This window comes from Lactuca saligna, chromosome 3, assembly GCF_052625555.1.
Source record: "Lactuca saligna cultivar CGN05327 chromosome 3, ASM5262555v1, whole genome shotgun sequence".
NCBI lineage: Eukaryota > Viridiplantae > Streptophyta > Magnoliopsida > Asterales > Asteraceae > Lactuca > Lactuca saligna.
In genome coordinates, this window is record NC_136419.1 from 158,054,980 (window position 1) to 158,127,068 (window position 72,089).

The following is a 72,089-nucleotide window of genomic DNA, read 5'->3' on the forward strand; positions in this document are numbered from 1 at the left end:
GCATACTCTTGGACATCCGATTTTTGAAGATTCTCTCTGGAGTTTTGAAGACTTTTGAAGGCCAAGAACCCTTGAAGAACATCATATTTTTACCTCTTGATTCTTGCTTAATGTTTGGTACAATTTTCTCTAACTTTGTTTCTTTGGGTTTAGCCATGCTTGGCTAAGCTAATCTTGGTTGGCTTTTGGTTAATCCTTTGAACTTTTGTTGAATGTTGAAGAATCCATGAACATGTTCTTGAATCTTTATGGGAATGTTTTGTGTTTTAACATCTTATCATTACTTGTATGTTTTAGTTCATGAGTTTAAATGTGTTTGTGGTGATTAGTTGGCTAATTTCTTGATTAAGTAAAGGATCCTCAAATTAGCAAGCAACAAATGATTTTTGTGTTGTTTTTGCTTCACACAATCATAAAAACATTTCCTCCAACATGGTGGTGAAAGCATTTGACCCCTCTTGGATTTGGTGACTTTTTGGTTCTTAATGCTAGTTGACTTTCACTAATTACATGCTATTTGGAATTAGTGACTTTGACTAAGGAAATTGTTATGAGCTTCTCTAGCCATTTCAACAATTAAGAAAAGTCTAGGTAATCTCAAGCTCCTTGGATTACTATAGCCAAATTAAGGATTTAAATCAAAGTATTGCACCATTGGATTCTAATGATATGTTCATCAAAAGTCAAAGTGAGGAAACTTTAAGTCAACCATCTCTCCCTTATTGATTTTACATCAAACTCTTATTTTTGTTGCATTTGTCTATTTAAATCATAGTTAATTCTAGTTTGTTTCAAGTATTTCAAAACACCAAAAACCCACCATTTTATTTTTATTGTCATTTTACAAGTATTTTTACAAAGAGATTTTTCATAGAGTTATAAATTGAACCAATCTCCGTGGATTCGATCCCTTTACCACTATACACTGTTTTAGTGTGTAATATTTAGGGTTATTATTTGTGTTGGCCTCGACAACCACCAAATTTTTGGCACCGTTGCCGGGGATTGGTTTATTTTTAATCAATTTGTTTCTCTATGCCCAGATCTCAGCGTACAGGTGACTTGATTTACAATCCAGAAATCGAAAAAGAAGCAAGGCGTTTGGCGAAGGAGAAGCGAATTGAGCATGGTCAAACTTCTAATCCTCACGGGGATCCGGAGGTCAAAACCGCTTCATTAAGCGACATAGAACCCGATTCTAGTCCCGACCTTCGCCAAGAAATTCCCGAAACACCACCCCTACAACAAAATCCACCCACTATTGAACCAATTGAAATGGCAGACGGAGGAGAAGTTCCCGAAAGAACTTTGAGGCAAATGATGGAGACCGATGTTACACAAACTCCAACCGGTATCAATTACCCGGTTTTGGAAGGAGGCTCGGAGTTGAAGTCAAGTTTAGTCCATCACCTACCGACTTTCCATGGATTGGAGAATGAAGACCCTCATAAGCATTTGAATATGTTCCACATTATTTGCACTAGCATGAAGCCACAAGGGTCAACCGATGACCAAATTAAGCTAAGGGCATTCCCCTTTTCATTGGCCGATAGAGCAAAAGATTGGTTATTCTATCTTCCACCGGGGTCGATCAACTCATGGACCGACATGGCAAGAGCTTTCCTTGACAAGTTTTATCCCGCCTCAAGAGTCTCAAGTCTTCGAAATGAGATTTGTGGAATCCGCCAAGGTCAAAATGAGACTTTCCATGATTATTGGGAGAGGTTCAACAACTTGTGCTATAGTTGCCCACAACACCAAATTCCGGAACAACTCCTCATTCAACACTTCTATGAGGGATTGTTGCCAATGGAGAGAAGACTAGTTGATGCCTTAAGTGGTGGAGATGTCTTTAGTAAAACCCCACAACAAACAAGACAACTTTTCAACACCATAGCCGCAAATTCACAACATTTTGGCCCTCGCCAAGACATGAAGAGAGACACACAACACAAAGTTAATGAAGTGGGAACATCGAATCTTGAGTCTCAAATAAAAGATCTAACATCCGTCGTCCAAAAGCTAGCCATGGGACAAACTCCACAAGTGATGGTTTGTGGAATATGTGCAACCATGGGACATCCTACGGATATGTGTCCCATCCTTCAAGAAGATGCAGAGTATGTGAATGCCACGGGAGAATTCCAAAACTACCACAACAAACCATCCGGGTACCAAAATGCATATAATTCAAGTTGGAAGCCAAATCCCAACGGAAGCTACAACCCAAGACCATTGCCTCACAATGCATTGGTTAGACCGTCCTATCCACCACCACAACCTCAATACCAACATCAACAACCACACTATCAATCCAAACCGCACCCTCCACATCATCATCAACAATCTCCTCAATATCAACCAAGTAGCTCCGGAATGTCTCTTGAAGACATTGTCAAATCTCTAGCCACTAGTACCCAACAATTCCAAAAAGAGACAAGGACTAGTATCTCCAACCTTGAAGCACAAATGGGAGATATAGTTACATCTATAAGCAAGTTGGAATCTCGTGGTAAACTCCCTTCTCAAACTGAAAAGAACCCAAATGTCAATGTGGTGACCTTGAGAAGTGGCAAGCAATCCGGAGAAAGTAGTTCAAAGAAGAAGCAAAGGGAAGAAGAGGAAGAAATAGAGATCATTCCCATTGAAGAACCTACAGTCAAGAACGATGCACAAACCGGAGTTCCAAAGAAGTCCATCCCTCTAGTAACACCAATAGCCACTCAACCACCGTTCCCCTCTCGACTTGCAACTTCAAAGAAGAATATGGAGGAGAAAGAGATTTTGGGCACCTTCCGAAAGGTGGAAGTAAACATCCCTCTACTTGATGCAATCAAGCAAATCCCGAGATATGCAAAGTTATTGAAAGAACTTTGTACCAACAAGAGGAAGTTGAAAGGAAATGAGAAAATTTTGATGAATGAAAACGCATTCGCGGTTTTACAAAGGAAACTTCCACCCAAATGCAAAGATCCCGGAATGTTCACGGTTCCCTGCAAGATTGGAGATGTCACTTTTAGTAGTGGTATGCTTGATCTTGGTGCTTCTATCAATGTCATGCCCTATTCAGTGTATGAATCATTAAATGTCGGACCCTTAAGTGAAACCGGTGTCATAATCTCTCTTGCGGATAAATCAAGTGTCTTTCCTAGAGGTGTTTTAGAAGATGTCCTAGTGCAAGTGAACCAATTAGTCTTCCCGGTGGATTTCTATGTGATTGATCTAGATGAGCAAGTGTCTTCCAAATTGGCTCTAATCTTGCTTGGGAGACCGTTTTTGAAGACGGCTAGGACAAAGATCGATGTGTATGCGGGAAGTTTGACAATGGAGTTTGATGGTGAAACAATAAGTTTTAATATTTATGATGCCATGAGATATCCTAGTGATGTTTCATCTTTGTACTTTGTTGATGTTGTTGAGCCAATTACTCAAGAATTGTTTGAGTTATCTAACGGTGATATGTTGGAGATGATCTTAAGCAAAGGATTCGATTGTGGGAAGCTAGCCGAGCAATTAAAGCTTTATTCTTTGGATCCGGAAGTTGAGAAGTTGGTAAATAAAATGGAAATGAAAAAATCCACAAGATTAGATGTCAAGCAAATTGAATTGTCCCCAACTCATACAAAATTGTCTCCATCCCTTGTTCAACCACCCGAATTGGAATTAAAGGTCTTACCTCAACACTTGAAGTATGCCTACTTGGGAAAGAATGAAACCCTTCCGGTTATCATCTCAACTCATTTAACCGAATTTGAAGAAGAGCAACTCCTCAAGGTGTTGAAGGAGCATAAAGAAGCCATGGGTTGGACGATTGCGGATATCAAGGGTTTGAGCCCCTCCACTTGTATGCACAAGATCTTAATGGAGGATGAATGCAAGCCAAGTAGAGACGCGCAAAGAAGGCTAAATCCACCAATGATGGAAGTTGTGAAGAAAGAGATATTAAAGCTTCTTGATGCGGGGATGATCTATCCAATCTCGGATAGTAAGTGGGTGAGTCCGGTGCAAGTCGTTCCAAAGAAGACGAGAATCACAGTGGTCGAGAACAACAAAGGTATGATGGTCCCCACCCGTGTGCAAAACGGGTGGAGAGTATGTATTGACTACCGCAAACCCAATGCGAGCACACGAAAAGATCATTTCCCATTTCCTTTCATTGACCAACTGTTAGAAAGGTTGGCCGGGAAATCCCATTATTGTTGTCTAGACGGGTACTCTGGTTTTCACCAAATCCTGGTGGCACCGGAGGACCAAGAAAAGACAACATTTACATGCCCATTTGGTACTTTTGCATACCGGAGAATGCCATTTGGATTGTGTAACGCCCCGGCCACTTTCCAACATTGTATGGTTAGTATCTTTTTGGATTATGTTGAAAACATAATTGAGGTTTTTATGGATGATTTCATGGTACATGGCAACTCTTTTCAAGAATGTTTGACTAATCTCACAAAAATTTTAAAAAGATGCATTGAAACAAACTTGGTTTTGAATTTTGAGAAATGTCATTTCATGGTGAGTCAAGGTCTCATTTTGGGTCACATTGTGTCTAAAAAAGGAATTGAGGTAGATAAGGCCAAAATTGATGTTATTCAAAGCTTACCTTACCCGACTTGTGTTCGGGAAGTTCGTTCTTTTTTGGGCCATGCAGGTTTCTACCGAAGGTTCATCAAGGATTTTTCAAAGATAACAAGACCAATGTGCCAACTCTTGCAAAAGGAGGTCGATTTCGAGTTCAATGAGGTGTGCAAAGAAGCTTTTGACAAGCTCAAATAGTTGCTTACATCCGCTCCCATCATGCAAGCACCAAATTGGGATCTCCCTTTTGAGATCATGTGTGATGCAAGCAACCATGCGATTGGCACCGTTTTGGGTCAAAAGAATGGGAGGGCCTCCCATGTGATCTATTATGCATCAAGGACACTAGACAATGCCCAAAGCAACTACTCTACCACGGAGAATGAGCTATTGGTCATAGTGTTCGCCTTGGAGAAATTTAGACAATACCTACTTGGTACCAAGGTCATAGTGTATTCGGATCACGCAGCTCTTAAGTACTTGATGACGAAGAAAGATGCAAAGTCGAGACTCATCCGATGGATCCTACTGTTACAAGAATTTGACTTGGAAATCCGGGACAAGAGCGGATGCGAGAACCTCGTTGCCGATCATCTAAGTCGGATCACTTCAAATGAAACTCCTCTCCCATTGCGGGACGAGTTTCCGGATGAGCATCTCTTTTCCCTTACCCAATCTATTCCTTGGTATGCCGATATCGTTAACTTTTTTGTCACAAAAAGGTATCCCGACACATTCACGCGTGCTCAGAAAGATAAGTTGAAAAGTGATGCAAAATACTATGTGTGGGATGAACCTTATTTGTGGAAACATTGTCCCGATCAAATCATTAGGCGATGTGTGCCCCAACAAGAGCACCAATCCATTTTGCAATTCTGTCATGAATTTGCTTGTGGGGGACACTTTGGACCTAGCCGAACTTTGAGAAAAGTCCTTGAATGTGGATTATTTTGGCCAACCATGTCACGCGATTGTTATATGTTTTGCAAAAGTTGTGAGCGGTGCCAAAGGACGGGAAACATTTCGCAAAAGAACCAAATGCCCCAAAATCCAATCCTTGTTTGTGAAATTTTTGACGTATGGGGGATTGATTTTGTGGGCCCATTTCCCGTATCATTTGGCAACGTTTATATTTTACTCGCGGTTGACTATGTTTCTAAATGGGTTGAAGCCAAAGCCACAAGATCGGACGATGCCAAAACGGTTATCGAGTTTTTAAAGTCTAATGTTTTTGCGAGATTTGGTGTGCCTAGGGCTTTGATTAGTGATAGAGGGACGCACTTTTGCAACAAAATGATGGAGGTTCTATTGAAGAAGTATCACGTGACTCATCGTGTCTCCACTGCCTATCACCCTCAAACGAATGGTCAAGCGGAGGTCTCGAATCGTGAAGTGAAGTCTATTCTAGAGAAAACGGTGAATCCGACAAAGAAGGATTGGAGTTTGAGACTTGACAATGTCTTATGGGCATATCGGACTGCTTATAAGACCCCGATTGGAATGTCGCCCTTCAGATTAGTTTTCGGAAAATCTTGTCATCTTCCCGTCAAGTTAGAGCACCGAGCATTTTGGGCGGTCAAGAAATGCAACTTCGACATTGACGAGGCTGGAAGGCATAGGAAACTTCAACTCCAAGAGCTAGAAGAATTGAGAAACGAATCCTATGAAAACGCAAGGATTTATAAGGAGAAAACGAAGCTCTTCCACGACAAGTCCATCACCCGGAAGAATTTTGAACCGGGACATAGGGTCTTACTTTACCATTCACGGTTGAAGTTATTCCCGGGCAAATTAAGATCAAGGTGGATTGGCCCATTTGTTGTAATAAAGACTTTTGACCATGGAGCGGTGGAAATCCAAAGTGAAGAAACGGGACATATTTTCAAAGTTAACGGGCACCGATTAAAGCCATTCTATGAAAGTTTTAATGCAAGTGTTATTGAAGTCATCCACTTGGATGTCCCGGAGTGTTGAACCAAGCTAGAAGGACGTCTCGCCTAAGACGTTAAAGAGAGGCATTTTTGGAAAAGCTTTATGCTTTCGTGTTTCTACGTTCGAATAAAGAAGTTTTGAAAATGTTTTGATGCGTCTTTTGAAGTCATTTTTGAAGAAATCAAGAGTTTCTAGGTGTTTGGGGCATTTGGGATCAAGAACTAGTGAAGAAACGGAAGAAAACAGAGAAAAATCGATTTTCGGGAGCAGGGGTCTGCGCGACCCGCGCACGGGTGCACAGCTGGTGTGCGCGGCCGGTCTTCAACTTGCAACAAAAATCAGGAACCTAACTGCATGATCTGCGCGACCCGCATGCTGCTTTGACGACCATCCCATATTTTGTTGACCAGCTTTGACTTTCGTTGACCAGGTGGTTTAATGAGTTGACCAACATTGACCGGGTGTTGACCACACTTGAATATGGATTGAAAACCTCTAGCAACTCTTCTTCTTCATTTCATTCTCTCAAAAACCTCCTCATTCTCTCTCAAACTCTCAAGAACACATAAACCCACTTTTCACAAAAATTTGATTTCCCGGAGTTCCACCGGTCGGAATACGACGAGACCACCACCATTCTTCACCATTTTCCGTACTCTACAAACCCCACCTGAAGTTTACTCCGAGCCATCGCCGGATCTAGGGGCGCCACTACCACCCAACTCGCCGCTTTCCGGCCATTTTCCGGCCAACTCCCACCACCTCTCGCAATTCCGACACCACCAAAGTGTTTCTTTTTCAAGGATCTTTACATCTAACCAAACAAAACCTCAAAATCTCACCAAAAAATTTCCCATAATTTTTGAGCCACCACGAGCCGCCGCCGGATTTTTCACACAAATCAAGTTGAAAATATCCCTTCAATGAACAAGTCTTGCGTTTAGGCACCCACGAATAACCAAAGCTTGGGGTGCACGGTAGCGGATTTCGGGCTCAAGTTTAATTTTGGGATAATACGGGTATTCTCTTTCCTTGGTTTTTATTACATTGCATTGTTTCAATTCGATAATTGCATCCAATTATGCTTTGGAAATTGCCTAAGATCGTTAGTTGTTGCCCGGTTTATTTGGAAACATTGATTTGAGAAAGGTTGAGATTGGTTAATTTGCTTGGAAATTTGTTCAAAAATTGTTTAAACTTTGGTTGGGATTTTCTCATTTTGTCTCGTATTGGTGCTGAATTTTTGTTGGGATTATCAAATTAACCGAGTGGTGTTGTTGAAACCATTTTACATTGTCAAAAGTTGGGTGTCATTATTTCTTGGATTTTTTTTGTGTTCGGTCTAAAGATAGTTGCATTAATTTGAGAGTGGTGAGGTGAGGGATTACGTTGGTGAAGTTGTTTTTGATATTGTAGGTTTCGAAAATGGGCAAAACCACAGCTCGGACACGCACCCATGGATCATCGATCGATCCTAACCCGCAAAAGGATGTCGCCGGTCCATCACGCAAAGCAGCCGGTAAACGAAAAAAAAGAGGAGAAGAGGGAAGCGATCCTTCCCTTACAAATGCTGAGATCAAAACCTATCGCTCCAATCTTCGGGGTCGCGCAATCCGGCCGACAAAATTCTACCATAAAAAGTCTATGAAAAAGCTTGGGGTGCATGATGGTGTATACAATTTGTTCCTAAAACTCGGTTGGCGTGGTTTTCTTCGACTTTGTGACAGAACTTACGAGGAACCCACAATGGAATTTCTTAGCACATATGCACGAGATGATGACACGAAAGTCCTCACATTCCAGTTGAAAGGGGAGCATCATAGGCTCACATACGAAGAGCTTGATTCTATCATGGGTATAGACGATCCATTCCGCATCAGCCCCCAAAATCAAGAGTACCAAGATTTTCTGTGTTACCCTGATGCAAACTTTTGGATGCAAATTTCCGGTCTCGCAACCTTCAACCCAAGCCGACAACAAGCCAAGCACATCATTCACCCCTGCTGGCGAATTGCTCACCGAGTCCTTACGACGAGTATTTTCGGGCGTCTCGAGCCCGGTCAAATCAACAGATGTGAGCTATTTTTCCTCCAAAGCATGAGGCGTGCACTCCCCCTCAGTTTTTCAGGCTTCTTTTTAGACAAATGTGACTCCATACGCCAACGTTCCTTAGGGGAAATTTTCATCGGGGGACTTATCACGATCATAGGTCAAGCCGTCGGCCTAGACTTCCCGGATCCCGAGTACATACCTGTCGACACCCCACCGAACTTCCTGCTAGATTGTGACACTCTCATCCAGATGGAGATGTTGCTCGATCGGGGAACCCGCATGTACAGTTGGTTAGACTCTGACAAAGCCCCGGTTTACATCCTGCCAAGTTGGATCGGTTCTTCATTCGATACAGGCGACCCCGACACTTGGCTTCCTCCAGATCAGTTGACCCAAGCAGTTGTATTCCCAGAATTTGGTGATGATGAGGGTGACGACGCAGAGCAACAAGAGGAAGAAGATGACGAAGAGAACGACGAGATGCCCAAAGCTGAGGACCATTTTGACCAGCCCTCGATGCAGCAGCCGATGTTTCTGCATGATCAATTCCAGGCCCCTCCACACCATTTTCACCAGCCGCATCAGCAGGAGGGACACGAAGTCCCACCATATTCCCCCCCCCCCCCCCACGTTCTTTGACCAATTTGCCATAATGTTCTCCACGGTGCAGCGCATCGACGCCCAAACGCAAGAGAATTCGAGAGCCATCCTAAATGTGGCAAGCCGTGTTGATCGATTGGAGCAGTCCTCCGCTCACACTTCCCGCCAGGTCCAGGATATGTGGGACTACCACTATCGCCACTGGCACTTCCTGCCGCCCGACCCTCCGATTTAGGTCATTTCTGCCCTTTCCTTAAGCATTGAGGACAATGCTTGTTCTTAAGCTTGGGGTGGGGCATTTCCCTTTTTTTTCTTACTCTTTTTCATGCATTTTTAGTTAGGTTGCATAACATATTAGTTTAAGTTAATTTGCATTCATTTTTTTTTTATTTTATAAAATTTCAAAAAGATTTTATTTTCTTCTTTTCCACTTTTTATTTTTGCATAACATTTAGCTTAAGACATTAGCATTCATGCATTTTTTTTGTCTGTTTATTCTCACCTCTCTTGGATGTCATCGAACAGGTTCACAGTTATTGTATCATTATTGGTCCAGGATCTTGTTGCTATCTCACCCATCGAATCGGGACCACTAGCTGCAGTTTGGGATTTCATACTTGGGATCAGATGCTGGTAGCTTAAAGGGGTAAGTGATCATGGCCAGGTAGTTTCATGAAGAATTATGCATACAATACTAACAACTGTAGGATATACTATAGCAATGGGTGTTCTTAGCCTTGCGGTCACTACCGCGGAGAGGATCACACTTGATCATGTTTGAACTGTTAGGATGAAGCATTGGTGCTTGTCCCCGAGTAGAATCCATATCCGGTCTCTTTACATCACCATATCTTTTTGCGATTTTCTTAGAATTTAGAGAGTCTTTTAGTCCACATTTGGATATTTTCATTATCTTTGAAAAACCACAAGTTTGAAAAGGAGCTTACATTACATCTTTATGCTCCACACATGGTCATTTTCACACTTAGGCCATTCGGATTATATCATTACCCTTTCGGTTCCACCTACACACCTTTGGGAACCAAATTTTGAGTCAAAGGGTTTTCTCATCTGAAAAAAAAAACAAAAAAAACAAAAACAAAAACAAAAACAAAAACAAAAACAAAATGAAGCATGCAAATTTTCAGTTGCAACTATCTTAGATAGGTGGCCGGTTCAATTATTGAACAAATTTCCCAACATCTTGGTCACCCGACGTTTGATATTCATTTGTATAGGTCTGTTTTATTGTATATAGATCGAGTTGTTATTTTTTTTTTCTTTCTTTCTCACAAATTGGTGATGTTAGAGAGACTGTCGAGTCGGATACTACGGGAGGTTTGGGCCAACACTAAGTGAACTGATTCCTACAACGGTGCCCGAGCGATTAAACCTAGTTACACATGAGAGAAACCGACAGATGTGAGATCAGAGTGTGCACTTAAAGAGGAGCTCCACCCGAGCCCATCCAGTTGCTTTCTCCCTACTACAGATGTTCTTCATTGTATACATGTTCCATTGAGGCTACGACTGCTCATCCCTCCTTACTCACCTAAAGGAGTTGTCCTAGCTGTGGTTTATGGTTCCATTGTCATCGGATGAAAAAGTTGTGAGATAGCAGCGAAATCAATTCTGACCATGTTGACTAACGTCGAACAGGTTCCATGGTTCTGTCCATTCTTTTTATTTCTAGGGTAGTTCATCCCAAGTTCATTTAGTCTTGTCTTACTTGAGGACAAGTAAGGTTTAAGCTTGGGGTGATTTGATAGCTTCATTTTATTTACTTCTTTTTATAGTTTATTTTAGCATATTTCATTCATAATTTAGATAATTTCCATGCATATTTTCCTTTTTGTTATTTTATGACTATTTCGGGTACTCTCGAATCTTGTGAGCATAATTGCAGGTTTTCGGGTCTAGCGGAGCGGGAGTGTTCGGGACGTATAGGAGGCGATGAGATTTGGTAGACAAAAATGACGTTGGGCTTGATGGGTAGTGGAGATGATGCATAGAGTGATCTTGATGATTATTTGAGGACTTAGAGAGGTCAAATTGGGCTTAAAATGAAGAAAAACTTGAAGAAAATGGGCTAGGAGGTGATTGGATTCGACCTGGACCAAGTGGGCTAAGCTATGGAGGCCCAAAATCTCAAAGATGCTACATCCAGGGACCACCCGCGCAAGAGCACGCGGGTCGCGCAACCTCCTGCAGGGGCAGTTTCGGAAATTCTTCTTTTGAGCTATTCGAGGAAGGTTGGTGCCCATCTTTTGCATACTCTTGGACATCCGATTTTTGAAGATTCTCTCTGGAGTTTTGAAGACTTTTGAAGGCCAAGAACCCTTGAAGAACATCATATTTTTACCTCTTGATTCTTGCTTAATGTTTGGTACAATTTTCTCTAACTTTTTTCTTTGGGTTTAGCCATGCTTGGCTAAGCTAATCTTGGTTGGCTTTTGGTTAATCCTTTGAACTTTTGTTGAATGTTGAAGAATCCATGAACATGTTCTTGAATCTTTATGGGAATGTTTTGTGTTTTAACATCTTATCATTACTTGTATGTTTTAGTTCATGAGTTTAAATGTGTTTGTGGTGATTAGTTGGCTAATTTCTTGATTAAGTAAAGGATCCTCAAATTAGCAAGCAACAAATGATTTTTGTGTTGTTTTTGCTTCACACAATCATAAAAACATTTCCTCCAACATGGTGGTGAAAGAATTTGACCCCTCTTGGATTTGGTGACTTTTTGGTTCTTAATGCTAGTTGACTTTCACTAATTACATGCTATTTGGAATTAGTGACTTTGACTAAGGAAATTGTTATGAGCTTCTCTAGCCATTTCAACAATTAAGAAAAGTCTAGGTAATCTCAAGCTCCTTGGATTACTATAGCCAAATTAAGGATTTAAATCAAAGTATTGCACCATTGGATTCTAATGATATGTTCATCAAAAGTCAAAGTGAGGAAACTTTAAGTCAACCATCTCTCCCTTATTGATTTTACATCAAACTCTTATTTTTGTTGCATTTGTCTATTTAAATCATAGTTAATTCTAGTTTGTTTCAAGTATTTCAAAACACCAAAAACCCACCATTTTATTTTTATTGTCATTTTACAAGTATTTTTACAAAGAGATTTTTCACAGAGTTATAAATTGAACCAATCTCCGTGGATTCGATCCCTTTACCACTATACACTATTTTAGTGTGTAATATTTAGGGTTATTATTTGTGTTGGCCTCGACAACCACCAGCATGCTTATTATCGGTTATGATCATGATAGTATAGTCTTTAAAGCGTGATTTCGCTCATTGTTTTGCTATGAAAAACTTGGGTTTGCTACATTATTTCTTGAAGATTGAAGTTGCTCGGTATCCAAAGGTTTATCTTTTATCTCAAACAAAGTATATTTCATATTTGTTTGAACGCGCACGACTCACAGATAATCGGACAGTTGATACACCTATAAAGAGTAATGCAAAGTATTCTCGAACTGATGGTGTCCCCTTATCAGATCCAAGCGTTTATCATACCATTGTACGGAGTTTGGTTTACCTTACTGTCACTAGATCGGATATTGCTCATGCAGTTCATGTGGTTAGCCAGTTTGTCACTACCCCTACTACTGTTTAGTGGGGAACTGTTCTTCGTATTTTGAGATATCTTCGTGGTACTCAGTTCCGCACCCTTGTATTTCCATCTACATCCTCTTTTGAGTTGCGTGCCTAAAGTGACGCAAACTGAGATATCTTCGTGGTACTCAGTTCTGCACCCTTGTATTTCCATCTACATCCAATACTAGGTATTGTGTTTTTCTTGGAGATTCATTGATATCATGGAAGAGCAAGAAACAAGATGTTGTCTCTCAATTTTCTACAGAATCTGAGTATCGAGCCATGACTATCGCCACTTATGAGATTGTTTGGTTGAGATGGCTTCTTATAGATATGGACGTTTATATCTCTCAGTCCACCCCCTTTGTATTGTGACAACGAGAGTGTAATAATAATTGCCAAGAATTCATTTTTTCATAAGCGCACAAAGCACATTGAGATTGATTGTCATTTCACACGACATCATCTCCATAAGGGCACTATCTCCCTTCCTTATGTTCCCTCCACTTTACAGATTGTTGTTACTCTAACGATGTCATTGACTGCTCCATGATTTCATTTTCTGACAAACTTTCAATGCTTATTGTTGTTGCATTGTGAGTTTGAGGGGGGATGTTAGCCTAATAAGATTTTGGTTTTATTTTGTATTGTGTTTTATGTTGGCCCAACTTGAAAACCCTAATTAACTAGTCTATATATTATGTCTTTTCCTTGGTTATATCTTATACTTCTTATTTGACAATAATATAAAATTCTAGTCGTTTTGTTAGTTTTCAATGACCTAGTTCAAATTTATCATGGCTTATATTTTCTAATAAAACCTGATAGTGAAGAAAATATCACACAAAATTACCAGTCTTAACAAAAAAAGATAATTATTATTCTACCAGCTTGTGAGTTCAACCATCACTAACAACACCAAATTGTTAGAAACTCGAGTAGAAATTTTATTCCGTTCGTTCAATGTACCTCCTACATAAGGCTAAATTTAGAATGTTAAAATTGACAACAAATGACTGAAATTAAACATGGAAAAAACATAAATAAAAGAAATCATATATTCTGCCATTAAAACCAAAAATATATATGGGTGCAGACTAGGGATGAGATTAAGAACCGAAAAACCGGACCGGAACCGGAATCGGACCAGAACCGGAACCGTTAGAACCAGAATACGTAGAATCGGGTCCAGTTCCGGGCTTAAAATTTTGCTTTATCCGGGTTCCGGGTAATCCGGGTTTGGGTCGATTGGGTCCGGGTAAACCGGGTCTAATAACCGGAACCGGTTTTTGGAACCGGAACCACTTTAAGGGTCGGAACCGGTTTTTGTGAAATGTTTAAAAAACGCATATCTTATTCATTCAACTCCAATTGTAACATCCCGAGTCCCGGAGTGCAAGTTCGGGGTTCAAAGTGTAAAATTTGAAGGGCAACTCGGCGAGTCCATGGGTGGACTCAGCGAGTAGGGTCGCGACTCAGGTCGCGTGTTAAGTGGCCAACTCGGCGAGTCCAAAGCTGGACTCGACGAGTAGGCGTTGTGCGAAGAAAACCCTAATTTAGGGGGATGAGCCCTATATAAAAGACATTATACCCTCTCCCCAGCCTCCTTACCTTCCTTTGAAGTCCAGAAAACCTTAGAAACGTGATTGTGAAGGACTTGAGTGCATTTGAGCCTTGGAGAAGAAAGTTAGAGGAAGATCTTGGAGAGTTAGGAGGCTTGGAGCAAGGGGCTTTGCTTAGATTCGGATTCCTTGCTGTTGGGGGCTTCACTTTGAGGTATTATCTCGTTTTTGGGCTGCTATTCATGTAGATTTATCATTTTTGGGTTGTATGGAAAGTTTGGCTTGTGGTATATAGAGTTTGAAGGTTAGATTTGAGGTTGCTACCTCAGATTTGGAATGGAGAAGGTCTAGAGTGCATTAAAGTCTCTGTTATTGAGTGATTGGTGAAGCCATCTTGTCCCAAACCCTAGCCCTAGAGTGTAAAATGCCTAGATCTCTTTGGATTCACGTAAAGTTTGCCACTTTACGTGATGGAAGGGTTGTAGAAGGGTAGATCTACGTTTTGGATCAATTGCATGGCCTGAAAGGCTTTTATATGGGTTAAGAACAAGTGGTCCTCTGCGAATCATAAGGGTGTACTCGGCGAGTTGCTTGAAGGCGGGCAAGAACTCGACGAGTTGGTTGAAGATAGCCTTGGACTCGGCGAGTCTGTTCTTGGACTCGGCGAGTCTGTTCTTGAGGTCTTAGCCTTTCCTGGTTAAGCTAAGAATCGGTGAGTCAATGGATGACTCAGTGAGTTGGAAGGGGGTCCTTTTCAGTGTTGGGGGACTTGGCGACTCAGGGAGCTGACTCGGTGAGTAGGGTCAGCCAGAAGGTTGACTTTGCCCAAGAGTTGACCAGTTGACTTTTAAGGGCATTTTGGTAATTGTTGGCTTTTGTTTTGAGTTCAGTGTTGGTGCTAGCCAGTGGTGGAGATTGTGCCAGTGGTTGGAGCATCTCGATCTTATCTTTCCAGTCAGCAGTTGTGAGGTAAGTTATCCTCACTATATCAACAGGGTCTAAGGCACCAAGGTCGGCCCTTTATCGGATTGTAATCCGGGTATTGTTGTTATGTTGCTGTTTTACTACGTTTGCATCCTGGTATTTAGGATGGTATTCGTTAGAGACCTGGTTATGATCGGTATCCTAGTATATAGGATGATGTTATGCTAGTGACCGGTTAGGTCGGTATCCTGCTTAGAGTATGTTGTGTTACGTGATCTGCTAGATCAGTTTGATTGAATATGAATTGTTATATGATTGTATGTTTATGTGCACATGGTTGTTTGACTAGGGTTGGGTTGAGGCGGGACCTGCTTTGTGTTGTAGGCCAACATACCCATGGCGGACCGGTTATTCCGAAGGCCCAGCGAGCGGTCCGGATAGGCTGTAGGCCCCACGAGGGCGGACCAGATGTGCCGAGGCTCGGAGAGTGGACCAGGCCGACTGAAGGCCCAGTGCGGACGGACCAGTCATACTGTAGACTCAGAGAGTGGACCAGGTGGATTGAAGGCCCGGTGCGGGCGGACCAACCACCATGCAGACTCGATGTATATGGCTAGACGCGGAGGATGGACCAGGTGGACTGTGGGCCGGTGTTGCGGACTAGTCACACAGTAGACCCGATATGCATGGCTGTTCTGGGATTCGTTATGATATAGCATGTTATGTGTGTGGTATATGTGGTTGGTATTTTGGGGGTATCTCACTAAGCTTTCAGGCTTACAGTTGTGGTTTAATGTTTTTCAGGTTCTTCAGGAGACCGTGGCAAGGCAAAGGCGTGATCGTACCGCTCCTCGTGTTTATGTTTTATGATATGGACCTGGGAATACTCTGATAATAAATGTATTGAAGACCTTTTTGTAATAACGTGATTAAAATGGGTTGTTTTTGAAAAGTTAAATTCTGTTGAAATTTTTGGTCGTTACAAGTTGGTATCAGAGCCTTGGTTTGAGTGAATTGGAGGAACATTCGTGTGAATCCGGTCTCAAATCAGGGAGAGTTTTTAAAAGAGAATTTAAAATGGTTTTCAAATTAAGTAAATGGAGGACGCAGAGGTACGATCAGCCGGAGCTAGTAAGTAACCCCAAAATACCATACATGATATTTGTTTTCGAGCTTTGATAGAACAGCATGCTAGTACTAGGCTAGGGATCTTCAGGATTTCATGATAATGTTGTCTGTTTTATGATGCCTGCTAGCCTACGGTTTCCTTCTGTATGAGATTTTCAGTGTTCCTCTAGGAGTAAGGATTGAGCGCTTGCTATGTATATTTGTCACTAGGGTGTTATGGTAGTACTTCATACAAATATGGGTAGGTGTGGAAGGTAGTATGGGCCCGTATTACTGAAAGCACAGGACCCATACGTGTATCAGGGAAACCATGACCTCTAGGGTTGGGTTGGGAGTTGGTCCCCGGGTTAGTGGGAAGTATCTGAGATTTTGTGATGTTTTTCAGTATGGTGGTCACGAGGTATGCTGGGAGCGGATCCGAGTCGGGATCGGGAGCAGGAGAGGGAGGTCAGGGTGGGTCAGTACCACCCGAGGTTATTGGTCAGATGAGCACAGGCGAGTTGGATGCCAGGATTCGTGAGATCCTGCACAATGAGGTTGTTGCGTTGTTCCGGGCCGAGCTACCGGAACTGTTTGGGTCGATCAAGACCGCCATGGTTGAGTATTTTGATGAGCGTTATGCAGCTCTCACAGAGACGGCTGCCGCGGCAGCTACAGCGGCAGGGGAGGAGCTAGTAGAGGTTTCCAGTATCGGGACTTCGATAATACGAAGCCCCCTACCTTTGATGGAGTTCAGGACCCGATTGTTGCTATGAGATGGTTTTCAAATGTGGAAGGGTGTTTCTTCACATGTTCATGCCCTGCTGATCATAGGGTGAGGTGTGCTCTGAACCTGTTGAGGCTTGGGGCGAAGGATTGGTGGAGATTGACCATGGGGTCATATTCGGATGCTCAGAGGGTTGCGGTTTCATGGGATCAGTTCCGAGAGATGTTTAGCACTCGTTATGTTCCGCGGGTTGAGAGGGAGAGATTGACTCAGGAGTTCCTTGAGCTAAAGCAGGATTCGGAGTCGGTGACGGAGATCACCAGGGTGTTCACTGAGAGGGCGATGTTTTGCCCCGAGTTTGCTTCCGAGTAGACTCAGATGTCCCGATATCTGAGTATGCTCAAGAGGGATATCAGATAGTTCTTGTCTTCGCAGAGGTGCAAGACCTTGTTAGAGTTGCAGGAGGCCGCTAGGCGGCGTGAGTTGGAGATTGAGTTGCAGTTGCGAGAGCACAGGCAAGCTCCGGTGCAGTCGCAGCCGATGCCGAAACGGTCTAAGCCCGTCGATTCTAGATTAGGAGATCAGAGTAGCCACACTTGTGGGAAGTGTGGGAGGGGTCACACCGGAGTTTGTCGGTCCGGTGGTGCATGTCGTAAGTGCGGAAGGGAGGGGAACTATGCGAGGGATTGTCGGCAGGCAGTCCCGAGTCGGGATTTGAGGATCTGTTATCATTGTCATCAGGTTGGGCACATGAGGGTCAACTGTCCACAGCTTACTGCAGGACCGGTGCAGGCTCCAGCACCGGCCACGTTGAGGATCACGGATGGAGGTCAGGGTGGAATGGAGCCCCTAAGGGCTCAGGGTCGTGCTTTTCAGCTTACAGCGGAGGAGGTCAGGGTAGTGCCGGATGCAGTTGCGGGTATGTTTCTTCTTGTTGTCTTATTATTTTATGATTATTGTGGAGTATTATTTATCTTCTAGTCTCGTTGCATGGTTTTCGGTATTGTATTCTTTGATTTTGAGGGTTATGGCATGGTTATGGGCTTAGTGTTAGAAATTTCGTTGGTTATCATTCATGAGGGTTGTTCGTGGGAATCGGGTGTTGGTCTGGATATCAGGTAGCATCTGCAGTCTGAGGAGTGGTTAGCTGAAGATCGAGTTTCTTTCAAGTCCGAATGATCAGTGTTGATGTGTGATTTGTGAAGATTGCTCGTGTTAGTGGGAATCGGTTCGTGTGTAAGTGTTTGTGTCGGGAAGGTTTGTTGAGGAAGGTCGGAAATAGCGACCGGTGGTTAATAGTCAGTGCTATAAGGGGGGGGAGAATTGGAGAATTCTCCGGAAAAATCGATGAGTATGAAAGGTCGTTTAGCTGCATGGGATTCCGTAGTGTCTCGGTCAGCCAAGGGCGTAGGCTGGTATGAGTAAATGGCAGGCATGCGGGGCGGGATACAGACCAATAGCGATTGATTGTGGAAGGCCTAGGATCGGGCCGGGACTGAGTATATGGGATGGAGGTAGAGTTTGGAACCCCTAGGGAGCTAGAACAATATGCATGGGAGAAGTTTCCCAAAGGAGTAACTCAGAATGTTGAAGTGCTAGTTGAGCGGTCCGGATAGACTGAAGACCGGTCGGCGTACCAGTCAGGCCGAAGGCTCGGAGAACGGTCCAGCTAGACTGAAGACCCTGGAGGGCGGTCCAGGTCTGCTGAAGGTTATGAGACTGGTCCAAGTTTGGCTGAAGGCCTGTTAAGGCGGTCCAGTCATGCTGAAGACTCTGCATGTGTTGTTAGATCGGTGAGAGGAAATGGAATGAGTATGTCGCGATATGTTAGCGTTAGACGTTCTGGCCCCGGATATTGATCACATTTAGTGGAGGTAGTTCATGGACCTGAGAGTCTTCGCAAGTGGACTCAGAGTATGTGCGGTGCAGGGGATAGCAATTATGCCAAAGGAAATGGTGTATGTGACAACCCGATATTTCAACTACATGTAAACGACCTAAAAAGTCAAGTATTGTAACCACGTTAGTTGTAATAAAATTAACTTCGAAAATAAAATATCCGAAAATCACTAATTAAATTACCTATTATGTTAGAAGTCATTAAACCGTGATCGTACGTAAAAAGAACACCCAAATCCGACTTCGTATAAGAAAGTTAGGAATTTTTCAAGTTCGGCTTAACGGCAGACGGCTAAAAACTCGAATCAGAGATCGAGCGACTTTTGACCGGAATGACCTAAACGAGAATCGAAGGTCTCAACAATGGTATTTCAGCGGTAAAAAGTCTGGCAAAAACCAACGTCAAATAAAGAAGTTATGAATTTCTAAAGAAATTTTCTTACCACGACCTTTTAAAAATAAATAATAAAAATAATTTCGAAATTTGCCGACAGAATCTAAACGAAAGTTGTAGAGTATGGTCTCACATTCGTGTGGATATAAAGAACGTCGAAAACGGAGTTCGTATGAAGAAGATATGAATTTTTGAATTTTGCTAAATAATTAATATATAAATTTAATTCAGAAATCGGTATTATCCGAAGGGTGAGTCACCGGGTCCATCCGAGTTACGCGCCACGTACAGGCGTACGCCCCGCGTACTCGAGGCTTTGGCCTCGGTTCGTCCACGTCGCCCCTATGCGAGCCTACCCGTCCCGTCCCATCTGAAGCTGAGGCAGTCGGGGACTCGGTCACGCATGACGCACGAGTACGCCCCGTGTAAGCTCGTACGCCCCGCGTACCGAGGTCTCTCAGCCCCCTATAAAAGGGATGCGAGGATTCCGGGAAAATGACACCATTTCTCTTACGATCTTGCCTCGTTTTCCGTGCCCATACTACCCCGAAGCCCTAATCACTTTGCTCGAGTCCCGAAGGTCGTTTGTGCCCCCAAGATTCCCGAGAATCCCGAGGAAATCCACTTTCTCAAGCCGAAATTCTATCCGGTTTTCATCCCGCAACCTCCGATCTTACAAGTGAGTTCATACCCCTATAATTCACACTTTTAAATGTTTTATGAGTACTTTTACATGCTTTTAAGGGGGGGAATACAAGTAAAACACTCGATTATTATCGTGTGTTATATAAACTTTCACTTTACGCGTTTTATCAAAGGAATCATATGTGATTTGAAACTATCAAAGGGAAACTTTCATATGCAAATTATACTACGACAACATTTTATCTTTTGAAATGAGAAACGATTTATGTATTTATATAAATCAGATACTTGCTTATACTACATTTCTGTGTGTCGGTTTTGGCACTGCAAAAACTACACTTTTCATAACAAGTGAACATTTTTACTAAGGGTTTATTATACAAACGAAACACACTTTTAGGAAACTATAATAGGTATAGTTTCACGAGAATACTACGAACTATTACATACATGGAAATACTATTTCAAGAAGCTACTTTCATATACAATAACGAACGAACGTTTTCACACGTAAATCTGTTTTATACTAAGTTTTGTGAGACATTAACTTCACGTACGTTCGAGTACACATTTCAAGTCCTGTATTATATACCAGAATCCCTTGGAAGGGGAGCATGGTGTTTGTATATAGATCTATACGGACTTGACAACCCGCGCCTTGACTATTAGCTACAGTCCACCATTTGGGGTGACAAACGTCAGAACATTCCAACGCCTGAAGAACGTTGTGTATAGGCATTCATTGTCAATAGTATGGTTATAAAACTCACATAGAGTATTAAAAACACAATGATTTACGGGGTTTTTCAGACGTATTGGAAATTTTATACGTACATACATTTACTAGAAACAAACATTGGTCTTGAAAGAAGGCTACATTTATACTAGTAGAAAATATAGGATTTTCTAGGAACAAGCAAACAAGGAACAAAAACATTTCATTTCATATAAACATTGTCATTAAATACTTATGAAACTCGCCAGCTTAAATGTTGATCTACTCTTTCAAAACTACTTGTATGTCCCAGGGATTCAGTAATTACAGGTAACAAACGGATTTTGGAGAAGGGACGTTGCGGCGCCAGTTTAATTTCATATTTTGACATCATATTGTAATTGATTTTGAACATGTACACTTTTAAACAATGTAAACTTTCAATTATATATATGATGGTTGTATTGCTTTCTTTACTATGTATTCATTTGTTACGTTACCACATGAAGTCATCCGCCCCCGAACGTTTCCGTCGTTCCGGTTTGGAGGTGTGACAGTGTAGTATTGGGTGAGCACCGTGGCACTTGTGGTAGTGTCATGGCAGCCAAGTGGATCTCCTAGGTAAGGAAAAAGGAAAGGGACGTGGCTCCGAGAGGGAGTGTAAGTCACGGAAGTGAAGTCAGTAATGCGAAGTTATGATTGAAGTGTTTCAATTATGATTATTGCGCAGTGTGTGCGGCGGTGATATGGAATCACATCCGGTTTGGATGTCTGCCGAGGTCACGGAAGGAAATTCCGAGGGTGTAACTCTTAAGGGATGCAGAGATGGAGTCTTGGATTCCCAGCTCGATTTCGGTTAAGAAATTGTGTATGTAGTGGTAATTCATCCTGGGGGATGTTTGGAGGAATTGTTAGTGTATCGGGTTTTCCCAACCCGGGGATGCTAGAGCCAGTTCAGCATGGGTATGAGATTGCGGAGGGGAACTCATGAGAGTTGTTATGAGATTGAGGAATGCATCATCCTGTCAGCATGGAGTGGGTAAAGTGAAATCAGATCGGGATTCTGGTGGTTCAGGGATTAATTCTAGCTCACATGACTCAAATGATTGTTGTGAATTGGAGCGAGCGAAGTATCAAGGAGTGGTACTAGGTGGTTAAGTGTGGTTATCAAAGGATGAGGCCGGTGGCCAGCTTGAAGCGGTCGTCAGGACACCGCAAGAAGGAAAGTTGGGTTTTGGGTTTCGATGGTTGTGTTTTGAAGAATTTGGTTTGGTTAATGCCAGCAGGTGCATTGCAAGAGTAGTTCTGAAGTTGTGTTGCCGTAGGCTTCGAGGACGAAGCCTAATTTAAGTGGGGGAGAATTGTAACATCCCGAGTCCAGGAGTGCAAGTTCGGGGTTCAAAGTGTAAAATTTGAAGGGAAACTCGGCGAGTCCATGGGTGGACTCGGCGAGTAGGGTCACGACTCAGGTCGCGTGTTAAGTGGCCAACTCGGCGAGTCCAAAGCTGGACTCGGCGAGTAGGCGCTATGCGAAGAAAACCCTAATTTCGGGGGATGAGCCCTATATAAAAGACATTATACCCTCTCCCCAGCCTCCTTACCTTCCCTTGAAGTCCAGAAAACCCTAGAAACGTGATTGTGAAGGATTTGAGTGCCTTTGAACCTTGGAGAAGAAAGTTAGAGGAAGATCTTGGAGGGTTAGGAGGCTTGGAGCAAGGGGCTTTGCTTAGATTCGGATTCCTTGCTGTTGGGGGCTTCTCTTTGAGGTATTATCTCGTTTTTGGGCTGCTATTCATGTAGATTCCTCATTTTTGGGTTGTATGGAAAGTTTGGATTGTGGTATATAGAGTTTGAAGGTTAGATCTGAGGTTGCTACCTCAGATCTGGAATGGAGAAGGTCTAGAGTGCATTAAAGTCCCTGTTATTGAGTGATTGGTGAAGCCATCTTGTCCCAAACCCTAGCCTTAGAGTGTAAAATACCTAGATCTCTTTGGATTCACGTAAAGTTTGCCACTTTATATGATGGAAGGGTTGTAGAAGGGTAGATCTACGTTTTGGATCAATTGCATGGCCTGAAAGGCTTCTGTAAGGGTTAAGGACAAGTGGTACTCGGCGAGTTGCTTGAAGGCGAGCAAGAACTCGACGAGTTTGAAGAACAACTCGGTGAGTTGGTTGAAGATAGCCTTGGACTCGGTGAGTCTGTTCTTAGACTCGGCGAGTCTGTTCTTAAGGTCTTAGCCTTTCCTGGTTAAGCTAAGAATCGGTGAGTCAAGGGATGACTCAGTGAGTTGGAAGGGGGTCCTTTTCAGTGTTGGGGGACTCGGTGAGTCAGCGAGCTGACTCGGTGAGTAGGGTCAGCCAGAAGGTTGACTTTGACCAAGAGTTGACCAGTTGACTTCTAAGGGCATTTTGGTAATTGTTGGCTTTTGTTTTGAGTTCAGTGTTGGTTCTACCTAGTGGTGGAGATCATGTCAGTGGTTGGAGCATCTCGATTTTATCTTTCCAGTCAGCAGTTGTGAGGTGAGTTATCATCACTATATCAACAGGGTCTAAGGCACCAAGGTCGGCCCTTTATCGGATTGTAATCCGAGTATTGTTGTCTGTTTTACTATGTTTACATCCTGGTAGTTAGGATGGTATTCGTTAGAGACCTAGTTAAGGTCGGTATCCTGGTATATAGGATGATGCTATGTTAGTGACCGGTTAGGTCGGTATCCTGCTTAGAGTATGTTGTGTTACGTGATCTGCTAGATCGGTTTGATTAAATATGAATTGTTATATGATTGTATGTTTATGTGCACATGGTTGTTTGACTGGGGTTGGGTTGAGGCGGGACCTGCTTTGTGCTGTAGGCCAACATACCCAGGGCGGACCGGTTATTCCGAAGGCCCAACGAGCGGTCCGGAAAGGCTGTAGGCCCCACGAGGGCGGACCAGATGTGTCGAGGCTCGGAGAGTGGAACAGGCCGACTGAAGGCCCGGTGCGGGCGGACCAGTCATACTGTAGACTCAGAGAGTGGACCAAGTGGATTGAAGGCCCGGTGCGGGCGGACCAACCACCTTGCAGACTCGATGTATATGGCCAGACGCGGAGGGTGGACCAGGTGGATTGTGGGCCGGTGCTACGGACCAGTCACACAGTAGACCCGATATGCATGGTTGTTCTGGGATTCGATATGATATAGCATGTTATGTGTGTGGTATATGTGGTTGGTATTTTGGGGGTATCTCACTAAGCTTTCGGGCTTACAGTTGTGGTTTAATGTTTTTCAGGTTCTTCAGGAGACCGTGGCAAGGCAAAGGCGTGATCGTACCGCTCCTCGTGTTTATGTTTTATGATATGGACCTGGGAATACTCTGATAATAAATGTATTGAAAACTTTTTTGTAAGAACGTGATTAAAATAGGTTGTTTTTGAAAAGTTAAATTTTGTTGAAATTTTTGGTCATTACACCATTTGACATGCAGTTTTTTCCAACATGTAGTTTAGAGTTTGTACATGATTTTAGACTATAAATTTGTCATTTTTAGTTTTATATTCATTGACTTACAGTCCTCCAAAGTCGAGATATCAAAGCTGGAAGTTTTTTCGTTTTTTTGTTTTTTTGTATTCGGTGAAAGATTTAAAACATGCATATCTAATTCGTTTGAAATCGGATTGACATATGTTTTTTTCCAACTTTTAGTTTACAGTTTGTACATGAGTTTAGACTATAATTTTGTCATTTTTGGTTTAACATTCAATGATTTACAGTCCTCCGAAGTCAGGATATCAAAACTGAAAATTTTCAACTTTTCAGCTAATGGTACAAACGAGCCAAGCTACTCGTGAGCTACTCGGGATCGAATCGATAAAAGCTCGACTCAAAACCGATTTTAAACGATCCCGAGCTCGAGTTTAATATTAAGCTCGTTTATTAAACGAGCTTGAGCTGGAGCCTATGTCACTAAGCTCGATTAGGCTTTTTATATTTAAATAAAAAATATATTTACGGGTTAGGGATTTAGGGTATTAGTAATCGAGCTTCTTAACGAGCTAGAGCCGAGCTTAAGCCTATTTAGGCACGTCAGACAAAAAACGAGCCAAACCCGAGCTTAAATCGAGCCTGTATAATTATTTACGAGCTAGAGCCGAGCTCAATACAAGAAGCTCGAATCGAGCCGAGCTCGAGCTCGAGCCTCGCATAACTTAAACGAGCCCGAGCCGAGCCTGACCAGGCTCGGGCTCGGCTCGGCTCGTTTGCACCTCTATTTTCAGCTATTTGTTTTTGTACTTTATATTATCTGAAAATATTAACACAAGCATATCTCATTCGTTTAAAGTCATATTGACATGCGGGTTTTTTCAGAGTGTATTTTAGAGTTTGTACATGATTTTAAACTCTAATTTTGTTAATTTTTGTTTCGTATTCAATGAGTTACGTCCCCCAAAGTTGGGATATCAATATGAAAATTTTCAAAGTTTAATTTTCCGGGTTTTCCGGTTCTAAACCTACTTTATCCGGTTCCAACCTACCCACTTTGATGTTTTCGGGTTTTCCGGTTCTAAACCCACTTTACCCGGAACCGAACCGGAACCAGTTCCTATATACCGGTTTTGGTTTCCGGTTCTATAAAATCCCATTAACCGGTTCCGGGTTTTCCGAGTCCAGGTCCATCCGGTCCAGGTTTTGACCCACTTTCATCCCTAGTGCAGACGGTGGATTAAGGAAATCATTGGTGATATGCCTAGAAGCACATAACATATTCAGTTAATAAGTCTACTAAGAAAATGACATAAATGCTCTATAAACCTTTCAGGGTTTACCCATTTAGTCTTTAAAGTTTTTATCGGGTTTTATGGGTCCCTAAACTAAAATATTAGTCTCTAAAATTTTATCGGGTTTGATGAGTCCCTAAACTAAAATATGAAGTACTCTTCTAGTCCTATCAACATGTGCACATACCAAAAATAAACTCACAGCCCCTGTAAAGACAATATATATATATATATATATATATATATATATATATATATATATATATATATATATATATATATATATATTCAATGATCAATTCAGGGATTCAGTTTATGCTTTTATTTAGATACGTAATGATTTTCGATTCTTGGGTTTAGATAGAGACTACGCCAGCAGATAAGGTATCTGTTGGATTTTAATCGGTTGTTTCTTTGACATTTCTGTTTTAGTTTTTGAAGACTTGAGAGAAATACCCACAAATCCACAAGATGAAGTAAAGAATCTCGCAAGCTCTGATTGGAAAGTTAAGCAACATGCTTCTTGATTTTGTTTCTATATACAAAGTCTGTAAAACTCTTGATCATGAGTTTTAATCTAACTGTTGAACAAGGATCGATGGCGCATTCTCGTTTCCGGTAATGGGTTGTGCTTTTTCAGTAGACTGTAATCGGTGATATATGTTTACCTAGAGATCCTAAAGTGAAAGAAACCGATAATGTGGGCACATCTGAAATCGCCGTGTTTTCACCCAAATCTTCATACAAAGAAGACGATGGAGACGCAAATCAGGATCCCGAAGCAGGTATAACAAGGTTACGAAGGGTTTCAACAAAGTTTTCTACCACCAGATGGGTCTAGAATCGTCGTCATTCCAACAGGAAATTACAGGTTACAGTATTCGTATCTATCTCAAAGAGGCTACTACCCTCACGCCCTTGATAAAGCCAATCAAGATAGTTTTTGCATTCACACGCCATTTGGATCAAACCCTAATGACCATTTCTTTGGGGTTTTTGATGGACATGGTGAATATGGTACTCAATGTTCTAAATTCGTGAAGCAAAAGTTATGTGAAAATCTCCTCAGAAACAGTCGATTTCATGTGGACGCTGTTGAAGCCTGCCATGCTACTTTTTTAACAACAAATTCTCAACTACATGCAAACAATAATGTAGATGATAACATGAGTGGGACAACAGCCATTACTGTTTTAGTTCGTGGGAAGACACTTTATGTTGCTAATTCAAGCAATTCAAAAGCTATTATAGCTGAAAAAAGAGGGATAGAAATTGTGGCAGTTGATTTGTCAATAGATCAAACTCCATTTAGAGAAGATGAGCTTAAAAGGGTTTAGATTATGTGGTGCAAGAGTTCCTACATTGGATCAGATTGAAGGGTTAAAGAATCCAGATGTGCAATATTGGGACACCGAAGAAGGTCCTCCTAGGTTGTGGGTCCCAAATGGGATGTAACCTGGAAGAGCTTTTACAAGAGGTATTGGTGATTTGATTGTTGAAACAATTAGTGTTGTAGCAAATCCAAAAATTGTAGGAGAAAAGGAGTTTTGTTTGTACAAATTGATCCCTCAACTTAATTTTTTGGCTTTATAGGGACACAATATGAGTTTTTTTATCTAAAAGGTCATTGTCTCACTGACCCGGCTATTACAGATTGTCACGGACTAAAAGAGCAAAGAGCATGTCATATCCTAGTTTAGGGACCCATAAAGCCCGACAAAAACTTTAGGGACTAAATGAGTAAACCCTAAAAAATTTGTATGCCATTTATGACATTTTCCTTAAGTCTGCAAAAGGGTTTTAATATGTCTCAACTTGTTCCCACTATATCATTTACATGATTTTTTTCTTTTCTTCTAAATAGACGACAACTTTACATAATTTGGAAGCTCCTCTTATAGGCTATAATTAATAAACCTTTGTATTTTGTTTTGCTACTCTGAATCGCAACAAGTGCCTACAAAAACCCTAATAAACTCTTCAACATTCATCTTCACTACCATGATGATCGGACACTGTCCCTTCTGATGAAACCACCTCCTCCTGTAAGCTACTTTTACTTTCTGGTGGCAAAGATGGCGGATCTTGATCAGCAGGTGGTGGTGGTGGTGGTGGTGGTTGTAATGGTGCTGGTACATTGAGGTCCGGTTGGATACCTGAAGTAGAAGCAGCAGCATGTTCTTGTTCCTCGGGTTGATGGGTGGCATCTGGCAGCAATTGGCGGTGCTTCTTCTTCTTCTTCTTCTTCTTGAACATCTGGCGGGGATCTTTAGGGCGGGAAGGCGGCAAACCGGGCGGGATAAATGGAGGAATGGTTGGCGGTTCATCTCCATATATCAACCTCACTGACTCTGCTATTGCAGAAACCGTTGGCGGCAGTTCAGGCTCCGGCGCCCGGGAAACACCTCCACCCCCAGTCCCAGTCTCACCAACTGCATTACGAAGCCAATGTGGCAACTTGTTTTCCGGCAAGCCACTACCACTGCCGCTGCCGCCAGCCCCATCAACATTTTCACCTTTCTGATTTGGCATTTTCAGATTCTGTTGCTGTAAAAAGTTGAGCGGAAACCTGTCAAGATTCCACGCCGGAATTTGCATGAAATGGTGGTTTTCCGGCAATCCCAGCTTCATTTGGGTGAGGTGGGGCTGTAAACCGGGCGGAGGAGGAGGAGGAGCAAAGCGGATTTTATGCAAAGCCCGTTTCATCATTTCATCAGAGATCACAGGAAAACCAGAAGATTTTGAAGCTTTTGGTGGTGGAATATCCAAGATCTTGAGCTGTTCCTCCTCCCATCTTGCCGCCAGGTCTTCTGCCGTTCTAAATCTTGAAAATTTAAGGCGTGGGTCCCGAATCATGGCTTCCCAACCACCTCGCCCATGTCTACGAACCCCAATCCACAAGAAATCAAGTTCCTCTTCTGACCAAAAATCTTTAACAAGTTTCCGTTTAACTGGATTACTTGATCCTGATCCTGATCCTGTTCGCATCATTATGTTCTCGAGAACCCTGCGGTGGTTTTCCGGCAGCATTGGGTGGTTTTCTGGGAACATGGTGGGAGGGGGAGGAGGGTGGTCCGTTTCTTGAAGGTTGTCTTTATGGAATCTGAAATTTGGAAACATTGGGATTGTGGGGAAAGAGGCACTTGATCTCCCCAAAGATAAACTGGCGAGAAAGTCCGTTTGGGGATGTGAAGAGAGGTTTTTGAGATGGGATTGGGATTGGGATTGGGAGGGTATATTGAAGGGTAATTTGGGCAATGCTGCTGCTGCTGCTGCCATCATCATCTCATGATGAAGATATAAAGCATCTGCAGAGTTTTCTGAAGCCTGCACTCTTTTCCCTAGTGGTGGAACAAAGGTGTGCTACAAGGAGAGAATAGAAATTACCAGAATCCATCAATCATTAAACCAACCACCAAAAGCGAAAAAGTAAAAGCACTCGAAACGACGTAGTTTTGAGTGGGAAGTAAATGAAGTGGTTGTTTTGTAGAGTTATTATACATACCGAAGTAAAGGGAGGTGTGTTTTGAGAGCAAGGTGCTAAGTGAAATGGGAAGTAGTCAAGGCCGGGGGGCCCTGGTGGTCTACTTGAACAAGACTCCATCAGCTTTGTGGGGGCATTTGGAGCACATAGCCCCAGAACCACAACACTTTGTTTTTCTTTTACCAACTCTTTTTCCTATTAAAAAAAAACATTAAATAACAATATATATATATATATATATATATATATATATATATATATATATATATATATCCGTACAACAACTGAATGATGTACCTTTCCCGGATTTATATTTGGATGGGTGGGATCCAATGTCTTGTCTTGTTGGTGTTCTTCATTTTTTGCATCAATGGCTGTGGCTGGTCCCACACCATTCTTTTCTTGTGCAGGAGGAGGAATTGATTCTCTGAATATTTTCATCTGAGCCAGTCTTTGTTTTTGTCTGGCTCGAAGCTTACAACTGTAAAAAAAAACCAAACAATTCATTATACCATAATGCATGAATAATCCCAAGATAAATATTCTCTGAATATTATTCAGTTTTAAAAGATATAGAACTCACTACTTAAGCTTTAGAGCTTTTCCTGCGGGTGTATACTCACGCTCTGGCTCTGGCTCTGGTTCGGGTTCCTCCTCCGCACCAGTCTGCAGATATAATAAAAATATTGAAATTTTAAATCATAATATAGCAGGGTGAAGGTGTTCACTTCAAATCACTTTTGACAAAATAAGAGATAATTAATTCGGACATGAATGTCAACATGGTTATATATTAAATACAGATATTATATGCCCAAAGATGGAATCATTTTTATCTTTTTGTTCAATATTCGTATAATGTCGTAGACTAGATACGATACAAACATAAATAAATAATTAATAAAGAGAAAGTTAGGTAGGTAGGTACCTGATCTGTTGGGTGAAGGGGGGGATATGCTTCCCTATAGGAAACAGCTTTTCTTACCCTTTTCCCTCGACCAAGAGCTGCTTCCTCTTCACTCTGGTACTTCTCCCATCTAAACATCCACAATAATCACACTAACCAGTAACCACTAGATGCAAACAATACCAATACCAATACCAATGACAATGTAATAAACAAATGACATACCTGACTCTTAGAAGCCTGTCCCATTCATTTTCATCAGTGGGAATATTATTATCCTCTTTCTTTTCTGAATTCTGGGGGGCAGTGCTACCATCAATAATTGCTGAAGGTGATTCAGTTCCTCCTTGTTCTTCTGTTGGTTCATCATTCCAATCCAGAGACTAATTGGAAATACAATCAAAACATAAGATTATAAGAATTAACAAAATAATTTCATTACACATAACAATAATGCATTTTAAGTTTGTAGTAAGCATGTGGCCACAATAAAACCATGAGCAATCATATTTCCCAAACTTGGATATGATTCTTTTTTGTTTCTTTAACTATATCCATTTAGTACCAAGGATTAGCTTCAAAATTTATCAGAACTTAAACATATATACGATTTACCAAATAACTGCAACTATAATATCTGTTCATGAAAGATGATTAGAGCATCTAATACTAAAAAGCAACAATGGAACAATTTCATACCAATGGAACCAATTGTGAAACTTGGTTACTAGTTACTGACTGCTATGCATCCAGTTCAGTCACATATTTTAGATAAGGGGTATTATAGGAATTCAGCAGAAATACTAAGCATCTTGTTAGTGGGGTGGGGGGTAGTTTGGGTATTTATGCTATTTAGTTTGTTACAACAATGGCTTATAAAACCTGGTTACCATTAAAGAACCTGTTTCAATAAAACTGCCACATCATGTCCATTTAATCCTATAAAGTCCCAATGCACAATAAGTTCAGAAGGTAAACCTTAAGCATATGTTGACAATAAATGTGAATAAGATGTAACTACCCATTATAGCATTGTACTTTGAATTTGTTTCTTATTAGGACATTATACTTTAATTTATTTGTCTATTATTATAGCATCTTACTTTTCTTCCTATTACAGCGTTTTTCTTATTAACATTTTTCTTATTATAGCAGTCAAAAATTGCTTTGTATTTAGATGACACTGCTATAACTTGGTAGAGATGAAAGTAGGATCCTAACCACATTGCTATTTCTCGCATTTAACCTACAAATCAACCATTTTCTACTTATTCAAATCACCAGTAAGCATAATATTTCAAATTTTTTGTACATACCTTCACTGAGCCAAGCATATCATTCTCCATATCTCCTTCCCCATTATCAGTCAAACTTGAGTCAACATTGGATCGATCAAGCAGCTTCAAAATAGCAGTTTCATCCCACACAATCTTATTACTCCCATCCCTGCACTTATCCTGGTACACATCACCCAAACCACCACTCCGCTTCTTATTCTTCTGCTCCAAATCCACACCACTGTTTTCACCATCAAAAAGCTCTTCAGTTCCCCATTTTATAATATCTTCAACCTCCTTTTGAGACCCAGACTTATTCACAAAAAGATGATCAAGCATCAGTTTCTTTTTCGCAAGCTGCAAGATTCTCTCCTCAACACTAGCCCGAACAAAAAGCCGATATACAAGAAGCCGATTTGATTGCCCGATTCTATGTGCCCGATTCATGGCTTGGATATCAGCATGTGGATTGAAATCAGAATCATAGATTATAACTGTGTCAGCAGTTGCCAAATTGATTCCAAGCCCACAAGAACGGGTTGATAACAAAAACACAAACCTACTTTTATCTTGATTAAATCTCGCAATCGCCATCTGTCGATCCGAAATGGATACCGACCCGTCGACCCGTTCGAATGTTTTCGGCCCGAATTCAATGTTCAGGTAATCTTCAAGAATATCCAAAAGTTTTGTCATTTGTGAAAATATAAGAACCCGATGACCTTCTTTGTGCAAAATCTTGAGCATGGAATGAAGCAAACTTAGCTTTGCAGAAGCTTTGATCCGCATTTCGTGAAGAAACTCGATTGGCCCGGAATTCAATTCCGGTTCCGTCCCCGGAATCAGATACGGATGGTTACAAACTTTTCTCAGTTGCATTACGATGTTCAACATCGATTGTTGTGGGCCCCGCGGAGCCCCGTTTCCGATGTTCCTCAAAACGTGATAATTTTTGGTTAAAATGGCGCGATAATATTCCGATTGAATAGACGATAATTCGACCGGAACCACCTGTTCGGTTTTCGGGGGAATATTTTGCATCACGTCCTTTTTAAGCCTTCGAAGCATATGAGGTGCAACAAGTTTCTTCAATTCGTTTACTTTTTCGGCCATTGTCAGATCACTAAACTTATCTTCAAACGAAGTTAAACACGGGAATGAATCCGGTTGCAGGAAATTCAACAAATTATACATCTCCCCGAGGTTGTTTTGAAGAGGGGTCCCGGTTAGAAGCACCCGATGTTGAAAAGAAAACGTATTTAGCAAACTAAAAAGCTTACTCTCCGAGTTTTTTAACCTATGCCCCTCATCCACCACAAGAGCTTCCCATGGGATCCCACGTAAATGAGTCGCATCTGCTAAAACCATTTCATAAGTTGTTAAAAGAACATTGAATTTATAACTATTTGTGTTCTTTTTCTTCCCATTTGGATCATTTCCATGCCATTCATACTCACGGATTAGGGTTCTTGCCCGGGCACACCCATGATACTCGATAACATTAAGATACGGGGCCCACAACGAGAATTCAGCCATCCAATTGGGCATTGTGGAAAGCGGGACCAAAACTAGGGATGGTAAACGGGCTTTAAATTCAAAGTATAAAGATGACAGAAAAGCAGACGCCGATATCGTTTTCCCGAGCCCCATCTCATCCGCAAGAATTACGTTTTTGCCCTTTGACCAACATTTTCGCAACCAGTTTAATGCTTCGAGTTGATGAGGGAACAATGTCCCACCGAGCTCTTTCGGCTGCTCAATGAGACTCGCCACGTCACCATGGGTCGGTCCATGTGGACCACCATCTTTTTCAGCCGCTTGTTGCTCGAATTGGTTGAATAAATCGATAAGATGACGGGATTCTGTCATTATGGGCGAATCGGTCTTTTCCCATGTGCATTCATCGTAAGGAAGACCAGTCCATTTTATGAAAGCTTCGGGAGATTGATCTTTAGATGAACAAAGGGCAATCACTCGGTGGGGTGTTTTCCATTTTTCTTCACAAATGTTTATCAATGTTCTTCCATATTTTGCAGTGTAGTTGTCAAGTTTCCTTTTTGCCATAGCTTTTAACTCAGATTCAGGTACCCATGTATTATGTATATGAGACTTTCCAGCCCATTTGACTAATAACTCATAAGAAATTGAGGGCAAAGATTCTTTTTTCTCAAGGCTTTCAAAAGCTTCACTCTTTACATCAACCTTTCCATCTACATCTTCAGTTGGTTTTGGAATCTTTCCATCCATATCTTCAGTTGGTTTTGCTAAATCACTTGAAATGTTTACATCAATCTTTCCATCTACATTTGCTGTTGGTTTTGCTAAATCATTTGAAATCTTTCCATCTACATCTTCTGTTGGTTTTGCTAAATCATTTGAAGCATCTTTATTGGAATCATCCATGACTTGATTCATTGAATCTGTGACATTCTCTTCACTATTCTCAGTTATTTCAGTGCCCCCATTAGGTATGTCATTAGTTGAAGGATTTGTCTCATTGGCTTGAATTCGACAACCTAATACCCGTTCAACCTGCAAAATATATGAAAATATGTAGGCATATGGTAGTTACAAGAACATCTAAAATGATATAAACTTAAAAAGGTAAAATATAAACTTAAAAAGGAAAACTATTTGCCTATTCGAAATATTACTGCTTCAAGAACATCCAAACAGATCCAATAAATTCCAACAGGAAAAAGCAAATAGGTTTTAAGGAATTAATACCTCATCTTTAAATTTGATATCAAGATTTTCACTTCTTATGTTTTTTGACAAAGATTTGGCCTTTGCATGCTTAATTGCCTTGCTTTTAACTTGTTTCACTTGAGAACTGCTCGATTCCAAATGTTCTTTAGCTTCATGTTTTCGAGGCTTCTTTTTGACATCATCAGAAGGAACTTTCCACTTTCTTTTCAGGGATTTAGCAACACTTTCTACAGCAAGAACAACTTCCTTCTTTTGAGGGTGACCCTGATCCCCCTCATGTTTTTCATCATCTATCTGAGATACTTTATCGGTTTTTGCAGATTTGATTTTACTTTTTGATTTTTTACTTGTACTACCCTTTGTTTTTGCTCGCTTTAAGGTAGGATTGAGATTGTCTGTGGTCTCGAGTGAGTTGTCTTTTTGACAACATGTTGGGCATTTCCACTTCCCTTCCGGTATTTGCTTAACCACAAATAGTTGCAAGAAAAAAGATATAAAGTAATTAATATCCACCCAACAACCGACATCATTAAATAAAAAACATTACAAGAAATGCATGAATAAAGTAAATAGAAACCTTAAGAGGCGGATCCAAGCACTCAATATGATAGGTCCTGGGACAGCTGTCACAACAGAGCAAGTCGCCCCCAAGATCACATACAACACATTCATAATAGTACTGGTGGAAAAATGAAAATTCACAAATATTAATATATATAGGGCTAAATGAAAGAACCAGGTATGCATGTTCATTTATTTGTGCATTATATAATCCTACTTTCATTTCATTCTATTACAATACAACATTGTATACGTCAACTATTTTCTTATTATACTTTGAAAAGTCTACCCAATTAAAGAATTGAAAATGACATTGTTATAACTAGGTATATTTTGCAGAGTACAATGTTGCAATAGGAAGAAATGAAAGTAGAATGCTATAATTTTAAAAAAAAAAAAAAAAAAAAATCAATGAAAGTGTGTTGCTATTTCATGCGTTTAGCCTAATGTATATGAAGGAGAACTGACCCCATCGTTTCCTTTTTCCTTGACAGGTGTTCGATCAGAAGAGGTGTCTGGTTTTAACTTCCCTTTGGATGAAATAGTTGTGTGTGATTCCGAATTTAAAGAATCAGTTGTGTTGCCATTGGACTTCACTGACCCTGAAGGAGTCTTTTTCCTTTTTCGCTTCAAAACCCAGTTTCCATTGATGATGTCATCAGTTGGCAAATCGTTATTTTCCATTTTAGGATCCAGATCTTCCATTTTGTGTTGAGGGTGACACAAGGCATCAGCAAATCACGAGTAAAACTCTCATTTACTACAAAATACATGAATAATATTGAATGAAAAACAGATCATATAAATGCAGTGAGAGCAATGCAATTGGATACAAGCTTTGAATGAAAAGTAATTTGATTAGGAGACCAAGGAACATTTCAACCAATTTCCTTACATATATAAGTGGTAAATCAAAGTATCGGATATGATTTCAAAATGGAAACATTTTCATATCAGAGTTGAGAACTCACAAGGAAATCTGAAAACAAGTATCCTAATAAACTTGCCAGCAGCTCTCACGAATGGTCAAAGCCAATTTGAGTAGATCCTGTTTCTATATCAAGCACATACATTCAATAGTTTCATTACTAAACCCAAAACCCCAAATCAGTAAAAGTCTAATTAGGAAGAACCCAGATGATTAAATTTAGGGACAAAAAACAGCATAATTCACTTCAATCAAGCAATAAACAGCTCATCTTGAACATATCACCAACCAAATAACAAAAAAAACAAGTAAAGAACAACTTACGGTCTTTGAATTGATCGGAGAACAACAGGAAGTCGATGGATTCAAGAGAGAGAGGTTTGCGGGTGCGTATGGGTATGCTAGGGCACGAGACGAAAAGGGGGAAGAAGAGAATAAATAGAAAGAGAAAGAGCGTATGATACGGATTCGGCGGGGGTTGAGGTGGTCTTTATATCGCTCATCTCATACTCATTAATAGAGAAATGTGAATGAAAGTTTCGAATTAACAAAACACCCAACACACACTCTCTCTGACATGGGTTTTTGTGTGTGTGTGTTTTGTTGTGAAGAGAGGGACTCCGGGGAAAGAGAAAAGGACTCCTCCTTTAACCAATCCCCTCCTGCCACGTGGGTCCGCCAGGACGATGTATCACTCCCCACCCCACCAGACTCATCTCTCTCTCTCTCTCTTCACGCGAGCCCACACACCCACTTCCCATTTTTCACGTTCATCGTCTTCTACTTCTTCCATGACTAGAGAGAGAAAGTGCGCCTGAATGCTTCTTCCTGTCATCATCACCACAAAGTCCATGTGTTGTGTTTGAGTTTTTGTATTCTGAAACTTGTTTTTCTTTTTAGGGATTGGATTAGGATTTGAAGTATACAGAATAGCCATAGGAGTGGGGTTACCTTCTTCTATCACCCTCGAATAGCTATTTCTGGTGTGATTTGGGACATGGATGATGGATTGGAATCGGATGGTAACCCATAGTTATCGAACTTGGTGTTTGAGATTTAGTTTACAACTAACTTCCTGTTTGTTCGATTTTGTCTCTAGGGTTTTTGTTTTTCTATTGCGGAATTTGATTTTTATATTGATATGATCAATATTTATATATTCTTTTTCAAAAAAATTACAACAGAAAACAAAAAGAGAAAAAAAAAACATAAGAAAAAGAGATTTAGTCTTTTAAAGAAGATAAAGTTTTCCAATAATTTATGCTATCAATTGCGCGTTATATAGCAGGGCTATAGTGTTTTGCGGTATTACTGAACTGTCATTTTGAAATAGGGTTTGCAAATAGCTGTGACGTTATTACGAGCGTTATTAACCGTGAATCTCATCGACGCTATAGCAAAGCTACACCCGCTTTCACAATTTCATACACATTGAACTACTTTTACAAAGAAAAAACCGATTGTAGACTATTTCAATATTAAATTTGTATTTTTTTAATTTGTCCATTATACTTTTGTTTTAGTAAGTCCAAATAATAAATCTACTTAATTACAAACTACAAAACAATAAATAACAACTTCTGTTTCTCGTTTCTTTTTGTACTTAGAAACCACGAACGACTTGAATTGCAATAACATTTTGACATTTTTTAATTTTCATATTAATATATTATAATATTATATATATGGTTTATGTGATGTTCTTATATGAATTTTTATAATATGAATTCTATATAGTATTGGTGTTTAGCTTAGCTTTTCAGGGACAAAAGTCATTTTTTGAAAAGTCACAAAAAATCAGTTTTCCCGATTTTTCCAAAAAGTTCATTTTTACTTGTATCTAAATCCAAAAGTAGCTTTTAAAATGCATTTGTCAAACATCTTTTGTTTTCTATCTTTTCCTAAAAAAACTTTTGGCTTTAAAAAACTAAACCAAACACCCTCTAATACTCTAATATATATAAACCTTGTATAAATATATAATATAAATTACACATAATAATAGAAAACCACTATATCACCGCTATACCACAATGATAACCGGGATTTCAAATAGTGGCATGTGACCGCTATTGAAATTTCAACCGCAATAATTGTTTATGTTATAATACACAAAATTTGAACAACGATATAATAAATATTTACATAAGAATTACACCTTCTAAAATTATAACGTTGGTTAAATCCAAAAAATAATAATTAATTTTCGTATTATAATATTATTTTATAATTTTATAGATGAAATTAATTGAACATTGAATTTTGATAAGTCTATTTATCATAAAAATGATCCAAGAAACTTACATTACACTAAATTCATCAATAATTTGATTGATTTTCACCCGTCGATACTTTATATATACGAGAGATTTTCTACAATTCTCATTTGAAAAAATTCATGAGAGATTGTTCTTATAGAAATAAGTTCTTTTTTAAAACTGCTTCTAAAAATTTGAACTATGTAAATATGATATTCATTTTTATTTAAGATGCTAATATTTTTTAACTAAACAAACTAAAATCACTTACGCTTTGTACATAAAAAGTAAAAGGATGAGTTAAAACCAAAATTTTAACCTACCTTGTAGAAATCGAAAACATTTGAAAGGTAAAAAATAGAACTAAATTTAAATTCATTAATGAAATAAGTGTTACACATAAAACACTTGCCCAACATTCAAAAGGGTCTCATGAGGAACATTAAAGATCACACTATGCTCCCTGCAAATCTTTCTCAAAAAAGCATAAATATAATCAATCGAAATCCTCTTATAAAACCTCGAACCCCGCCTAGCTGTCACCACCGTGTTCCCCATTATATGCACCACTCCGGCCGCCCTACAACTCAACAAAAACTCCATCTCATCCACCTCCGTATGACTGCTCGCTCTCCCGGAAGACATCCCCGCCGCCATGTTTTCCGGCAAGATACAGTCACCAACCGATGAACACGTTTCATTTTCCGGCGAACACACGGTTTTCTGGCCACCGGAAAACACACTATACTCATCGGAATCCGAGCAACCTTCCATCATCGATTCAAGTCTTATAAACAAGAAAAGATTATCGAAAAGTTTCTTCTCAAATTCATCGTCTTTTTTATGCAAATCTTTGTATCCATACCTCGCTACGCATCTAAAAATATGGAAATTTTTCGGCCCGATTCGTTTCACGAGAAACCGTTCGTCTTCGGGGACCGTGTAAACCGGGAGATATTTCACGCAGACAAACACAACCACCGAATGGATCGCGGGTAAATTTGTTACCAAATGTGAGAAAATATGCGGGACCCCACTTGCGAGCTCGGTGTACACGAGCCCGACACCGGGGACACGGACTAGACCGAGGCTTGGGCCGAGACCGAGGATCCATGCCATTGAGATTTTACTATGCATTTCGAATTCGTATCTTTTAAGGGTTCCGTAATGCCAGATGTACATGATGAGAAGGAATACTCCCGCGATCACGAGTGGGACCCACCCGCCTTGGTTGATCTTGAAAAGTACAGATGAAAAGTAGGTGCACTCGACAATGAGAGAGAGTGCGGTGAAGATGAATACGAGAATCCAATGACATCGCCACACAAGCAGCATGATTAAGATCATGAGGAATGTTGTTACGAGCATGACCACGACAACTGCGGTGCCTATAATCACATGATCGAAATAAGTTTAGTTTTCTAGGGCTATTTCTTTATGATGAAGATGACGAGGGCATTTATGTCTTTTGCACACACGGATGAGCTTGTGTCCCACCTTTTTGGGTGGGACAAAAACTTGCAATTTTTACCCCGTTGATATCAGTTTTGGTTCCAGTCTAATGCACGTCAAACACAGTACAACTTGTTTTGCCATGTGTAGGACAAAACAGTCTTGTAGTGCGTTTAGAACTGATATCAACAGGACAAAAAATTGCAACCCAACAAGGTGGGACAAGAACTCGCTCTTGATCTCTCGTCTGTGCAAAAGACGTGATCTCTCGTCTGTGCAAAAGACGTCTGAATAACCGAAATAACCCTAGAAAGCTTTCCAAGTATTTCTCCATTTGTTACGCATACTCACCATAAGCATTGCCGATCTGGCTTTGATTTTTGAATCCAACGGTTACAACGATACAGAGAACCATAAGAATCCAATTGATATCCGGAACATAAATCTGCCCCAAAAATTTCTTTGATGTATGAACAACTTTGATTCGAGGAAAGCAGCCGAGTGCATTAGCCTGCTTAATTATAGAAAAAGTAGCAGATATAGTAGCTTGACTCGCAACAATAGCAGCCAAAGTTGCAATAACAAACATCGGCCAATATATTCCATCTGCACTATTACAAAAAACTCCTATTACAGTTTCAGTAAAAAAAAAAAAAAAAAAAAAACTGCAACCCCTGAGCTGACTCACACTATTTCGCCAGTATTCACATTGGAACTAAAACTCCCACAATGTGGTAAATTTAAGATTATTTATAGTAGCAAAGTGGTAAAAAATATATATATATATATATATATATATATAACCTGGTATAGAGCGATAAAAGGCATCGTACACATGTTCTTTGTTCTTCATAAGGTAGGCTGCTTGTCCACAATAAGCAAGAAGAAGGCAAGGAAACACAACAACCGTAAATGCCAGCTGGATTGCTGAAACTGGAAAATGAGCAAGGTCTGCAAAAAGTGCCTCCGTCCCTACAATTTTTGGTTCGTAAGATTCCATGGAATTGGTTGGAACTGGAATGGAATACGATTCCATTCCGATCCCGGGTGAATAACTGAATACCTGTGATGCTGAGCATGATTCCACCGAGGGAAATCCAACCATTTTTACCACGTCTTTTAAAGTAGCGGAATATATATACGGGTGAAAAAGCGCGTAAAATGCCTTTGTCATGTTTGCAGATGTTGAAGATTCCAATTCCTCCGATTAAGAGAAACCAAAGCAATACGATTGGAGCAAAAAGCCATCCTACTTTGTCTGGACCATAATGTTGTAGGCTAAACAAGAATAGTAGTATGATAACAGAAACTAGTATTACAACATCTACAACAAAGAACAAAATTAAAACATGGAGATTTTTAGAAAGAAGAAATAAAAAAAGGTAACGAAAAATTCTTTCTATAAATAGAAGCAAAATATTGACCTACCGTTACTCATCCTAGGGTGGTCTATCTTGATACCCCCAGAAGCTGATAAAACTGGTGAAAATACATATTATGGTTAAAAACATTTCATAACTAATGAAAAAGTAAGATACATAAGATCAAGAACTCCTATATGTATAGATCATCATTAAAAACAAATCAGAATTAAGAAAATTAAACCAGAAATAAAGATTCTTTTTAACCTACGCAAATATTTTATCTAGAAAAAAGGTGATATCATATATATGGAATAAAAAAAAAACAGATGGAAAATATTTGTGGAAAATTAATGCATATTTTAAGGATAAACCTATTAAATTCATAATAATGGTCTTCGTTTTTCATCTTCCAGATGACTAGGTTCTCTCAAAGCGATTAAAATTGCAATTATTTTGTCAACTTTCAGCCAAAAATGAAAGTGACTTAATTGGTTTACCCTACAAAAATAATGTTGCATTAACTCTAATTAAGGTCAACTGCATCAAAAAGAAGCGGGATTTTAAAAGGTGATCCAAATATTACGAATAATGTAAAATAAATAGAAGTACAAGAAGAGAAGCAAAAATGTTTTACATGAAGATAAAAGTAGAAAAATAAATTTTCTTTTTTTGAAAATAATTAGTATGATGATAATGTTACCTGAAATAGCAGGAGTAAGAATTCCATCTCCAATAACCATACAAGTGCCAACAAGGACAAGTAAAAGAAGGGCATTCTTTCTAAATGCATGTGCTTCCAACCATCTCTTTGTTTTTGCAGCAAATGATTGCTTATGAATTGTGTTTCGACTATAAGTTGTCAACTCTTCATCAGTTCGATGTTGATTAGGAATTGTATTAACTTTTGCATGTCGACACAATAATGAGTAAAGAGCAAAAGTCCCCCCTACAAAATAATTAACAAATTCAGTGGTTGACTTGTCAAGACAACATCATCATAAAGGATAGTTTTGACTTTTTCGCTTTGTAACCCATACAGAAAAGTCAACTATGAAGGAAAACAAGTAGAATCCAAGATTGGAGATAAGGAGTGATGTTGAACTCTTCAACTTTCAAGACTTTATAATTATAAAATCAATGTAGTTGAAAGGGATGATTAAGATTAAGGAGGTGAGATACAGAATTACAGATACCTCTAGGAAAGAAGCATTATGACACCAAATCATTATAGTTAACAATTACAGGCTATTTTCACAGCTCAAATCTAGCCTGCAAAAAGCATCACAGAAAGAGCCAATGAGGATAGATGTTGGAATGGAATTGAAAGAAATCACTGGATTAGACAAAGACAAAGACAAAGACAAAGAAGGAATCTGTTAAGTGTTAAGTAAAGAACGGATAGAAATAGATTTCAGACTCATGAAATGAAAGAAATCACTCGGATTAGACAAAGACAAAGAAGGAATCTGTTAGTGAATACCATTGATCCATCAAGATCAATGCAGATTGAAGATTTGAAGTCCAGAAAGTGGAAAGAAGCAGATTCAGTGAGAAATACACATAATACTTTCACACCCTCTTTTATGCAACAAACGAAATACGATAAGGCATTTCTGGTTTTTGAGTCATAAAAAGTAAAAACATCTCTACAAAACTGCTAAAAGGAAGATTATTGTGTGTAGGGTTACCCCCTTTTACCACTAGGGCAAAACATGTGGGGACCACAACAAGGCCTTCTAACCAACAATATGATGTATATATAGCATGTCATAATGGTCTCAATTTAAAGTTACACAAACAATAGTGTTTAAATTATTACATAATAAACCGAAATATGATAAAAGATACATAAATAAGTAAATAAAAGTAGAGAAATAGGTACCTTGACCATTGTCATTTGCACGACAGACGATGAAAACATATTTAATGAGTGGAACAAGAGTAAGAGAATATATGATCAAGGAAAGTGCCCCAATAACATCCTCTGTATCATCAATTCCTTTAGGAAATGTATTGTAGAATACGTATAGAGGAGAAGTTCCCAAATCTCCATACACAACTCCAAGACTTTGAAATGCAAGACGAAGAAGTAATATAACTGAGAATTTCTGCATTTGACACAATAGTTTATCATCAAAAACTTATAACCTTTGTAACTAAAACAGAGAATTTCTGCATTTAAGGGGCATTATGATTAGGGAATCTAGCTTTTCTTTCATACAACAAGCAAAAAAGAAAAGTTGAGTTGAATCCCTAATCAACCTGCGGACTACAAGAACAAGGAATGACGAAAACAGAAACAAGATTGACCCATATGGAAAAGAAAATTAATAGAATCTACGAAAGCTGTATTCATGAGAGAGAGATTAACCCCCAAAAAGCAAAAGCATTGAGAAAAAGAAAGTGGCATAAAGTTACCTTTTCTCTGTACATATTCTTGAGCCTACCAGCCTCTTCGTCCATTGGCTGATCGATCTTCTGCTCCAAAGCCCATATGCCACCTTCGTTTTCGATCTCTTCAGTCAGATCCATTTTAATTCTCTGACCCAAGATTGAAGCAACACCAACAAAGAAATCGATGGACTTGAACACACTTCACCTAAATGGCTAGAATTGAGTTCAATTAAAACCACAAAATGGAATTCAGTCTTATCGCGTACTCTTTCTGTATATATACGTACTGAAGCAACTAAAAGGAGAAATACGAACTGAGAAATCGTTGGTTTAAATTGAAACCCAATTCAACTGAACTTCAATTCTCAATCTCTCAAATTAAGTTAACCCTCAAAGTGAACTGCAATTTTATTGCCCACTTTCTCTCTAGCGAGTAACCTGAGCAGAAACATGGGTGCAGATTAACTTGATTCTCAATGGATCAGACTCTCGAATTGAATAACCGACATGGAAAAACTCAAGTTTATCACTTCCTCTCAAGTGGGGTAAGCAGCTCTGACAAGAATATTGAATTATATCCCTTCGAGAAAACTAACCAAAAGAACTTGATTCAAATTTAGCGTCGATTTTCTTCTAGTCTTTTTTAGGTTCCGAGTTGGGCGTCTAGCATGGAATATGGACGACGAAAATGGAATAGAAAAAAGGAAAACGCCTATGCGGCAAAGGGAAAATAGTATCGAAAACGAAGGTTGTGTGGTCATCCTAGATCATTGAATATCTTTTATTTGTTTATATAATAAACAAAAAAAACTACATATAAATAGTATAAAATCTTTGCGCTTTCTTAGATTTGCATGTTTTGTCTTTAATTTTTTCTTTCTACACATTGTTATTGATTGTGATTTTAGTTTTTTTTGTGTGGTTGGTCATAACCCACCTATATTTCTATTCAGAAAAATTTCTTGTATTTTAATAATCCATGGCATCAAGGCAGGAATTTAGTTAATCTGAGTTAGAAGATAATCTGAAAAATCAACTCCCCTTGTGATAGTTGTTATTCGAGTTTAATATTTCAGTTTAGATTTAGTTTTTTTTTTTTTTTTTAATGTTAGTGATATATATATATATATATATATATATATATATATATATATATATATATATATATATATATATATATATATATATATATATATATATATATATCTTTACTACTTATAAAAAAAATCTAACTATTTCTATAAATAGATTGAATATAATAATATTATTTTTTTAAGACGTCCAAACTATTAAGCTTGAAGTACAACCCATTTATAATATAATAATATTAAAACTTTAACCATATCCTTTATCCCTTAAAAATCTCGTATCAAATTAATAGAATAATTCATTTGCAAATTGAACCCGTCAATCTCAACACTTCAACCATTTGAAGCGGTCAATGTCAACAATTTATAGAGGATCTCTTCTCTCACATTGGTAACAAACAATCTCATAATATCTATCTTCGTAATCCCTTCAAAGTAAGAAATATACGCACACTCTCTCGAAAAACCCTAACCAGTAACCAAGACAGTATAACCACCACCACCACAGCCGCTCTGCCTCCTTTCGCCTTCAATCAACCACTATCACGACTACCGCCCTTCCTCTCACCCACGACATGAACTTTCTTTTGGAACATAACATTTTTCTTTAAAAAAATATCGTTGAAAGAAGCTATTTGTCCCCGCCGCTGTGCGCGGGTAACGGCTAGTATATATATATATATATATATATATATATATATATATATATATATATATATAGAGAGAGAGAGAGAGAGAGAGAATCAAGATCAAATAAGAAGCAAATTTTTGGTAGGAAGGTAAGAAGTTTTTTTTCTACATATTTTTTTCGCGAACAAACAAAATGAATCATTAGATAATTCACAAGAAAAAATTCTCAAAAAAACATCTCGAAGCTTCATTTATACAATGATTTTGTTGTTATTCACTCAAATTATCATAAAAATGAATTTTTTCTTAATTTACTTAAAAATGAATCATAAAGATGTTTTTTTAGGAATTTTTTCTTGTGAATCATCTTACAAATGAATCATCTAGTGATTCATTTATTTTGTTCGTCAAAAAAATATGTAGAAAAAAAAACTTCTTACCTTCCTACCAAAAAAAATTTCTTACCGAATCTATATCCTATATAATATATATATATATATATATATATATATATATATATATATATATATATATATATATATATATATAGGTAGGTTCAATTGAGAAAATAAAAAGGCTAAGAATAGGGGGAATCATTCTCAGCCACTCATTTAATCTAAGCATAAAAGATACGGTGGCAAACTTGTAAATATCGTAATAACCTTCAATCTCAAATACGTAACTATAGAATTCGATAACTGTTCGTTCATCATCAAAATTTTTCCTCCAACCTTCAATAATCATCCAGATTTCTTCAACTAAACCGGAATTTATTCGTTGTTCATGAAATTGGAATCGGAATTCTGGACTCGCAATCACAGTCGACATTGATGGACTTAGAATCGGTACTCACAGGTTCCCAATCGGATTTCCGGAAATCAAAATCAGATTGAGAAATCGATCAGAGATAGGATGTCGCATCTGAAGTCGAAATCGGAAGTATATGATGATTTGGAATTGATAACTTGATGTTTTTAACATTTTTAAAATAGTTAACTTGTTTGCACTCTAACTGTTTGATGAAATGCATAAACTAAATTACCACGTTATATTCACATATGAATATGTTTTCTCACCTGAATCAGTATATGATTATTAAAAACACAAAACAAATATGCAAGTCTGTATGTTATTCATATGTGAATAACATATAAAAATTATATATATTTGTCAAAATACCTTCAATATTCATAAGTGAATATACCTTGTAATATTCATATGTGAATATACTGTGTAATATTCATAATTGAATATATCATCTAATATTCACAAGTTAATATACTCTGTAATATTCACATGTGATATACCATGTAATACTATATAATATTCACATATAAAATATCATTTAATACTCATAAGTGAATATACCATCTAGTATTCACAAGTGAATATACTGTGTTAATATTCACAAGTGAATTCATCGTCCAATATTAAAATATGAATATACTATGTTTATTATATATTATATTCATATATGAATGATACTTAAATTGTAAAAAAAAAAAAAAAAAATCATGCTTTTTATTTATAAGTGAATAACGAATATACTGTAATAAAACCTGATGCATTGTTATTCATTTATGAATAACGATAGCTGAAAATATAAAAAAAAAAAAAAATTTATTTTATCTTAAAACTATATCAATATGGATGTCTATTTGTAGAGAATAAAAAATCATGAATTTTGGTATATTTAAAATCATTTTTTGATAAAAATAGCTTATAAAAATTATAAAAAAAAAACGAAAAAACTATGTTTTTGTATATATTAAGGTAATGATTAGCATAGTTTAAGGAAATATGTTATGTTGGAAAACACATGTGCATTCGTTTCCCATTTCCACCGGTACGTTGGAGCCTTTTACGGCAAAAAATAAATGATTGGTTGAGAATGATTCCCCAATTCTCAACCTTTTTTTTTTCTCAATTAAACCTTCCCCTATATATATATATATATATATATATATATATATATATATATATATATATATATATATATATATATATATATATATATATATATATATATATAGAGAGAGAGAGAGAGAGAGAGAGGTAAGTTCAATTGAGAAAATAAAAAAGATTGAGAATGGAGAATCGTTCTCAGCCACTCATTTATTTTGTCGTAAAAATCTTTATTGTACCAGCGGAAATAGATAAGGAATACACATGTGTTTCCAACAAAACATGTTTTCTTAAACTATGTTAATCATTATCTTAATATATACAAAAACATAGTTTTTTTTTTTTAAGAAGCTATTTATATCGAAAAATGATTTTAAGTATACCAAAATTCATGATTTTTTATTCTCTACAAATAGACATCCATATTGATATACTTTTAAGATAAAATATAAAAAATTATTTTTTTTTTTATTTTCAGTTATCGTTATTTATAAGTGAATAAAAATGCATCAGATTTTTGCTACAGTACATTCGTTATTCACTTATTAATAAAAATATATAATTAATTTTTTTTTACAGTTTAAGTATCATTTATACTATTTATTCATATATAAATAACAAATTAACTGTAACAAAAATAAAATGTTTTATTCATATATGAATATAAAATATGACGACAACTAATACACGTTTTATTCATATATAAATATAATATATGATGAAAGATGATGTAAAAAATATATTTTAAGTCAGAAAACTTTATTGCGTGTCATATTATATATGAATGGTACTTAAACTATAAAAAAAAATTACGCATCCGTTTTATTCATAAGTGAATAACGAATATACTGTAATAAAAATGTGATAGATTTTTTTATTCATTTATGAATAACGAGAGCTGAAACTCTAAAAAAATAAATTTTTTATTTTATTTTAAAGTATATCAATATGAATGTCTATTTATAGAGAATAAAAAAAAGTATGAATTTTGATATATTTAAAATAATTTTTCGATAATAATGACTTTCTAAAAACGAAAAAACGAAAAAAAAAATATGTTTTTGTATATATTAAGGTAACGATTAACATAGCTTAAGGAAATATGTTTGGTTGGAAAACACATGTTTATTTGTTATCCATTTTCGATAGTACGCCTAAGTGTTTTGCGGCAAAATAAATGTGTGGTTGAGAATAATTCTCCATTCTCAACATTTTTTTTCTCAATTGAACCCTCATATATATATATATATATATATATATATATATATATATATATATATATATATATATATATATATATATATATATATATATATATATATATATATATATATATATATAAAGGTTGTAAAAAGCTCGTCATGGCTCTACCATGGTGTGCCACGACTCCAAGGCTTGCACTTGCCGCCAAACTTTGTCAAAACACCGCATTAACTCATATATGTGTATAAAATGAATAATAGTTGAAAATACATATAAAAATATCAATTATATAGAAAATTTCCGCCTTAAGTCACGCCTTACAAACGTCATGACTCGCCAATGCTCGAAAAAGCTTAAGGCTTAACATTGCCACCAAGTCACGCCTTACGTTATTTAGAACATTGATATATATATATATATATATATATATATATATATATATATATATATATATATATATATATATATATATAATTGGGTTCTTTGTAAACTAAGGAATTAGGGCATGAGGACCAATTAGCATTTGACACATGTAATTAATTAATTAATTTATAAATAATGGTTTAAAGGGTATCAAAGTAAATCGATCAATTAGAGGCGTAAACCCTAGAACATTATACCGGACGATTTTTGTTAAGAGGCGGGATCGGTTATGATTTTTTTTTTTTTTTTTTTGGGGGGGGGGGGGGGGGGGGGGGGGTTCGGTTGTGTGTTACATGTGTAGTCGTCGATTGAGGTCAATCGGCGGAAAATACCAGAAGATATACGCGCCGATTTTATGAGCTGATAGAGAATTGAGCGGGATCGGTTATGATTTTTTTTTTTTTTTTTTTTTTTTGGGGGGCGGGGGGGGGGGGGGGGGGGGGGGGTCGGTTGTGTGTTACATGTGTAATCGTCGATTGAGGTTAATAGGCAGCAAATACCAGAAGATATACCCGCCCAATTTATGATAGAGAATTGAGCGGGATCGGTTATGATTTTGGGGGGATTGGTTATTTCTCCTTCTATCCTTCTACGGATGACCCATACGACACTGTATCTCCCCATCCCGACGTTTGCACAGTTGTTTCGGCATTGATGATCTATCAATAGCTTCTTAAAGGTATATTATTTATCTACTCTCAATCAATTCTCACTTCTTTACTGTTAGCCCATTCTCATTTGTTAATCGATAATTTACCATCATCAAAAGTGGTCAATTTGTTCAAGTTGAATTTTGTAAATCGATAACTTAATTGAGTTTCAATTCTTTATCAAATTGGGTTTACAAAAGTAAAATTGTGAAATGGAAACTATAATACGATGCCCTATTTCTTATCCAATTTGGCATTTATGGGAATCCCAAATTCTAGATGGTAAAATAAATAGTTATGTTAGGATGGAGCTTATTAGAGATTAAACAAAAGCAAACATTTTGTTCAAGCCGAAGAAACCAACTAACAATTTGGATCAGAAAGATGTCATGTAGTTAAGCATTTTATGAATGATTGAAGTTTGATTCTTTGCTAACTTTTGTTTTTAATAATAATATTTTCTTAATGTTGATTTATGGAGTTTGATGTGCACGTTATTACCTGATTATATTGTTAATTAGGAAGGAGACAAATTGTTAATTGGTTTCTTGATTAGAATATGGACCAGATAGTGATATGTTAGGCTTGTATGCCTTGTCTGTCAAGCAGTTCTTGATAATTTTTTCATCAAAATTTATAAACGGAACTTATTGTATTATTATGACGTTAAGGTGAAATTTATTGTTTTTATATTGTTTATTGGATACACATCTGCAACTAGTATGCTATCTGATTTTTTTTAGTTTGTGTATTTTGTGAAACTTGTCGTTTGTCATTCTTAGATTATGTAATTTAGTAAATTTTCTTAGGCTTTAATTAACGGTTGTTTAAATATTGTAAATCGTCTTAGATTATGATATTGATTATCGATGGATAGTGGACACTCTTCGATATCTACGCCGAGGGATGTTACTGTCAAAGTATTTGATGGTATGTCTTTAGTAATTGGTCATTTGAGTTCATATGATTAACAAATTGTTGGATGTGTGCACATCATTATATATAAATTGTCCATTTGTAAATAACAAATTGATAAATATACTATAGTAAAGTCTAGTATTTTCATGTTTTCGTTGAATTATTCTGTGACAACCGTCAAATTCCAGTCAAGCTAAAGTCAACTAAAGTCAACAAGTCAAACCGATCAACTCATCTAACCCTGGTATACTACAGTTTTCATTATGTCCTGTATTAAAGATCTCGCACTCTTAATGCAAAGTATCACTTAAAATTTTCATGTGTACGGAAACTCTAAACCCTAATCAGGGCAAATGATGAAACTACTCGATAGAATATTATTCCTTAACCCCTCGAGGGCATACGACAGTCACAATAAGACTTAACGGGGTTTACGAACCTTGCATTGCGAAACCGGACACTCACCAAAGTCACACACGAAACCTCTCCCAATTGTTTTCACTCTATGTCTCTCTATTTAGAATCTCTCCCAAATCTCTCTATGTATGAGAAATCTCTCCAAGTATGTGAAATATCTCTCAAATCTCTCTTTGTATGAGAAATCTCTCCAAGAATGTGAAATCTCTCCCAAATCTCTCTTTGTATGAGAAATCTCTCCAAGAATGTGAAATCTCTCCCAAATCTCTCTTTGTATGAGAAATCTCTCCAAGAATGTGAAACCTCTCCTAAATCTCTCTCAAAAGTTTCTTAAACTTTTTATAGTCTTTCGGACCATCCCGACCCTTAACCGGGTCAAAAATGGCTTGAAACGGAGTAAAAACGAGTAAAACAGCTTTATTGAGCCGAAACCCTCTTAGGAACCAAAACCCTCTCAAGAACCGAAACCCCTTAGCAGTCGAGACCTCCTGAGAGTCGAGACCTCCCGCGAGCCGAAACCCCCCTGAACCGAGCCTCGCCTTTCGCTCCCTTTTCCCGCCTGCAAAAGTCTTCAGCCGAACCCGCCAAGAACCGAGACCGAGCCTCAGTCTTCCTTCCGCCTTCCCACTCTCGGTTCCCCCTTCCGACCGAGCCTCGCATTTTCTTTTCTTTTCCCCACTTTCGGTTCTTTTCTCCTTTCCTTCCTCTCGGTCCTTCTCTTCTACTCTCGGTCCATCTCCTTTACTTTCGGTTCCAAGCATCAGAAGTTGAACCTCCGGGCCAGGCTTCGAATTTTTGACACTTTCCACCCATTTTCAATATCTTTAACATTTTAAGCTCGTTTTTCAAGATTTTAACGCGGGATTTTCACCCAAAATCATATTTTAACATAATAAATCCTAAATATTCATAATTTAATCATATTTTTATGAAAATCTTTATTTAAATAATAAAATCTAGTGGGTAAAGTACAAAGAGGTGGAGTGTTGACTTTGCTTTACCTTATGACACAAGCAACCATCCCCACAACCACTCTATGACCAACCATACCTCCCTACCTTACCTAAGTCACTTCAATGTCCTTTCCACTCATTTACCAGCCATTCCCACGTTCTAAGAGATGGAACATCCATCCTCTCTCCTCACATTTTCTTTCATTTCCTCTCATTCTTCTATCAAAAACAAACTTCATTTTCTCTCTCTAAAATTCAAGATTTAAGGCTATACTCCAAGCTTTTCTTCTATTTTTGGTAAGTATTAACATCATCCATACGATTATTTCACTTCCTTCTACTCAAATCATAGATATCTTACACAAACTCCATCCTATTGGTGTTAGCTCTTCGAATCTTCAAGCAATCTCCCAAAGTGTTCTTGAGTTGAACACTTCTTTTCTCCATCATCCATCTACTGAAATCACATAAGGTGAGTTCATACCCCTGTATTTTCATGTTTTCTTAAGTTTTAGGGGGGGGGGGGGGGAGGGGAATACAAGTTAAAACACCAAGAACATAACTAAACTTTGCTAACAACTTTCATCAGAAAAGTTGGACTCCATTCACGGAATGTTTTGGACAACTTAAACATTTTAATTTTCAAAAATGTATTAGGTGAAAATAGCTCAAGTTCTTAGCTTTAAAATGACTACTTGCACATCTCCATACGATTTTTCTACAATTTATGGTGATTTTTACAAAACTGCCTATCGTTTCAAACATCAATCCGGACCAGTCTGTGATTATGGACATTTTCACACCAGTTGGAGGTCATTAAAATTCATAATAAAAATTATGAACAAACTAGACTCATTTCCCAAACTCTCAAAATTTACGTATTCTAATTTGGATTTTTAATGATTTTTCTATAAATTTTCTAAGAACAGTAAATGAAAATATTAACAACTGAAAAATGCTATCAATTTCATTTCACCTTGTAACATGTTGAGCAAGGTGTATATCTTTATGTGAAAATATGTTCTTACAAATATATGACATTTTGACTTAGTATATAGTCATACATTAGAAAACAAATATATTTTTACCTACAAAAGTGTGGTAATTAATTTGTTGTTATAATGCATGTTGCTTCACTTTAGTAAAAAGTACATATACATATCGGTAAACAAAAGGGCTTTTACCTTCACAAAATACAGTAGTTAACCATAATAAACAAAGTTATAACTATTACATTTAAAAGTTTTGATAAACTATAATAGTTATGGTTTATGTTTCCATTAACACAACAAACACATTTCGAAAGGTTTTATTCATACAGAAAAAGGTTTTACACTCACGCACACCACACGTAAACTTGTTACTTAAATTGTGAGACATTCTCTTTCCGAATGTCCGAGTGCGGGATCCAAATTCCTGGTAGTTATAACCAGAGTCTCTTGTAGGGAGAACGTGATAGTTGTGTATAGATCTATATTGGTTTTGACACCCCACACCTTACTGCTAGCTACAGTAGGACCTGCAGGTCTACGGGTGACAAATGTCATTTCGGTTTCGCGATGTCTAAGAAACTTCGTGGCAGGTTCATTCAGTCGTAGTATGGTTATAGCGGCTCACATAGGGAGTTAACAACACATAAAGTTTACGGGGATTTTCATAAATCAAAAACGGGTTTTATGTCGATTTAAAATCACTTTTTATATCAATAAATACAGATATTATTGTATACTTTCAGTCTTTGTATTTAAGACTACACACCATCCATTACGGGATTTTTCTCAAATCAGAAAGGGTTTTACGCAAATTTAAAACCACTTTTATATCTTTAAGTATGACAAACACTTGTTCATTTTCGGTCCCGGCATTTCGGACCACATAACTTTTATAAGGAAAATATTGGATTTTTCTTGGTAACACACCACACATTACAAAGAATGGTTTCCAAACTCTTTATCTAAAAAGCTTATGAACTCACCAACCTTTGTGTTGACACTTTTTCAAACAACTTGTATTCTCAGGAATTCAGTGCAACAAGAAATCAACAACGCTTTGAGGATGGGATGATAAATCGTCAAACAGTTCATTTTGTCATCATAATATATTTGATTTGAATCATGTAAACATATACTTTGATGTAACTTTTTCAATTATATTTATGATGGTTGTATTTATTTTGAGCACTATTATACTCGTTGTTGTGATACTATACATGAAGTCCTCCACCCCCGGACGTTTCCGCCATCCTTGGTTTGGGGGTGTGATATATTCTTATAAATTGATTGATGTAGGTGAAGAAGATCAATTGTGTGATTATAATCACATCAGCACACCCAAACCTTCAGGAAAAAGTGAAAAATGTTCTACAATTAAATTTTCTCCTTAGATAGTTTCTTTAGCCCAGGAGTATTAAAGGAAATAGATGAAATCATATACAGAAGTACCAAAAAAAACTCCAATTCATGGATGAAAATTCTACAGGAACAGGAATTGATATTTGCATTTGAGCTTCTACTTTTTGTTCTCCGTATATGAATAGCATAGTTTCAATTAGTAACAACATTACTGATATGGAAATTGATATTTGCAAGTCGATATTATGTTCAAATAGAAATCTTCGGTACTGCAAATGTTATAATATTATCAGAATTTTTATTTTAATATTAACTGATATTTTTCTTTAATAATTTTACAGGGAAACCATATGGGAGTTAAAAGATGCACACCTTATGTTTGTTGAAGATGCATATTGTTTTGAAGCAAACAAGCCTATTAGTTGTAATGTTATTGATTGTTGGTCATCTTTCCTTAACATTATTTACACACCAAACTCAGTTATGACACCATCCAGAGTATTCTTCCATACAAAAATATTGGTTAGTTAAAATATTATTTTTATTTAAATTTAATATATACTAACTTTTTCATATATCCAATCATAATACAGAAAAATTATATTCTTGATGAAACGATATCAGATCTATACATATTTGATAAGTTTAGATCGATAGTTCAAGAATACAATTTAAGGTTCTATGACAAATATCCATTTACTGACATGGATCTGGTAAATATCATGTTTCATTATATATAAAGCTAATAACATTTGATACATTTGATATTTTTTATGTTTATACGTGCATGTTTGTTTTTCCTATTGTTAATGGGCCAAAATATTATCTAATATGTTTTGATTTGAGGAAACCTGCTTGGATGATCATAGACCATATTTATAATAATGGAGATGTGGAAACAACCTATGGAAATATACCTAGAATGCTGGTAGTGTATGAAGTACTTTAATTTATTATCTTTTTATAATAGTAAGTTATTGAATTATATATAATATATAAATAATTTAATAATAAAAATTGTTTATTTGTTGTATGGAGCATTACTTCTTTTGTCTCTATTTATCTTATGTTGGTCATGAAAAAGAAAGTGATTTGAAAATTTTAGCATATGTGGTTGTTAATTTCAATTGGAAAAAGCATGAGACAAACTATGATTGTGGTTTGCATCTGATGCGGCATATGGAGACATTCATTGGACAGTCAGACTATTGTTAGGATTGCGAGCTTGATCATAATCCAAGTATATTGATAACTTCATTGAAGATTTTGAGGATGAAGTACATGGCAAAGCTTATGTTATCGGAGCACAATATTCATAAAGAGATGCTTATTTCTGAAGCAAAATTGTTTCAGAAGGAAAATAACTTAAATGCAGCTTGATATGTAAAGTTATGATGAATGTTGTTATTATGTTCTTGATTTTATTATTGTTTATTTGTTTTTTTTCTTGTTGAAAGAGGATGTTGATTTCATTGTTTGAGGTTAGTATTTTTTATGTTGAATTTTTTCATATCCAAGTGAAACTAATTTACTTTATCATCACTATGCTAAATATCATTGAATTTTTTTTTTTGATATAGTTTTCCTTTTATGGTTCTATTGGTAGGTTCTTTTTTTTCCTGTATTCGATGTGCATTTATTGTCAAAATGTTTTATGTAGAGGGGTTATAACTGTAAGTGAAAGTCCAGTTATGAAAGTAAATTAAATCCAAATTTAAATATAGGGACCATCCTATAATAAGGTAAAAGTTAGAAAATATAGTAACATGGAAATTAAAATAAGATGTTTAAACTGATTTTATGTACGTTAGCTTTACATATTAAATAGACATTATTTATATAATATTTTAACCAGGGCGGTCTCAGTTCATCCGGAAGCCAGATAAGGAATAACAGAATTTCCAGTCAGTAGCAGTGCGAGTATGCAGCGTATAGTGGAATTCAGTTTGTTGATCGTGGGGTGCTCGACACCAAATGACAGTAGAAAGAATGCCCAGTGGATACTAGCGATAATGATCTGTGTTGGGAGTAGCGGTAGTAATAAATTTGGTGAAGACAGGGTCTTCACAGTGGCAGAGGAAATAGACGGTTATGGAGCATTTCCTTGGGAAGGCAAGGAAATCGCGCAAGGAAATAAGGGGTGGACCCCTATGGGGTCAGTGCAGTAATTGGGATTACCAGAAGGATTGTCGGTTGAGAAAGTTGTGTTTCCAGAATGTTCAGGGCCAGGGTGGGCCCGAGGTTATTATCCGTAAGGATTGACGTTAGTCTGAACGACTGAGCGGAAGGCTAGCGAAGGTAGGCAGCTGGTGTTAGAATAATTGGTGGGATATTGGAAGCAGATCGCAGGCGGTGGATCATAGCAAACTTCGAGGACGAAGTTTAGTTTAAGTGGGGGAGAGTTGTAACACCCAAAGTCTGGAATGCAAAGAAAGGAAAGAAAACCCTAATTTTAAAGGGCGACTCGGCGAGTCCAAGGAGGAACTCGGCGAGTCCGAGCGGGATCCGGGTCGAGGAGTAAGTGACCGACTTGGCGAGTCGGCCAAGCGGACTCGGCGAGTCTGGTCTGTGCGAGGAAAACCCTAAATTCGAGACTTGGAGCCTATTTAAACGTCTCATTCTCTCCCCTAGGGTTCCTTTACTACCTCTTTCACTCAGAACATCGAACCCTAAGCTCCATTGTTGCTCATTCAAGCTTCCAAGCCATTTTTGGGGTGATTTGAAGGAAGAAGAAGAAGGGGAACCATTGAAGCTTCAAGGATTGGCCTTAGATCTAAATATTTGGGGAAACTTTCTGAGTTATTAAAGGTATTAAGTCGTTTCTCTCCTTTAGATCTATTATGGTTGTGAATTTTGGGGGTTTTCTAGCCATGATTAGCTACCCCTTTTGAGTTAGAAGCCAGATCTGAAGTTGCTACTTCGGATCTAAGCATGTTATGGTCTTGAGAAGCATAAACTATCAACCCTTGAGTTTATTATGGAGCCTCTTTGCCTTAAACCCTAGTTTATGGTGTATTTTGCCTAGATCTCCTTCTCTACACGTAAAGTTTGCAAATTTACGTGAGGAATAGGCTTGGGAAGGGTAGATCTATAGTTTGGAGTCCATGCATGACTCAGAAGTCCTCTGCATGTAAGGAGATCTGAATGGACTCGGCGAGTCCTTTGAGTGGACTCGGCGAGTAGCATGAAGAGTAGGAGCAACTCGACGAGTGGGATGAACAGCTTGTCGAGTCAGATGAAGATTGCCTTGTACTCGACGAGTCTGTTCTTGGACTCGGTGAGTCAAGTCGCGAAACCCCAAACCCTTCGAGTTGAGACTCGAATCAGTGAGTCGAGTGGAGACTCGGTGAGTTGGGCAGGTCAGGACTCAGAAATCGGTAGACTCGACGAGTCATGGACTGACTCGGCAAGTCGAGACGCGAAAGGAAAGACTCTGAATATATGAACTCGGCGAGTCAGTAGGTTGACTCGGCGAGTAGGGTTGAACTGGGAGGTTGACCTTGACTAGGACTTTGACTTTGACCAGAGTTGACTTGGTTGTCTCTCGGGGGTCAGTTAGACTCAGTGTTGCATTGATATTGGTAGTTCGGGGAGAAAGGGGAGCAAGAGTTTAGAGTTGCCGGGCAGCAGCTAGTGAGATCATCATCAAGTTCAACCAGTGCAGGTGAGTTTCCCTTTGTGTGAATGGGTCTAAGGCCACAATGCTGGCCCATGTAGTTATGAGTAGAAGGCCCGGGGGTTAGCCCTAGGCACAGTTTGCTAGTATGATATTCAGGACGAGGTCCATTAATAGCGGGCGGGTGCCCAAGGATTTGTTTATATGATAGTTTATACTTGTTGTCTATGTGATACATGTATGTGCCTGGTAGGAAGGTGAGTGTGGGCGAGGTCCCGTATCTTACCAATAGCAGGGTGTGGATGGGGTTCCACATCTCATTAGTAGCAGAACAGGGGCGTGACCCAAGTTAGGGAAGGAGTGAGAATGGGCTGGGCCCGTATCTCACTATCAGTAGGAGCGTGGACGGGGTTCCATGACTCATCAGTAGCAGGACAAGGGCGAGGCCCATGATAGGCGAGACCTTAGGACAGGATCAGCCGTATGAGTTTAGCTTATGTGTTGTGATATGTTTATGTGTTATTATTTGTTGGCGGGCGAGGCCCTGAGATATGTTTATGTGTTATTATTTGTTGGCGGCGAGGCCTAAGTGAAACAGATATGTATCCGAGCGGGGCTCGAAGCCAGGCGGGGCCTGGAGCGGTGGGGTCGTTGTAGCGGGCGAGGCCCGAGGTAGGGGCGAGGCCCAAGATAGCGTGCATGGCCCAGTATGTGCAGTATGTGATTATGCATGGTATGTGGTAGGGTGGGGAACTCACTAAGCTTCGTGCTTACGGTTTTCAGTTTTGGTTTTAGGTACTTCCGGTAGCGAAGGGAAGAGCTTGGGGTGATCGCATGGCACACACCATTGATTAGACAGCCTGGGAATGTTTTACTCTGATAACGAACATGTGTTTTGGAAATTAATACTCTGTTTATGTTTGGATTGATGATTTTGCTTTAAGTAATGTTTAATTAAAAGAAATTTTTGGTCTTTAATTTTGGGTCATTACATCATGGCTCTTACCGCACTTGCCACAAGTGTGGCCCTTCTGACTCCCAGATCGCGAATCAGTAGGCTTGGCCCGCTTGGCTGCCGACTGAGACTGTGTCGGTCGCCAATCCCTCACCTGAGACTCAGCCTCCTCCCTAGCCTGGGTCTCCAGCTCTATCTCCCTCTTCCGAGCATTTGCCTGAAGCTCAACAAATGTCTGATACGTCAAGTTCACCACGAACTCCCGTATATCCATCCTCAAAATGCTCAGGTAGCGGCTCATATGTGCCTGCTCGGAGGACACGTGCTCTGGGTAGAACATCGCCCGCTCATGGAACTTCCTCGTAATCACCATGACAGAATCAGTACCCTGCTTGAGGGTCAAAAACTCCTGGGCCAAACACTCCCTCTCCACCTGGGGAACGTACTTATCTCGAAACATAGCAGTGAATCTCTCCCAAGTCACTGCAGCAAGCTCAACAGGCGAATAATGCGCCGTCACAAACTTCCACCAGTCCTTCGCTCCCAAGCGGAGCCGGTTCAGCGCGAACCGGACCCTCAAATGCTCAGGAGATGAGCAAGTAAAGAAACATCTCTCCATGTATGATATCTACCTCATCGCTGCAATCGGATCCTGGGTCCCATCAAACCCCGGTGGTTTTGTGTTGCTGAACTCCCGGAACAGCTACAGCTGCAGTGGCCGCAACAACAACAGCCTCAGAAAGAGCAGCGTATCTCTCATCGAATGTCTCTATCAGGGTGGTCTTAATAGACCTGAACATCTCTGGAATCTCATCGCGGATGGCAGCAGCCACCTCATCATGAATCATCTGGCGGAGCTCCTCGTCGCTCACACCCCTTCCACTGGTCCCTGGTCTGTGATGTGTCCTAACCATGATGCCTCTCTGAAATGCAACATAAGATATCAGTAATTTGCTCGGATGTACACACACTCGATATCCCAACCCTACTTGATCTCTGGTGCCCTAAGGATTCTTACTTGGGGTGCACACTAACCCGATGCCTTCAATAGTACGAGCCCAATACTACCGACCACACCGACTAAGCATTCACACCAAGTCCTCCTCCCAGAGCCCCAAATCCCAAGTACGCTATTCTCTCTAATCATGTGCTACTCACTAGCAAATCTCTCATATGCTCCTTGCTACTATCTCAACACTCTCAAGCATTCCTAATAGCAAAATCCGTAGACTAAGGCATCATATATCAGGCCACTCTAGTCCTAATAAGAATACCTCGTCTTACTCTAGCATGCATAATATAATTCATATATCATAGCCAAGGTTGTAGAACTCGTTACTCGGTATCTGCTCAGCCGACTACCGAGTAGCGAGTACTCGGGAGTACTCAGGAGTACTCGGGGAGTACTCGGATTTGGTAATTCATGTAGTAATATTTTTAGGGAAATTATATATGTCAAAATAATAAGTTAAAATCATAATTTGATTGAAATATATAACAAAATTAGATACATGTGAATACACAAAAACTAAAAAAACAAATAATGGTCTCACTTCGTGAATAATAATAAAATTTAAGATATATATGTAGTAATAATCACATGTGTGTATGTTCAATAATAATAAATCATTAAGTATATTATACATATTAATCACCGAGTTGACCGAGTTTTACAACATTGCTCAGTTCAGTAAGGGGCCGATCGGGGAGTACTCGGGATTCTGTAACTCGCCTCGGCAAGGGGCCGAGTAGCGAGTACTCGGAGGAGTAATCGGCCAACTCGGCGAGTTTTACAACACTGATCATAGCATAACATTTCTTTGACAACTTATTATAAGGGTATTTTGGGAAATCACCGTTCGAGCGCTGGCTGATCGTACACACGGTTCTGCTCTGTCTGTTTCAAACTCTTTTTACTCCTTTTCTTTAAAAAAAATTTACTTTATTATCAATATTTTCCATAATCCCTCAGTTTGAGTTCAGATACGCCCAAAGATGCATCCGAATCCCTCAAACCAAGGCTCTGATACCAAATTGTAACACCGTAAAATTTGAACAAATTTTCTCATTTTAAAACACATTTTAACAAACACATTTAATAACAAAATCCCATTGTATCAATACTTTGGTTCACAAAAATATTTCCCAAGATCAAATACATAAAAATCCATGCGTGTGTACGAGTCATGCCGGTGCCTTCCCGCGATCATCACTGGTACCTGAAACATATAACACATAACACTGTAATCGTAAAGATTAGTGAGTTCCCCAAAATACCATACATATCACATACTAGCCACTCGAGGCTATAACTCTGTGGGCCCGTAGGCCCTAACTCTATGGACCTTCTGGTCCTAACTCTGTGAACCTTTCGGCTCTAACTCTGATATACTCTGATATAATTCACATAGAAACAATGTAGTACAACACATCACATAATAGCATATGAGAACTCTAACACATAACTCTAATTACCACTCAGTGTAAAGTATAGTGAGAAGACTCACCTCAGATGTTCCGGTAAATCACGGACTCGGTAGAAATACGATATTGCCTCCGCCTAAACACATAAAGTAATACTCTCATAAATATAACTCTCAGAACTAGACCCCACTCTCTCTAAGCACTCTCAGAAGGGTAAAAGACCATTTTACCCCTCCTTTGGCTCAAAGGCCTTCACTGTTGACCAAACCCTAAAAGTCAACCAAACTCAACGGTCAAACTTTGACCCGACTCAACGAGTGCACTTGGGCAACTCGGCGAGTCCACATGTGTCCACTTCACTCTTTAGTCCCATTTAACATGTTGAGTCTCTCCCTTTACTCGACGAGTCCCTAGGTAAGAATCGTGGGGCCACGCCGACTCAACTCGCCGAGTCTCAAGAACAACTCAGCGAGTACATGCCATGCACAAAATCCATTGACCTCCTGAGGTTAGATCTGTCCCTCTAATCCATAGATCTGTCCTTCCCAAGCATAATAATCACGTAAAGTCCAGACCTTGACACTCATAAATCACCTAGATGGTATCATTTGGTGATTTAGCCCCAAAAATGGCATTCTAAGCTCATAACTCCCAAGCTAACTCATAAAGCTCCAAGGGTTAAGGTCTCTGGACCTCTTTGAGTCTAGATCTAAAGCATAAACTCGATAAGGGACCAATTGCTCCATATAATCATCCTCAAAAGAGGTTAGAAAACCCTAACTCTAAGAATCAATACCAAAACTGAAGAAGGTGCGAATAAATACCTCAAGTCGAAGTCTCTGGACTCTAAAACCACTAGAATCACACCTCCTTCAGTCTCCTCTTGCTCTTGATCACCTTCTTCTTGCTAAACTAAAGATAGAAAGATCAAATATGGTTTCTCCTTCATCCCAAACGTTCTTGCTCACTAAGGGTTCTCTCAAGGGACTGGTAGCTGAAAATGGGAGGCTATGAGTGCCCTTAAATAGGCTCCAACCCCGGGGATTTAGGGTTTCATTAAACAGCATGGATTCGCCGAGTACGGACGCGAACCCGGATGATAATCAACGACCCTACTCGGCGAGTCTAAGCATCAACTCGCCGAGTTCCTTCACAAATTCCAAAAACAAAATATTAGAATAATATACCTGGGAATCCGGATGGTACATTAAAGAAGTTGGTAGCTAGAAATGCTACATGTTAAAATGTGATTATATCACATTAGGCCATGAAGGAAGGCATATTCCATTCCAGAATTTGACTCTAAGAGACCTGAGTCTAAGCGTTGGTACATACGATGATAGGTCATTAGAATATGACACATCGATCAATTGTAGTAATCAAATTAACTTATCCTAATCTTGTTAAGAAGAAGAAGGAGTCTCTGATAAAGAATGAGGTTGTGACACGAAGGTCATGATTAAAACTCTAACGAGCAGGTGCAAGACCGGTACCGCTTGCAGTCAAGGAGTCCAAGAGTTAGATACTCGTTCGAAGCAACATAGAAGTTACAGATTATTACATAGGATGAATAGATTACATATGGAGTCATTATACTGCCATGTTTCGTTGATGATTCTGGGACGTAATCATCCTAAGGGGGAGATAATTGTAACGCCCGCAGATCCGAGCTAGTCAATTTAGAGACAATAAGTGTCGAAAATGACTTTTTGGAAAAATATTATTTATAATAAATAGTCTTAACCAAGTTGTAGAATATGTCTCAAGGTTTCCCTACATATAAAGAACGCCGAAATCCGAGTTATAACGAAGAAGTTATGGCCCGTCGAAGTTTTACGGTAAAACCGACACGACACCGGGAAGCGTAAAAAGTAAATTTACGATGGAGCAACTTTTAGCCTTAGCAATCTAAACGAAAGTTGTAGTATATGTTAAACCGAGAACATACAAAAAAAGAACACCCAAATCTGACTTCGTATGATGAAGTTAAGATTTTTCTAAGATTTGGCTTAGCAGTGCACGACCCGAAACTCGAATTTTAGTTCGAGCGGTTTTTGGCTCACGCGACCTAAATGAGAGTTGAGGATCTAATTAATAGGAACTCAAAGGTAAAAAGATAGATGAAAACGGAGTCCGTATGAAGGAGTTAGGAATTCTTCGCGGTCATTTAGCAGTCTAATCTCCTCCTTCTGTTAAATTTAAGATCGGTCGATAATTAGCAGACGGAGTCTAAATGAAAGTTGTAGATCTTGTTTTTACCTACGCGTGGATATAAATAAGTAAAGAACGTAAAAAACGGAGCTCGTATGCGAGTGTTACGGGGTTTAGAAGTCGGTAGGGTGCTGCTGCAAAAGGGGTGACGTGGCTGAATATGGGCCAAGGCTTTCTCCACAAGAAAAGCCATCAGATGATGACACGTCGCACTGACTCGGTGAGTCAGTGAACCGACTCGGCGAGTCCGTCAGGATTTCACCCTATAAATAGAAGTGTCGGGTTCTCTCATTTCTCACACCTTTCCTCACTTCTTTCTCTCTCTACACACACACACACTCTCTCTCTCTCTCTCTCTAGCCTATCCTAATCCCCCTAAAAGCCTAGGTAAACCCCCTAGCACCCGAAGGAAGCCCCAAGGCTCCCGGAGTCCCGAGAAAAGAGCCTTTCGGCTCAGAAACTCCCGGTTTTCTTTAAAATCCACTGTAAGTGAGCTACGTTTACGCAGTTTTTAATATAGCTTTCAAATAATTATAGTAATGTTATTAGGTCCTTAAAATAATTATTTGGGCTATTATTATGAGTTATATTGAGTGTTATTTGAGGCTTATATAATAATAATAATATATAGACTATCAATTTGTGGCGGTTATCGTTAGACTAAACCCTAGTGGTGTTGATACTAGGTTTTATCGAAGGAAATTGTTTTGAGAGTATCGAAGCGTTGTCCAAGTGCTGAGTCACCACCTTTCAGGTGAGTGCATAGTTACTTTCAGCTTACACATAGATATGGAGTATTTTATATAAATTACCTACTATGTGTGCATATTATCTGAATACTTGCTATCTATGTTGGATGAACGTTTTATACATGTTTTCAATGATTTAAACTGTATATGTATTTTATATCTACAAAATATGTTAGGTAAAACATGGGTAGATGTAATAGTTGCTGTGTGACAAAATAAAATAATGAGAGGCCTCGTTATAAATGTTATTGATGATCCATTCATCTAGCAGAGTATAGATAATGACCACGGACTATTCTAAACAGTCCAGTGGAACACTAGCAGGCTCGCAACCTGTAGGTGTTTATTTGAACTGTGTGTTTATTTAACTGTGCGCTCACCAGGTGTACTCCATCGCCCACATGGTTGCCTTAAGGATATTTATTGCTGAGGCATCCCCTTAGCAGTAGTATCCATCCCGATGATAGTCCTTAGACTAGGTCCCTCGTGTTAGATGTTTTAGGGACGTAAAGTGAGGATAACGTGAACGGGTAATTGGGTTTGTTTGGTTTGATAAAGTTAATAAACTTATTTATTGTGGGTTGAAAACCCTATGTACTCACCAGGTTTCCCAACCTGACCCACTCAGTTTATTTATATCACAGGTGTTTATATGAAGTCACATTACACAGAGAGATTAAGGAGATATAAATCACTAGTGATAATGAATGTAAGTTCTGTTTATGTTTCTGTATTAACGATGACATCCCAAACATTTTAAAATGAATAAAAATACTTTTCTTCGGAAATGCTTTGATAACGTATTTATCATGTTTTACTGGGAACAAATTCCGTAACATTTTTATTAAAAGAAGAACTTTGATTTTTTTTAAAAACATAAACAAAATCTGTCTTTTCTAGCCGTGAAAATGGGGATGTCACACTTTTACGTACTTATTTGTTTGCATGCTTAGAATCAATCGATCCTGATAGAATTATGTTCTAACATATTGTTTATTGCATCAACTGTTTAATTGTGCACCAGATAAAGCAATAAAGCAATAAATGAATATGAGTGATATTTTGAAGATGATACTCTTTTCTGTTAGATATTGGAGTAACAAATATTTGTTTAATATAACAATTTTGATTGGTTGAGCTCATTGACTACTAAACTATGTACAATGCTTAATGTATAACTACAATGCATAAAGTTCTAATGGAGTATGTAGATGAACAAATGTGGAGGCAATGGAAACGCACATGAAATATTTTCAAAGATTATTCGAAGAAAAATGGAGGAACGACAGATCCACAATTAGCAAGATCTTAAATGAAGCCAGATTGTCGTATCGAAGAAGACTGGGGTTATTTGTGCGATTATTGGGAATCGGATACAACGAAGGTAACTATTAAATTCTATAAACCTTATAATTTCATCTTAGAATTCTTATTCTATCTCTTGTAGTATTATAAAACATGCAATCTCAACTACTCAAAAATATACACATGCAACAAAAATTTGTCAATCTTGCACATACACATTTTATGTAATTAACTCTTATTTATATATTATTAACCACGTATAGCTCAAATTTTGTAGCAATATGCTGAACAAATGAAACATAATCGGGGAAAACTTGTTATTCTAAGTAGAGGAGGATCACGATCGATAACAAATCACAAATTTGCCATGGTAAACTATCAAATTAATTCATATTTGTATTAATATATATTGAAGAAAAAATATTTTTTTACCTTTACTTATATTAATGTTTATTATTGTAGACAAATAAAGACACTCAGATGCCCCAACCCAATCGAATTATATCATAAGTTGCATTTTCATCCTATAAAGAAATGGATAAATGATGAGTCACGCATTCAATATGTTAGAATGATTTCTTGACTAATATTCATTTTTAGTTATAATATATTGAAATTGGTGTTATAAGTTATTATAATATGTTTTTATGTTGTATTAGGAAAATATTCTCCAACTCAAGGAGGAAGAATGTGCCAAATTAGTTTCAGTGGGAACAAGAATTACTCAAGAAATGGAATACGACATAGAGAAAAAAAGTAATTAAAATTGTTTGTGCCGAACATAAAACATTACTATCTGGATGGGAGGCTTCAAGTGGACTTGTTACGAGGAAAAAAGATATACATCTCTTATCAACCGCAGAAACGTCTCAATCAGCCTCAAAAGACAAAGAAGATATGAAAAATAAGATTGTTGCACTTGAGGAGGATATTTGAATAACAAAGTGAGGACAAATGTGAAAAAATGTTCCAATTTGTTATCTCGAAGTTCCCGGATTCTCAAAACATATTATACCCACCCGATGAAGATGAAGCCCGTGCGTACGATGACATGACAGATCCATCAGAGCAAGCATAACATTCAATGACCTTTCAATAAAACTTGGAACTTCTTTCAAATATGGTTAAGTTATTGACTAGTTTCTTAGACATTTTTGTTCGTTACAGTTTCACATAACATTCATGACCTTTCAATAAAATTCATGACCTTTCAATAAAACTTGGAACTTCTTTCACTTGGAACTCATTTTTTCATGACATTTTTGTTCGTTACATTTTAGTTTTGTTTAATTCTAACTATTTTCTATTCCTACAAAGCTATGAAAAAATGAGTTTCAGGTTTCTTTTTTAACAGTATATAATTCAATATATAACTTTAATGGTCAAAAGGGTTAAAAAGTTTTGACTTTGGTTGGTTGTTGTAGTAAAAGATGTTGACCATCATTGCTTTTAGTGGGAAAAAAGGCTAAAAATGTCGTATTTAATGTTTATGAAACCATATTCTATTTCTAATTTTTATTATTTAAAAGAGTTGACTATCTATTTTTTCACAAATTTTGTTTAGTTTTTCTTAACGATCTTAGGTATTATGATATTATGATTATGATGTGTTTGACTTTTAAAGTCTAACGATTGCTTTTTACTTTCAAAAGTGATGGATACTATTTTAATACTAAAAATACAAGTGATACTGTGATAGTATTCTTTTTATTTTTTCAAAAGTGTTTTGAATGTTAAAGAATATATGTCAGTTTTAAAAGTACTAAATTTGAGTTTCAAAAGTAAAAGTTAATATGTGATCTTTGTCAATATATAACTTTTAGGCGGTATTCTACAATAAAAGGCATAAAACGAAAAGAAATAAAATAAATAACAATACAAAATTTTTGATATATCTTAACATTTGTTGTAATTGGTTTTTCCATGAGTTCCTAAGTAAATAACCATTTTACCCCTTTCAATTTTCAATAAAATTATACTTATTTTGACTAAATAACATCAATGTACTTTCAAATGATCATTTAAAGTAAATTGCATCGGTATAATCGTCATTTTTTATAGCTTTCATTCATTTAAAATATATTAGTTTTACATCATAATTTAACCATTTAATTCTAATTTATTTGTATAAAACCAGTATAATTTGAATTTCTTTTTTCTAATAAGAGCCATGAACGTACAATGCTATTTATGTTTTGCCCATGAAAGTACAATGTTATTTCTGTTTTGCCCATGAAACTACTTTTTTGTACACAATTTGAAAGTAAATGACCATTTTACCCCTTTCAATTTTTCAATAAAATTATACTTATTTTGACAATTTGAAAGTAAATGACCATTTTACCGCTTTCAATTTTTCAATAAAATTATACTTATTTTGACTAATAACAACAATGTACTTTCAAATGTTCATTTAAAATCATTGCAGGGCCATAATCGTCATTTTTTTATATTGTTGTCATTTATTAAAATAAATCGCTTTACAACATGAATTAACCCTTTCATTCTAATTTATTTGTATTAAAGAATTTAACATCACTTTTTGGTGCCAATAATCAAAAGTGTATGCCTTTACTGTTAATTTGTTTATGTTTTTTGATCAGGGGGCTGCAATGTATTTGTACATAACACAAAATTAAGTTACCAAAGATTGATCATATATTTCTTTCGCGTGTCTTCTTTGAAGCTGATAATTGTCTACTAGGCTTGTGCATAAATCTTGATTTTCTCCATTTTTCAATATTACCTAATATATTTTTGAAAAAGGTCAATCATTTTTAATTTATGAAAATTATCTTGCAAGTTTTTGCTGATGTAACAGTCAGGTGCAAAAAAAAAAAAAAAATTGTTAAAAGTTTGGGGACACTTGGATTATAAATGTTTAGTTTATGTATTGAAATTATTTATTTTAGATGCAACCATGGTTTAAGTATTCAGCTTGGAGAGGAATTCATTTTCCCTTCAATTAAAATTGTTTTATTTTGTGTTTTTGATCTTGAATCTTACCCAAGAACTATGTGCCATAAACACGGAAAGGAAAATGGAAAAAATATTTAAAATAAAGAAACATAAAGTTTAATTTCCAGTGCACAAAATGTTATTTGATGTCGTTATATGGTTTATTTAAAGTCGATGAAATTCACATGCATGTATAGATTTCTCATTCGACATCATATTAGGATTGAAGTTCATTTCTTTGTGTTTACTAATGATATATATTGCAGATTCATTGCCACTGCATATTACTACAATTGCAATTAAATATAATCCTCACCGATTGAGCAATCAATCTTGGTGTCTTTATTTTTAATTCCACAAATACCATTTTTAAGACATTTGAAAGTATATTTTCCTAATTAGACAAAATTTGAAAGCACAATGTTCTTATGGGTAAAAAACTTCAGGTTTAAATGGTTTAATAAGGAAAAAGTTTTAAAATGGAAATGTTATAATAATAAAACAAAAATAAAAAATTATATAGATATTATACATGAACAAATAAAGTATATTTCTATTTATTGTTACATCTTCTTCTTCTTATTACCCTAATAAATGAAAATGACTTTACCACATGTTATTCTCTTATCAAATTAGCCACATGTAATTTTGTCATAATTTTGAGATATATATTTATTTTTTACTTGTCATTGCTTTAATTTTCATTTTCAATCTATCATTAATTTAGTTTTCATAAATTAAACCTACCATAATGACTATTAATTTTAAATGTTAAATTTTAAATTCAATTTCAAATAAATTTACAGTTTAAACTTTTATGTTTAACATTTTGTTATAATTAACTCGGTTAGTACACTAAACACATAATTTTAATTAATTTATTTTTTGCATGTTTTTTTTCACATAATTTTCACTTATTTCAATTTCAAATTCAAATTAAATTTCTATTTAATCGTTCGTACTTAACATTTTGTTTTAATTAACCTGTATAATATACGAGTTTCACAAACTAATTGTTAATAAATAAAAGAAATATGTTATAGAACAAAATAAAAAGTATATATTATACAACTGATAGTTTGATGCTACTTGTCCAGATGTTGGCGAGGGAAGGATCTAAATCGAATCTCCATTGAATTCCGATGCCCGTCGATATAAAACAAAATTGGGAATCGAAAGAAGCATATTTGTGAAGCAACCGGCCAACCGACTGTTCCGATGGTGACTCCTCCATTCATAATCAAATTCAATTCTTTCAATCCCAATTCAACTACCATTCCGAAGAAACAATGGAGTCCCCATTTAAGGGAGATATCCTGAAAGGGAAAGTGGGGCTGTTGACCGGCGGTGGATCTGGAATCGGATTTGAAATCGCTGCAGAATTGGGTAAACATGGAGCTTCCATCGCCATCATGGGTCGTCGTAAACACGTCCTTGATTCCGCCGTTTCTGCTCTTCAATCCCTCGGCATTCACGTAAAACCCTATTCATCTCTCTGTATCTTCGACTTCACTTTAAAATTCTGAAACGTAATTTCAACTATTCGTTGTAGGCTATTGGGGTTGAAGGAGATGTTCGGAATAAAGAGGACGCTGCTCGAGTTATAGAGACAACGATTAACCAGTTCGGCAAGCTTGACATCCTCGTAAATTCGGCGGCTGGAAACTTTCTTGTCCCTTCCGAGGATTTATCGCCTAATGGTTTCCGAACAGGTACGATTAAGATCAGACGAACTAAAATTACGGATTTCTGTAACTTATATACCATAATTTAAAGTTTAACCTTCTGGTGATTTCAGTGATAGATATAGACGCAGTTGGGACATTCACAATGTGTCATGAAGCTCTCAAGTATCTGAAGAAAGGGGGAGTAATCATAAACATAAGTGCGACTTTGCATTATACAGCAAGTTGGTATCAAATCCATGTCTCTGCTGCTAAGGTCTCGTGAATTACCCTTAAATCGTTACGCAAATGCAAGATCAAACCTGTTAATCTTGATATCTTGTTTTTTCATTGCAACAGGCAGCTGTCGATAGCCTTACAAGGAGCCTGGCGTTAGAATGGGGAACTGATTATGGAATCAGAGTTAACGGGATTGCACCAGGCCCCATTGATGACACTGCTGGTGTTACCAAGCTCTTACCTGAGGATATCAGGCGCAAGAAACAAGAAGCATCTGCTTTGTACAGGATGGGGAAGAAATGGGATATCGCCATGGCTGCTCTCTATCTTGCATCCAATGCAGGTCAGTTAGCCATATGCACTCTAAGTGTTCGATGTTTTGTCAATAGTTATTTGAGATCGTGTTTGACGCATAAAACAACCCTTTTACTAGAAAAACGAAATGTATAAATAGAATTTTATGGTTTTTAGCATTTTGCGTGAAATTGAGAAAAAGTATGTTAATGAATGTTTGAAGGTAACTATGTAAACGGGACAACATTGGTGGTGGATGGTGGAATATGGCTGAGCAAGCCACGAGATTTGCCAAAAGAGGCTGTAAGACAGCTTTCAAAGGTCGTAGAAAAGAGGTCTAGAGATGCCCCTGTTGGTGTTCCAAAGAGCAAACTTTAAGGTCAAATTCTGCAACTCCCTTTTAGTGTCACATCCATGTAATTGATTGGGTTTTTATTATTTGTTTTACACTTTTAGTTTCGTATGTCTAGTCTACCTTTGACTTGTTATGTTCTACGATTTACCTTTGGGGCAAGTAGGAGTGGAACTATGAAGGTTGATTTAAATATAATATTATGATTTTGGGATCATAAATGATATGGAATTAAAAGTTAAAGTAGTTTTGGTTGGATGATCTTTCTAAAAATGAATATTTATGAACTTAGTATTTGATTTGATTCTTAGTTGATGTGAAAGATAGTTCCTACTACCTCTCTATCACATCATATATATATATATATATATATATATATATATATATATATATATATATATGTTTGACAAAACTATTTTTCTTTTTCTGAACCGATGGTTAGTTGTTAGATGACAAAACTCTTTCACTTGTGTGTATAAGTAAACAGCATAAATAGCTGAACTTTTTTGAAAGATATATAATATCATAAAACATAAGCTAAAAACTCAAAAAAAAAAAAAAGTACCTTGCGGATTAAAAAGTTAAAGTTAAAAGTTTTGCTGTGAAACATACCCACAATCATCAAAATTTCATATTATTTTCAAAATGATGCTTTTCAAAACACATTATCTAAAATAATAACAATGTATAGGGGGTTCAAAATGGGTAGTTGAATTTGTTTGGTATCCGAAATTTGGTTACCTGAAATTCAGATTGTAGATTTTGGGTATTCGAATATTTATCTAAAATTTCAGATAAATATCAAGAACCAACTAAATATAAACTCAAGTACTAAAAATTGAAAAAACATGCAATATAATTTGTATATGGATTAACATATATAATATAGTAAACACTAAAATAGTCTCAGTAGTTTGGTTAAAATTGTCGATTTGGTACCTTTATTACTTTTCTTTACATTCAGACCATTCTCATGATTTTGTTGCATTTACATATTGCTTTTTTTTTTTTTTTTTTTATATTTATTATTTATTAGTTAAAGAAAATACACATTTTTCTTTATATTCGAACCATGCAATGATTCCAATGGAGAGATGTGGTTCAAGTGGTTTAGGACAAGGTTATCGATAGCGATAGCGAGGAGATAACGACAACCCACCTATACGCTATGTAGCGATAGCGATGAAATAGCGACAGCTATTTCATATTTTGTGATTTCTTATAAAATTAAACACTATATTTACTTGCACCTATGCAACAATCAAAAATAACATAGAACTAACAAGTACCAGTTCTATTAAGCTAACATTAAGTTCCAAAATATGTTTACCACAAAATATTGGTTAGTTTTAGACTCTAAAATCTAAAATTAAGTTCTAATACCACAAAATAATCGTTATTTCTAGACTCTAAAGTCAAACTATGTTTCAATACCACAAATCGATTTTGGGGAGGTGTGCTATTGTCGCAGAAGGGAGAAATAACCCGCCAAAATCGATTTTGGCTCCGATCATACAATCTTAGTCGATTAGAGGGGAAGACACGAAATTGATTCTACAATTGCCCACCTAAACCTATTCCGAGCCTAATTGCTACGTTTCTTACCAATTTTCTTTAAAAAAGTTAATAAATAAAAAATAAATAAAAATAAAAAAAATTGCCGGACATCGCTACACACGCTATTGCCTCGCTGCAAGCATCGTAGCGACCCATCACTGCTAGGCTACGTTATTCGCTATAGCGAGTGTAGCGATCGCTATTAACAACTTTGGTTTAGGAAGAGGAGGAGAGGTGGTTTAGGAAGAAGAGAGACACATGCCAATGCTTTTTGACCGGGGGGGGGGGGGGGGGGAGTAGAGGTAGAGTGGGGTGGTAAATAATCAGATCTTAAAAGTGAAAAACTAGTAAAGTGTAATCATGATGCTGGTACAGATTTAGTTTCAAA

General features: G+C 37.7%; 3 protein-coding genes and 1 pseudogene across 6 annotated transcripts; 2 read left to right on the top strand and 2 right to left on the bottom strand.

The window, feature by feature from the left end:
* Nucleotides 1-26,102: 26,102 nt before the first annotated feature.
* Nucleotides 26,103-27,164, top strand: LOC145036095 (protein phosphatase 2C and cyclic nucleotide-binding/kinase domain-containing protein pseudogene; annotated as a pseudogene).
* A 126-nt stretch (nucleotides 27,165-27,290) lies between these two features.
* LOC145037396 (protein CHROMATIN REMODELING 4-like) lies at nucleotides 27,291-36,476 on the bottom strand. 2 transcript variants are annotated; one of them, XM_078986044.1, is made up of 13 exons: nucleotides 36,322-36,475; nucleotides 35,695-36,198; nucleotides 35,414-35,496; nucleotides 34,911-35,202; nucleotides 34,459-34,560; nucleotides 33,900-34,343; nucleotides 31,212-33,704; nucleotides 30,121-30,278; nucleotides 29,917-30,025; nucleotides 29,572-29,654; nucleotides 29,286-29,469; nucleotides 29,010-29,183; nucleotides 27,291-28,867 (listed from the first exon to the last, which is right to left on the bottom strand). In XM_078986044.1, the coding sequence occupies exons 4-13, from the start codon at nucleotides 35,145-35,147 to the stop codon at nucleotides 27,485-27,487; spliced, it is 5,367 nt and encodes a 1,788-aa protein (XP_078842170.1). In that variant the 5' UTR covers nucleotides 35,148-35,202; nucleotides 35,414-35,496; nucleotides 35,695-36,198; nucleotides 36,322-36,475; the 3' UTR covers nucleotides 27,291-27,484. The 2 variants fall into 2 exon arrangements, with proteins under 2 accessions (XP_078842170.1, XP_078842171.1); XM_078986045.1 differs by lacking the exon at nucleotides 35,414-35,496 and having other exon boundaries at nucleotides 35,695-36,476.
* Nucleotides 36,477-37,986: 1,510 nt separating this feature from the next.
* KUP10 (K+ uptake permease 10) lies at nucleotides 37,987-43,605 on the bottom strand. Of its 3 annotated transcripts, XM_078986046.1 has the most exons (9): nucleotides 43,126-43,605; nucleotides 42,863-43,051; nucleotides 42,327-42,552; nucleotides 41,145-41,390; nucleotides 40,509-40,559; nucleotides 40,144-40,404; nucleotides 39,885-40,052; nucleotides 39,432-39,686; nucleotides 37,987-39,016 (listed from the first exon to the last, which is right to left on the bottom strand). In XM_078986046.1, the coding sequence occupies exons 2-9, from the start codon at nucleotides 42,974-42,976 to the stop codon at nucleotides 38,022-38,024; spliced, it is 2,316 nt and encodes a 771-aa protein (XP_078842172.1). In that variant the 5' UTR covers nucleotides 42,977-43,051; nucleotides 43,126-43,605; the 3' UTR covers nucleotides 37,987-38,021. The 3 variants fall into 3 exon arrangements, with proteins under 3 accessions (XP_078842172.1, XP_078842173.1, XP_078842174.1); XM_078986047.1 differs by having other exon boundaries at nucleotides 39,432-39,691; nucleotides 39,914-40,052; nucleotides 42,863-43,605; XM_078986048.1 differs by lacking the exons at nucleotides 42,863-43,051; nucleotides 43,126-43,605 and adding an exon at nucleotides 41,638-41,713 and having other exon boundaries at nucleotides 42,327-42,460.
* Nucleotides 43,606-68,679: 25,074 nt separating this feature from the next.
* On the top strand, nucleotides 68,680-70,387 carry LOC145037399 (peroxisomal 2,4-dienoyl-CoA reductase [(3E)-enoyl-CoA-producing]-like). The gene is made up of 5 exons (XM_078986049.1): nucleotides 68,680-69,069; nucleotides 69,147-69,306; nucleotides 69,393-69,535; nucleotides 69,619-69,841; nucleotides 70,016-70,387. Exons 1-5 carry the CDS (start codon nucleotides 68,884-68,886, stop codon nucleotides 70,168-70,170), a joined length of 867 nt encoding a protein of 288 aa, XP_078842175.1. The 5' UTR covers nucleotides 68,680-68,883; the 3' UTR covers nucleotides 70,171-70,387.
* The last annotated feature ends 1,702 nt before the right edge of the window (nucleotides 70,388-72,089 follow it).

Excerpts from the sequence above, each read along its gene's own strand:
- KUP10 (XM_078986046.1), bottom strand. The coding sequence starts at position 42,976 with ATGGATCTGACTGAAGAGATCGAAAACGAAGGTGGCATATGGGCTTTG. Across the intron at positions 40,405-40,508 it reads CCACCCTAGGATGAGTAACG|ATGTTGTAATACTAGTTTCT; the intron begins GTAGGTCAATAT and ends TCTTTGTTGTAG. Across the intron at positions 39,687-39,884 it reads CTTTTATCGCTCTATACCAG|ATGGAATATATTGGCCGATG; the intron begins GTTATATATATA and ends GTAATAGTGCAG.
- LOC145037399 (XM_078986049.1), top strand. The coding sequence starts at position 68,884 with ATGGAGTCCCCATTTAAGGGAGATATCCTGAAAGGGAAAGTGGGGCTG. Across the intron at positions 69,070-69,146 it reads TTCAATCCCTCGGCATTCAC|GCTATTGGGGTTGAAGGAGA; the intron begins GTAAAACCCTAT and ends TATTCGTTGTAG. Across the intron at positions 69,842-70,015 it reads CTATCTTGCATCCAATGCAG|GTAACTATGTAAACGGGACA; the intron begins GTCAGTTAGCCA and ends GAATGTTTGAAG.
- LOC145037396 (XM_078986045.1), bottom strand. The coding sequence starts at position 35,147 with ATGGAAGATCTGGATCCTAAAATGGAAAATAACGATTTGCCAACTGAT. Across the intron at positions 33,705-33,899 it reads ATATCAAATTTAAAGATGAG|GTTGAACGGGTATTAGGTTG; the intron begins GTATTAATTCCT and ends TATATTTTGCAG. Across the intron at positions 30,026-30,120 it reads GACAGGCTTCTAAGAGTCAG|ATGGGAGAAGTACCAGAGTG; the intron begins GTATGTCATTTG and ends GTGGATGTTTAG.